The sequence below is a fragment of the Telopea speciosissima genome, chromosome 4 (genome assembly GCF_018873765.1).
Source record: "Telopea speciosissima isolate NSW1024214 ecotype Mountain lineage chromosome 4, Tspe_v1, whole genome shotgun sequence".
NCBI lineage: Eukaryota > Viridiplantae > Streptophyta > Magnoliopsida > Proteales > Proteaceae > Telopea > Telopea speciosissima.
The window spans coordinates 54159962-54232050 of record NC_057919.1 but is presented as its reverse complement, the minus strand read 5'-3'; the positions used below and the strand labels follow the sequence as shown (position 1 = coordinate 54232050).

Genomic DNA, 72089 nt, shown 5'->3' with positions numbered 1-72089 from the left:
TTAAATATATTAATATATCATGGTGATTCCTAAAATACCACTATTAATCATACTTGATACATAGTGGCAGTTCCATAAAACCGCCACTATATAAATGAATCAACAGGGGTAAAAATAAAACCGTTAGCAAATAATTCGTGGGACACCAATTATTTAGGCGGGATGAGCTGGGCGGGAAATATTGTCGCATTTAGTGACGGTTTATTTTTACCGCCTCTATATAAGCATGCCAAAGGTTCAATCCACAATAGTAATAAGATAATGGGTTCATGTTCTCTGTGCCGCAGCGCAGGCTGGGCTCAGACACATGGGTCTGCCACTCAGGGGGGCAGGATGGTCATTGTGCCCTCATGTGTTTGGGCACAGACCGCACAGAGAACATTCTCCCTAAGATAATATTGCCAATTGATGCAATTTAGTGGCAGTTTTAGAGAAACCACCACTAATTAAAAAGTCAAAGTGTCACAAAGGCAGTTTTGACACTGTTCTATGACTCTTACTTGAATTTTGGAACCCCCAATTTATGGTTTAATATGAATCCAATTTGGTTTTAATTGGTTCAAACATTTTCACCCTAAATATGACCACTGATCAAAACCTTTCTAATTCTCAATCAAAATCATAATTCTCACTCAAAATCGAGTAGAGGGTTCCCCTTTTGTATCCAAGGCACCAGAGAAGCCTTCCTAAAACTAGAAAAGACATAATCTCTAGAGTTCTTGGTGACCCTTGAGACAAGTTGAGAGTTCTGCAAGTGAGATTTCATATAACCTGCATAATTAAATTCTCCTAAATTATAATTGTATCTCACAGAAATTCACACTTGAAAAATCAAGATAGAAAACTGTGTTTTTGTCTAGGGTTGTGGTTCTATGATTTTAAAGGAAGTCATTATTAATGGAATTGGTGCCACAGTAGGTTCATAATACCATTTTCTGTTTCGTAAATGTTGGGGCATAATTTGGAGGGAAGTAACGGTGGTGATCAATGAATTCGATTCTAAGTATTATGATTTTTTTGATAGAACATAAATTTATTGATGGGAAATGCTTGATTCACCCGACGCTTCCCCTTTGCAAAGGAAAAGAAGCCAGGGAGTGGAAACAGGTCAAACTATCAAACAAGCAACTGACAGAGCCTTCCGTGTCAGGGTATCAGCAATAGCATTGCCACACCTTGGAATACAGGAGAAAGAGCATACATCAAAAGACTAACAAAGAGTCCTACTATCACATAGAATAGACACCACAAGTGTTGGTGGTAGGTGGCAAGTATCCTGTAGGCACCGTATGACCTCCTCATTATCTGATTCAACGAAAACTCTTCTGAATCCAGCAGTTGCTGCATGTTGAAGCCCCATGTGAATACTCATAGCCTCACCCATAAACGGTGTATTGAAGGAGCCCTTATCTGATACAGCTAATAGAGGTCGTCCCTGGTCATCACAAATTAGGAAACCAATATCACCATTCTCCAAGTCAGGATGAAGAAAAGCATCAGAGTTTAATTTCACATAATTTGGGGGCGGTGGTTTCCAAAAGTTTTTCGTTGAAGGAGTCTCCACCGGCTATTGATCAAGAGGGGAGGGCATCGATGGGAAGTTTGCATCTAGAAACTCCCTGCAATGAAGTCTTGCAGTCTCAATCACTTCCTCTGGCGTTCAGGTCTTCTGTTTAAACAACAAGTCATTTTGTGCCTTCCAAATGTTCCAACAGATAAGACACGCTAAAGAGAGAGATGCACGGCCCAAGTGTTTATCTGAGTGAAAGATAGGATCCCATCCTTGTAGCCAACGGTATAACAAAGGTTCCTGATTTGTAGGTGGTGTATAAGAAAGTGAGCTACCGAATCACACAGCTCATACAAAGGGGCAGCCAAGGAGCGTGTGGTCGATGGTTTCCTTCTCATAATCGCATCTCTGACAGGAAGGGTCGATAGGAATCTGTCGACAATGGAGTCCCTCTCCTGATGCAACTCCATTTGCGCAACACCTCCACAGGAAAACCTTAATTTTAGGAAGGGTTCTTATCGCCCATATGGGCTTCCAAACCGTATCAGGTACACCACGTGCCACAGTGGAATGATAGGTTAATGTTGATGCCAACTCTTCTTCCTGTTGCTGGTTCGCTAATACATCATAGGTTGACTTTACCGAGTAAAGCCCGTTTTTAGCACCTCCTCAAACCAGAACATCCTCCGATGGGAACAAACTCAATGGAATCTGAGTTATTGCATTCTTGTCTTGGAGGAGAAATTCATCAATCAACTCAGTCTGCCATCTTCTATTTTCTTCATCAATTAAATCTAAAACCAAAGATATTGGGCAATTAGGGGGTTTTCCCAGTCGAACCCGCCAATTCGGTGAAGATGGCAACCACTTGTCCTCCCAGATCTTGACCTGATCACCCTTCCCAATGCACCATAATAATCCAACCTTTAGTACCTGATGAGCACATTTATGTGTGAAATCTTAGGGCATAACGCATGCATTTTACCACATTGGACAGAGTTACTCGGTGCTTTCTTGTGCTTTTCAGGTTTTTGGGCTATTTATTGCTATTCTGGACTATTGGGAGCTGCATGTCCAAATTTACACGTAAAGTTGCATAATGTTTTTGTATGGTTGTGTTCAGAGCTAAATTTTGAGCAAGATGGACGTGACGGAACTCAGTTACACATCTGTTTAGGCCTCCATGCAATTGATTATTCTTTTCAGCCCAAGAAAGGATAATGGGTCAGAAATGAGCTGTAATGTAAGCCCGTAGCCATTCTGCCACTTCCCAAGGATATTTTTGGCATCAAAGAAGGTACTTCTAATTTTTTTTTTAACCCGAACATTCTTTGGGACCCAGGCCGGCCCCTAGAATTTTATTAAAATAAAAAAAAGAGCAGAATACAATGGGGGGGACATTCCCGCCTTACCCCAACCCTCATATTTAAATCTAGAAACAGTCCGTTCACAAACTCACCAGACTCCCCCATACTATTTCCTTATTACAGGGATTCCTAACATATCTTCTCAGACTATCCTCCGTAACTCACGTGAAAGCTCACTATCCCCTATAAACACTGTGTCCTCCCTCCTATTACAGGTGTGGTTCGCAACCCAGTCTGTAGCCCTATTACCTTCTCTGTACGTGAAGGTTACCACCGCATGTACTTCTTGGATCAGTAATAACATCTCCTGAAACCAGTCCCATGCCCTCCAAGAGCTGCATTGCTTGGTTAAACCACTTCGAACGATTGTTGTTGAGTCAGAATTGACAGCCACATTATGAAGTCCCTTCTCCCTACAAATTCTGAGCCCATCTACTAATGCTCTGATTTCAGCTAAATTGTTTGTGCACTCACCATAAAACTTAGCGCAGGTTGTAACCACCCCCCCTCTCTATCTCTGATAATAGCACCTCCTCCCCCCATTCCTGGGTTGCCCCTACACACCCCATCAACATTTAATTTGACTGCAGAAATAGGCGGGGTCCAATAAACCGTGGTTGGGGCCTTGACCATTAGAGGTTGTTGCTCCATTCCAAAGAATTGTAGCACCAGGGCTTCCTGGTGGTTTATATCTCTGGTCCAGTGGAATTTCATGGATCCATCCTCTAACCACTTCCATAATGGTTCTAGCAGACTTGGCCTTATCACTATTTCTCCTATTATTCCTTTCCCTCCATAGTTCCCAGATAATGAATATTGGAACTAAACCCGTAATTACACCACACAGGCTTCTATTACTCGCATTGCCCTGCCAAAATAGAATTCTACTCTTTACCTCTTGCAAAGCTATGTTTTCTACCTGCATTAAGCGTGAGAAAAACCCCCAGACTTTTGAAGCCGTCCCTCCCCACACTAAGCAATGGGAAGCGGATTCAATCCTTGGTGAACCACAGTATAGGCACTTCAACGCCAAAGGAACTCCCAGCCTCAAGATTGAGTCATCCGTTGGAACCCTTCCACATAAAACCTGCCAAGCAAAGAATCCAATTTTTGTTGGAACTGCCTAGTGCCATACCCACTTGGCAAAAGGCCTCTCCACATTAGCCTGCCTGATTGCTCTCCATGCTGATCTCGAGGAGAACACCCCAGACCTTTCCTACGCCCACACAAGCCTGTCAGCTTTGTCTAACAGAAAAACCCTCTTGGCCTGCAAGCCAACCTATATCTGTTGATTATCAATTTTTTGCAGCTCCCCTTGGTCCCAAGAACCTTCCCCAGTTCATACATCCCTTACCCTCAGTTCAAGATTGAGATTGTGAGCTCCATCCACCTGGCCCATCAAAGCACCAAACCTTGACCAATTATCCAACCAAAAGGAGACATCGCCCCTACCTACTAGCCATTATGAGTTGGAGAGGATAAAATTCTTCAAGTACACAGCCCGTCGCCAAGAAAGAGTACCTGTCACTCTGCCGGATGCTAGCGCTATATGATGATTTCTGAAGAATTTTGCTTTGAAATAGGATGACCATATGGAATCCGTTGAGATAATTCTCCATAACCCCTTCAACCGAAGAGCATGGCCCACATCCTCAAGCCTCTAACTTCCAGGCCCCCCTCAACCATAAGCCTACACACCTTATCCCAACTCACCCAGTGATGCCGATTTCCCCACTCTGATTCCCCCCATAAGAAATTGGCACAAATGCTGTCAAACTTGTGAATAACCGTCCTTGGGATGTCTAAAGAAGCGATGATGTGGATAGGCATTGACAAGAGCACATGCCTCAGTAGAATCATTCTCCCTCCTGAAGATAGCAATTTTCTTTTCCACCCTGCTATTTTCTTTCGCATTCTAGCCAAAAGATCTTCAAAGAAATTGACACGCAACCGTCCAGCATACAGAGGTGCTCCTAAATAAGTTAAAGGCAGCCTTTTCCTTTGGTACCCTGTAATCGCCTCAATCATGCGACATCTGTGCTCTGGCATTTTATCGCCCACAACAAAGCAACTCTTTGCTTTGTAAACAAGCTGTCCAGATGCTCCCTCATATCTTCCAATAAAGCCTATAATTTGCTTTAGCAATCTTTTACGGCCCTTTGCAAATATGATAGTGTCATCTGCAAACAAACTGTCTGAAGTGCCTAGGCACCCCCTGGGGACTTGAAAGTACTTGGCTCGCCCCTCACTAAACAACGATCTCAGTCCTCTACTCATCACCTCCTCAGCTATAATAAATAAGGCCGGTGATAAAGGGTCACCTTATCTCACCCCCCTTGACAACTTGAAGAAACCCGTAGGTCCTCCATTAATCACCACCGAGAACCAACAGTTCTCAACTGTCTTCCTAACAAGCTGCATCCATTCTATTGCAAAACCAAACCTGTCCAATACTGCAAAGAAGAAGCTCCATTCCAGCCTATCGTACTCCTTTGCCATGTCCAGTTTTAAAACCACATTGCCTCCCCTCGTGTTTCTATTGATGTCATAAACCACCTCTTGCACAAAAACAATATTATCATGAATACATCTACCCTGGACAAAAGCACCCTGCTCCTCGGAGATAATATTTGGAAGAATAGCAGCCAATCGAGTGGAGATAATTCTTGTTAGAATTTTATAAGCAAAATTACATAAACTAATAGGTCTAAAATCAGAAATTACCTCTGGGTTCTCCTTTTTTGGAATAAGCACCAGGTTCGCCGATGTGTAACCCCTTGGCAGCCCACCCCCAGAGAAGAAATCCTCTACTGCTCTCCAGACACCCTCTCCTATAGTCTCCCAACAAGAAGTGAAGAAATATCCAGAAAAACCGTCTGGTCCTGGTACACTACCCTTCGAGAGTGCGAAAACAACTTATTTACTTCCTCCCTAGAAGGTATGCGCAGCAAGGCTACATTGTCATCATCTGTTACCAATCTAGGAATAAACTCCAACAAATCCTCATCATTTCTAGCTCCTTGAGTCGAAAACAACTCAACAAAGAACCTTGCTGCCTCCATTGCAACTCCTTTTGTGCCATGTACCCACTCCCCATCTGCATCCCTCACCTTATCCACCCTTCCAAAACGTCTTGGAACATTGACTGCAGTATGAAAAAATCTGGTATTTCTCTCACCTTCCTTGAGCCATCGCACCCTAGATTTTTGTCTCCAAAAAATCTCCTCCTGTAGCAAAACATCGTGGAGATTCTTTCTGGCATCCATCAGCGCCCTTCTTGGCTCATCACTAGGTGACTGCTCCGCTTCAATCTTAGCCCTGGCCACCACGTCTCTTGCATTTCTTGCATTCTGGTGGATATTCCCAAACACAGTTTTATTCGAGCCCTTAAGCCTAGTGCCCAGAGCTTTTAGCTTAAGATATAAGATCTGCAGTGCGGACCCATACACATGATTTTCCCAATCGAGCCAGACACATTCCTTAAAATCAGGGTGAGAAATCCACATTTGTTGGAACTTAAAAGGAGTAGCTCGAAAAGTCATGTGAGCCGTAGAATGCTGCATAATTGGTGCATGATCCGAGCATTCTTGATTAAAGTGTTCCACCTTGTTGTGACCAAAAGCACCTAGCCATGCAGCATTAAACAAAACCCGATCCAGCCTCGCAAGAATCCTTTCACCGCCCTCCTGGTTGTTTGACCAAGTGTAGGCATTCCCTTGGTAACCACCATCCACCAGTCCTGCATTATTAACAAACGCCCCAAAATCTTCCAAAGAAATAGGGCACACCTGCCTTCCTCCCACCTTCTCCCTAGGGCTCAACACAACATTAAAATCACCACAAACAGCCCAAGGAATAGAAGGTACTTCTAATCAATGGTTGAGATCTACTACAAGTACAAGACCGTTTTGGCAATTTTTCATTCTTGAAGAGAGAGAAGAGCTGCTAGCCACATGGGGGACCCACACTGCCACAACTCCTCCACGATTTTTGAAGGCACCAAGCCCTCCACGTTTTTTTTAGGAAGCATCATTGCTCTACGATTTTGAAGGACATGATGGGTATTGTGTTGATTTGTGAGTAGAGTCCTAGTCATCATCATCACTCTCTCTCTCCTCCAATTTTCCAAGGACACTTTTGGAATTTTACTATGGATAGATTTCTTTTGAAAAAGATGCTCTTATCCTTGGAAGGTTAAAAAGTCAAAGATGCCTTGACCTCATTGCTTGGAGAAGACACCTACAAGGAAAAGGAAGCACAAGATTAGAATTAGAAGGCTACTTTTTAAAAAATAGAAGGTTTATGTAACTAGGATTCTTATCTCTCTTAGTTTTTATTTTTTTTATTTTTTCTTGGGGATCAAGTCTTATTGTAAAGGAAGGAGAAGGGAATCTCCTCCTATTTTTGGATTTCCTCTCCCTCTCTCTCTCCCCTCCAAGTTTTTTAGAAGGACAGAGGCCCCAAAACCATGGAGCCCCTCTCCCTCTTCCCTTTTCTCTCTTCTCCTCTCCCCTTCTCGCTATAAATACCCATAGCTTTGGGGCTTGTAAGTTGTTCAATTTTAGTTCAATTAATTAGTGAAAATTCTTCTTCTTTTCTTCTAGTTTTTGGCTTTCTAAGTTCTAGTTTGATTTTATGATTTCAATTCCATGGTTGTAATGCTTTTGATTTAAGCTTTAGTTTTATGTCTTCAATTTGGTTGTAATAATTTAATTTTAGTTTAGTTTTAAAGGTTTTTAGTCTAGGCTTCTAATTCTAGTGAGAAGATTTAGAAGACTTGGAAGAGGAAGTCACGCAAGGATTAATCAAGTGTTCAAGCTTCATCAAGTTACATTTATGCAAGGCCTAGTTAATTCATGCACTTTCAACTTTGGTAGAAGGGAGTATCAAGTTCTTATTTTTATTTTTGTGTTCTTCTTCTTCTTAACCTCTTAATTCTTCTAGTTTCTAATTTCTTCTTCTTATTCTCTATCTCTTTCTTCTTCTATTAGTTTTATTTTATTAGTATTATCATCTCCGTTAATCCCTCCATTCTATTAGGAATTCTCACTCTCCACTTTTTAATTTTATTTCTCATTCTCTACCTCCCTAGTTCAGTCATGCTTTTAGGGTTTTTTATTTTTTATTCACTATTATCATTATGCATTATGTTAGGATTTTAATCTAATTATTTTTGTTTTAATTTCAGATTTGGTAGCGCCATTTCAAGTGTGAGAAGCAAGCAAATTCAGTCCGGTTCAAGCACCTTCGGGTTTACATCTCTAATCTCTTAGTCTCAATCTCCCTCTCTAATCTCTTTCTTCTTTTGTTTTCTTTTATGTGGTTGTGGTGTGTGGCTGCAATTTATTTATTCCAATCCGCTTTAGTTTTGATAGGTTAGATGGATATGTGTTAGGACGTCCATTCAATTCATGCCAATTTAATTCGTTAGATGCTTGTGAGTTAGGACGCATTAGTTTAATTATCATTAGTTTAATCTACACTTTAATTTGGTTCACTTTGCATTATTTTAAGGTGAGTAAAATAGAGTGGCGTACATCTCCTTGAGTTTGACCCGTAGCTACGATTGATCCGTACGCTTGCGGTTATTATTTCTTGCAAACAAGTTTTTGGCTCCGTTGCCGGGGAGATTATTGTTCACTTTATTTTTCTGATTTTTAAGTTATTCGAAGTGCTTAGTTTCTTTTATTTTTTCCTTTTCTTCAAAAAAAAAAAAAAAAAAAATTTAAAAAAACTTCATCTTCTTTCTCTTCTGTTTCAAAGACTGTGCGCCCAATCTAAAGTCCTTCATATGCCCAAACCCAGCCTCTTTTGGTGTCCCTCATAGGATTTGGTTGCCTATGACGCTGCATCTTGACTTGGTTGGGTGGATTGGCATGTGACTTATCTTTGGAGCTGACCAACTTTGATAACAGGAAAGCGACATAGTGAGTGGTTTGGAAACAGAAACGTATAGTAATCCTCCATTCTACATCAGAATCCACTTGGATTCGCCCGTAGGTGGCTCTTGAAGACTATACGGGTTTCCTTGCTGTCAACCTATATGGCAACCTTATAGCTTTGAAACCATTGTTTCAATCCTTGAGGGTAATGTACAAACTGTCTATTTATTCCCTCTTGTTTTTAGTGAATTCTTTCTAGTCTTTTATTTGTCTTTAATTTTTCTAAAGGAGACCTCAATTTGGGATAGGTGGTTAGTTTATGCATGTCTGGAATAATGGGAGGTACACCTCCACCTATGACTTTAGGGGAAAGGTGGAACCAAGCTAAGACACCTATGACTTTGGTAGAAAGGTGGAACCATGCTAAGGTACATATGACTTTGGGGGAAAGGTTTAACCAGGCTAGGGCGGCTAAAAGTAGAGAGTGAGAGAACAACTTTGCACCACCCCAGTACAATTTTGTTCCCCAACCCAACTAAGGGCTTTCAGGAAATTTTGATTGGTCACATCCCCAGGCTATCCATGTTATGGAAGGATGCCCTAATCTTTATGGGGGTAGCTATGGTGATGAGAATGTGAGTTCTTTATTTCAGTACAATTCTTTTGGCACTTCCAATCAGGGGTGGAGTGATCATCCCAATTTCTCGTGGGATCAATGGAATAACCAAGCTGGACCACCCAATTTCCAATACCATGGTCAGTTTGGTCCTCCAATGCCCAACCCTCCATAGAATCTAAATGAGCCACCTCTCCTTGAACAATATCACCAACCCCCTGAGTTTCAGAAAATGGGTGAGGAGGCCAGACGGAGTGAACTTGAAAGGAACATTGCCCTTTTCGTAGAAAGTAGTAATAGAATGGAGAAGCAACTCTCTCAACTAATCACTATGATACAAGAGGAGGAAACGGGTATAAATTACCTAGTCAGCCTGAACCTAGTCCATGTTACCAGATTCTAGTTCAGAATGAACCGCCCCATCCCCAGTTCAATGATGTTAAAAGTCCACCACCCCAGTTTGAAGTTAATGACAGTCAACCCAAACAAAATGATTTCATGATGATTTATTTGTTGAGATTGAGTCTCCTGAAGATATTAGTGAAGCGAAGTTTGATGAGCTACCTGGGAAGTCCAACTTTTGCCTAGTGTTTCTACTGATTTAGAATCAGATTTTCATGATAACATAGAAACCCAGGAAATTCGATCTCCCCCTCTTTCTTTGGAAAACCCAGATATTTGTCATTTTGAGGATTCAATTGTCCCGTATGTTGATGATTTTATTGAGGAGGACAGTGTTAATCATGATGCTCTTCAAGTATATTATCGTGATCCTTATTTGGAAAACCAAGTTATGCACAGGGCGGTTAGTTTTATTGTTAGGATTGATTTGAGTAAACCTCCCAATTTTATGATTATCTTGATGAGGTTACTGATATTCATGATCCTTTTGATGCTTACTGCGATCCATTCTTGGTTGGTTTTTGCGATAATGACATGCATTCTGCATTGACCATGAGAGGGAATGAGAGGATTTATCTACATAGACTATTTTTCAATGCCTTCATTTTCCACTGTCCCATGAGGACAGATTCTCCTGTTGGGTATTTTTCATTTGTGCTTAACTTCCATATTATTTCTCGCTTTACTAAAATTCATAGTCGAGTGTTTTCTGGTTCTGAAGCTCTTTCTACATTTACCGGCCATGGATTGAGATTTCTGTTGCTGCCTCTAGTACTTTTTGTAGAGCTCATGACTCTTCATGATCCTCCTTGTTGATTATATCTGATAAGTCCCCTCATCTCCTCCCTTGTCCTTATTCTTTTATGCATGCATTGATGACACTGCATGAATTAAGTGTGGAGGAGCTTAATTGGTGAATTTTGATTGTGGCGGTAGTTTGGTGTTGTGCATACGTTTCTTTGATTGCAAAGCGAGAGAGGGAGGGAATTAGGTGCCCTAGCATGCGAAATAATAAAGAAATCCCTTTTCAAGGACGGTAATTGGTTTGTATCCGGTGAGAGGGATTGAGTTGGAAAATATGAGTACTATTTCATTTGATGGCTAGATTCCTCTATGTGTTTTATGGACCCTTTGATCTTTTGGCTAGTAGTTGAGACCAATTTGTTTGTGGCAAGGCAAGGCATGAAATTGTATGCTCCACCATGTCATTCAGGGAACAGTAGTGGAGTAGAAATAGAGTTTACTATTGTGAAAGAAAAATTTCTACCTTAATGCCTGAAAAGCCTGAAAAGAAAGTATGATAAAAAATATTCAAAGCCTAAGTCTTTGGTTCCATCGAAGCTGTGAGTAGTTTACCTGAAGATGAGTAGTATTTAGAAAATATGAGGAGATCCCTTAATCTTGATGCATGCTTGTTACTTGAATTGATGTGGGGTGATAAAATTCAAGTGTAGGGGAACCTTTGGCTCCTCGATCTTTAGTTGAGCACTTTTTGGGATTATGTGCACTGTCCTACTTATGCCATGATTATAATTTGCATCATTCTTTTTCTTATTGAATTTTGGGTGTATATTCACTGCAAACACCCACGAGATAAAACTCGTCCACTAGGGGTAACCTAGGGGTTTAAAGGTTTGTTGCATATGCTAAGTGCAACCGTGATTCCTAAAAAAACGAGTTAGGATTTTTGCATTCTAGGTTAGTTTTTCTTTTTCCTTTACTTGAGGACAAGTAACGTTCAAGTGTGGGCGAATCTGATGAGCACATTTATGTGCAAAATCTTAGGACATAACACATGCATTTTACCACATTGGACAGAGTTACTCGGTGCTTTCTTGTGCTTTTCAGGTTTTTGGGCTATTTATTGCTATTCTGGACTATCGGGAGCTGCATGTCCAAATTTACATGTAAAGCTGCCCAATATTTTTGCATGGCTGTGTTCAGAGCTAAATTTTGAGCAAGATGGATGTGACGGAACTCAGTTATGCATCCATTTAGGCCTCCATGCAGTTGATTATTCTTTTCAGCCCAAGAAAGGATAATGGGTCAGAAATGAGCTGTAATGCAAGCCCATAGCCATTCTGCCACTTCCCAAGGATATTTTTGGCATCAAAGAAAGTACTTCTAATCAATGGTTGAGATCTACTGCAAGTACAGGACCGTTTCGATAATTTTTCATTCTTGAAGAGAGAGAAGAGCTGCTAGCCACATGGGGGACCCACACTGCCACAACTCCTCCACGATTTTTGAAGGCACCAAGCCCTCCACGTTTTTTTTAGGAAGCATCATTGCTCTACGATTTTGAAGGACATTATGGGTATTGTGTTGATTTGTGAGTAGAGTCCTAGTCATCATCATCACTCTCTCTCTCCTCCAATTTTCCAAGGACACTTTTGGAATTTTACTATAGATAGATTTCTTTTGAAAAAGATGCTCTTATCCTTGGAAGGTTGAAAAGTCTAAGATGCCTTGACCTCATTGCTTGGAGAAGACACCTACAAGGAAAAGGAAGCACAAGATTAGAATTAAAAGGTTACTTTTTCAAAAATAGAAGGTTTATGTAACTAGGATTCTTATCTCTCTTAGTTTCTATTTTTTCTTGGGGATCAAGTCTTATTGTAAAGGAAGGAGAAGGGAATCTCCTCCTATTTTTGGATTGCCTCTCCCTCTCTCTCTCTCCCCTCCACGTTTTTTAGAAGGAGAGAGGCCCCAAAACCGGGGAGCCCCTCTCCCTCTTCCCTTTTCTCTCTTCTCCTCTCCCCTTCTCCCTATAAATACCCATAGCCTTGGGGCTTGTAAGTTGTTCAATTTTAGTTCAATTAATTAGTGAAATTTCTTCTTCTCTTCTAGTTTTTGGCTTTCTAAGCTCTGGTTTGATTTTATGATTTCAATTCCATGGTTGTAATGCTTTTGATTCATGCTTTAATTTTATGTCTTCAATTTGGTTGTAATAATTTAATTTTAATTTAGTTTTAAAGCTTTCTAGTCTAGACTTCTAATTCTAGTGAGAAGATTTAGAAGACTTGGAAGAGGAAACCATGCAGGGATTAATCAAGTGTTTAAGCTTCATCAAATTACATTCATGCAAGGCCTAGTTCATTCATGCACTTTCAACTTTGGTAGAAGGGAGTATCAAGTTCTTATTTTTATTTTTGTGTTCTTCTTCTTCTTAACCTCTTAATTCTTCTAGTTTCTAATTTCTTCTTGTTATTCTCTACCTCTTTCTTCTTCTATTAGTTTTATTTTATTAGTATTATCATCTCCGTTAATCCCTCCATTCTATTAGGAATTCGATCTCACTCTCTACTTTTTAATTTTATTTCCCATTCTCTACCTCCCTAGTTCAATCATGCTTTTAGGGTTTTTTATTTTTTATTCACTATTATCATTATGCATTATGTTAGGATTTTAATCTAATTATTTTTGTTTTAATTTCAGATTTGGTAGAGCCATTTCAAGTGTGAGAAGCAAGCAAATTCAGTCCGGTTCAAGCATCTTCGGGTTTACACCTCTAATCTCTTAGTCTCATTCTCCCTCTCTAATCTCTTTCTTCTTTTGTTTTCTTTTATGTGATTGTGGTGTGTGGTTGCAATTTATTTCTTCCAATCCGCATTAGTTTTGATAGGTTAGATGGATATGTGTTAAGACGCCAATTCAATTCATGCCAACTTAATTCGTTAGATGCTTATGAGTTAGGACGCGTTAGTTTAATTATCATTCTCTTAGTCTCATTCTCCCGCTCTAATCTCTTTCTTCTTTTGTTTTCTTTTATGTGGTTGTGGTGTGTGGTTGCAATTTATTTCTTCCAATCCGCTATAGTTTTGATAGGTTAGATGGATATGTGTTAAGACGCCAATTCAATTCATGCCAATTTAATTCGTTAGATGCTTATGAGTTAGGACGCGTTAGTTTAATTATCATTAGTTTAATCAACACTTTAATTTGGTTCACTTTGCATTATTTTAAAGTGAATAAAATAGAGTGGCATACATCTCCTTGAGTTCGACCCGTAGCTACAATTGATTCGTACGCTTGCTGTTATTATTTCTTGCAAACAGTACCTTCCATCCTTCAAGAACACTGCGCCACGCCCATGAGGGCTGATTTCCTAATTTTGCATTTAGGAAATCCGTATTTGGGTAGTCTATAGACTTTATAGTCTTTGCCCAGTATGAGTCAGGAGAAGACCATAGCCGCAATGCCAGTTTGGAGAGAAGAGCTTGGTTTTGGAGCCTTGGATCTTTAAAACCAAGTTCCCCTTTCTGTTTAGATATACACAGACGGGTCCATGACACCCAGTGCAACTTGTTCTTCTCTAACGAATCCCGCCAGTAAAAGTTTGTTGCAGCTGTTCTGACTTCTGAGTGGAAAGCGACAAGTAGTTTTAAATGTGAGCCTGCAAAGGTAGACATGGAAAAAGCAATGGACTTCAATAGTACCTCCTTGTCAGCATGCGAGAGAAGATTCTGCTTCCAACCCTGAAGGCGTTTCAGAGTTTTGTCTTTCACCTCATTGAATAAGATAGATTTTGCTGCTCCAAATTCTCTAGGGAGACCCAAATACTTGGAGGGTCCCTTCCGATATCGAACTTTGAGCACCCGTGAAAACCACCTTTTGAATTTGCTATGGGTATTTCGGCTGAAAGTCAATGATGACTTCTGTAGATTGATCTCCTGGCTAGAAGCTTTATAGTACAGGTCAAGGCAGTCCTTAATTGAGGTGATCCCTTGCAGATTTGCTTGACCAAACAGCAAACAGTCATCAGCAAAGAGTAAGTGAGTAGTTTTTGGTCCTCTGTTTCTTACCCTAATGCCTTGAATTTGGCCATTTTGTTCTGATGCAGTGATGACTGATGACAAAGCTTGGGAGCAGAGAATGAACAAAGATGGTGAGAGGGGATCCCCCTGTCTGATGCCACGTGTGGGTGTAATGGCTCCTTTCTCCGCGCCATTGATTAGCAAGCCGTAGGAGACTGATTTGACACACACTAGTACAAGCTATACCCATTGATGATCAAAACCAAGTTTTGATAGTACTGCTTCAACGAACCTCCACTCCAGACGATCATATGCTTTGTGCATGTCCAACTTGAGAGCAAGAAGCTTTGACCGGCCTTTCTTCTTCTTCTTCTTGATGTAAAGAAACACCTCATGTGCAATGAGGATATTGTCAATTATTAACCGAGTTGGCATGAACACTGATTGGGAAGGAGATATGATATTATCAAGTATTATGTGAACAAAGGAAAGAATGCAACTTTCATTACTTTGAGCCCATCAATTACACATATATCGCATTTGTATGTTAGATTCAAATTTTGTATACAAATAAACACCGATGTCCTTTGCTTACATATCCAGTTGGGACAAGCTATGTGATTTAAAAAAGCTTTGAATATCTAAGGCTAGAGAGTGCACAGTCAAAACCTAAATCAAATCGTTTAAACCAGCCTGACCCAACCCGATCGAGCCTGATTCAAACCGAACCGAGACCTTATCTGTTCGGCTTCATTTTACGAGTTAGAACACCATTCGTTTCAGCTCGGTTTGGGCTAAACCGACAGGCCACCGATAGGACCGAACCCGAACCAAACACTAAAACCGATCCCCGAACCCTAAAAACCCTACCTAATCCCTACCCAAAACCAGTCAATAACCGATTTTCAAACCAAACCGAACAAAATTGAAACCGATATCACAAATCGAACCTAGCCCGAGTCCAACCTGAACTGAAACCAAGACGAAACTGAAAAGTCCTTGTTGGTTTAGTTTTGGTTTTCCTAAAACTCACATCGAAACCAAAAAAACTGAACCGAACTATCCGATTGACACCCCTAGTGCACACCATGACATAAACTATGAAGAGTGGTGTTTGCCAATACAAGGATGCAGACAAATATATTGGGAGATTTTAATTAAGGGGAAGAGTTCTTTGTGGGGGAGTGTGACTCTTGTGCACACCGAGGCCAATGGGACTGTGCAAAAGCACTTGTTGGCAGGCATTCTCCTTAGTTATAAGACCTGAGTGGTCATTTTACTATCCTTTGTGTATCGGCGCAGGAGCCATGCTCCTCCACAGAAACAATTTCCCCTTTTTAACACTGAAATTTGACACAGGTCAAATTAAATTATAAATCATAGATAGCCGAAAGTTATTTTTAACTTTGTTTTTTAAATCTTTGCTCTTGGAGCAATGACGCAGCTAGTGACGTACAAACCAAGGCACCTCAATTGCTGGTATGAAAACAGTGGCTTTTTAAGTCCACTCTCTAACTTGGGACTTGTATCATAGCCAATTTCAAAGTGTTTTTTTTATCCTTTTTAATCTCTGCGCTTGGGGCAATGTCGCTGTTAGTGTAAGGATGTCAAATTCAAACTGAAACTGTACCAAATCGTTTAAACTGAAATTGTAAAATCGTTTAATAAATGGTTCGGTTATGATTTTAAAATTTTAAATTAAACTGAATCGTTTAATTAAATAAATCGTTTGATACTTTGAAATATACATAAATGTGTCAAAAACAAATAGAAATCATTTACCGAATTGAACCGTTTAAAATTGAAATCGTGAAACCGTTTAATAAATGGTTTGATTATAATTTTAAAGTTGAGACTGATTAGTTAAATAATTTGAACCAAACCGATTACATCGAAACCAAACCAAATAACAACTAGTGTGAAATAAGCCAATTGGTCTAACCGTGATAGCCGTGAAGAGATTCCATGTGCATGTGAGAGAGACGGTTGACCAAACATAATTAGAGTTCAATTAATTTTTATTTTATTTTATTTTATGGGAGATCATTCTCTGTGTGGAGTGCAACCGTACAGGGCCACTTACGTGTGAAAATCAATGAGAATACTTCAATCTTTCATTAGGGTGGGGTCTTTCATTTCGCTCCCACTGTGTTTGAACATGACTGGCACCGCCTCAGAGAATACTTTCCCATAATAAACTTTTCAAACTTGGTTAACAAGATAATTATTTTATCAAATTCTTTGACCAAAACATAACTTGTCCAAGAAGTTTATCGTGCACGCCAATTCATTTGTTTTGGTTTTTCATTTTCGTTTTTGTTGTAAGAATCATCCGGTGGAGGACGTACACCGCATGAACTAAAAGTTCACCAATTGAATATAGAACCTTCCGCTGGATTGCAACCATCGGAACGTTCGAAGAAAGCAACAAGCAGCACTGATATTTGTTTTCTATACTTTAAAAGTGTATAAATAAGAAGACTGCAAACTCATCCACCTATAAGTTTTAAGCGTTTGAGAACTCTAAGCGAGAGAGAGAGAGAGAGAGAGAGAGAGAGAGAGAGGTGATCATCAATGTCAATGTCAGAAGAGGAAAAGCCGATCGTAATTGTCGGGGGAGGAATCTGCGGTCTCGCCACTGCCCTTGCTCTTCACAGGTACATACCATTTTGTGTTTGTGTGTGTGCCCGTGCATTAGAGTTCAGAATTCAAAGTAAGTAATCCTGGATCGTGATCCTCTACTGCGGTACTGCGGCTCTCACACAGGCAGGTGTGAAATGATCGCCTTATCCAACCCGATCAGGGTGTTTGGGCAGTGGATAGGATGGTCATTTCGTTGAGGCTGCATGCCAGCCGTATGGGTAGGAGAGGATCCAAATTGGAGTGATCCTTGGTTGTAGTAAGGGAGTATTGGACTTTGATTTTCTTAGTATTAACTTTATGAGAGAATAAAGAATGCCACTCGATTGTGTTAGACACGCCGCCCTGTACCCCTGGTCATTTCTGGGATTTTAGAGGGGTGTGGTAGTTATTAGGCGATGCGTGTTGTGTAACTGGGTGACATTCTCTTTCCCTAACCCTAACTTTATATATTGGATTTGACTTGATGTTATGAATGAATAGATGAAATAGGGGATATTGATTATTTATTACTAATGATGTATGATTAGGAAGGGGATTAGGAGTAAAGTGTTAGAAAAGGCGGAGACTCTGAGGACAGAAGGAGGAGGAATTGGCATCCAGCCAAATGCATGGCGTGCCTTGGATCAGCTTGGAGTTGGCCATCACCTCAGGCTCAAAGCTATCCCCCTACTTATGTAAGTCCTTTTACCATCTCTCTCTCTCTCTCTCTCTCTCTTCCACATTTTCAACTTTTCATTCCAATTCAGTCCATCTATGCTTCATTTGGCACAGTGAAGTTACACTTCCTGACCCCTTATGTGCTCTTTCATTGGCCCTCATGCTGGTGTAGGTTTATACGATCAAACAACGGTTTCTTGCTTTTTTTTTTTTTTATATTTTATTATGAATTTATAAATTGCAACCCCAACCTTTTTCAATTCTACATAAAATTCACTAAAATATTAGATTAAAATTACTCAACCCGACAATCATGTTTTTATCCTTCCCCTCGGGATAGTAAGTGCTTGTGTGGGGCATAGGGGTCCACATTGACACACTCTCTCCTATATTGACCATGTGAGATCCTTGTGAATCCCATATGGATGATACAATTTTTTAGGCCCTCAGTAATGTAGTCTACAGATTCCTTTTTACATTGGTATCGTGAGAAACCCTATCCCATTAATTATATAATCCATTTGTAGGGCTCGAGAGATTATCCTCTCCAACGGTACACAGCGAGAGGAATCATTCATGTAAGTTCCTTAAATTTCCTACTTATGTTGATTCAGTGATATCGACTTCAGATTTTGTTCTTGACAAACACAGACTAAATTTTTTTTTTCTTCTTCTTTTAAAGGAATACAGAATTTCGATGCCTCAAAAGGAGTGATCTTATTGAAACCATGGCTGAAAATTTACCATCTGGAACGATACGTTTCGGATGCCAAATAGTTAAAATGGAATCTGATCCTATTAATTCTTCCCATACCATTCTTCATCTGCAAGATGGGACTGTCATCAAGGCTAAGGTAAAATTCCATCAATCTCATTTCTTTGGTTGCTTGTATGTATGTATGTATGTATGTATGTATGTATGTATGCATGTATAGATACTAATGATGGACGATGATGATTAACATTTATTATTTACACAGGTTGTAATAGGTTGTGATGGTGTAAATTCAGTGGTGGGAGCTTGGTTAGAGTTGAAACCTACGAAGCGGTTTAATCTATGTGGGGTGGTAGGTTTCACAAATTACCCAAATGGGCATGGCTTCGGCAATGAATTCCTTCGAATAAGGGGAGACCATATGCTGTTGGGAAGATTACCAATCGATGACAAGTTGATTTATTGGTTTGTGGCTCGACCACGGACTCCTCAAGGTAACACAAACTATTATTAGCATGTCGCAACCAATAACTATGCCTAGTAAAATATAACATTTCACTATTTGTCATATGACAGTACATGAGTTAGATCATGTGATGGATTATTGGTTCTGGTCGCCGGCAGAGGGACCACATGACCAAGTAGCGTTTTCTTGCCCTATTTTTTTTTTAATTTCAACCCCGTTCCAACCCCCTGCCCCACCCCCACCCATTGCCCATGTTCTAACCCTCTGGCCCTTCATCTCCCTCCCTCCTGCCCCACTACACCAACCCCACCTCCGCAGTCCCTACTCTCGCCCCCAACCTCCTATGCCTGCCCGGCCCTAGCCCTCACCCCAACCCCAAAGCCCAATATACACAGAACATAGAGGGACACCTTTATTTTGTCTTTAGAGCATGGAAACTTTTGTCTTACATATTTGATACGATTATGAATTTTTAAACAGATTCAAAGATTTCGAAGGAACCGAAGCTCTTCAGAGATTCAACTATGGAATTAATCAAGGATTATCCAGAAGGATTCCCAGAATTAATAAAGAAGTGTGACCTTGACTCACTAACACTTTTTAGCTTGAGGCACCGGGCACCATGGGACATACTACTAGAGAACTTTAGGAAAGGAACCGTCACAGTGGCCGGAGATGCAATGCATGTGATGGGTCCATTCATCGGACAAGGTGGTGCTGCAGCACTAGAGGATGCAATTGTGCTTGGGAGATGCTTTGAACAAGAGATGGCCGTGAAACCAATGGCAGCTGCCGGCTTGGATTATTCGGAGAGTTGTAGTAAGAACAACTGGGATAGGAAGAAACAAGAAGAAGAAGAAAAGGTAATGTCGAAGAAGTTTGAGAAAGCAATTGATCGATACGTTAAAGAGCGAAAGATGAGGATTTTGAGGTTGGCTACACAGACTTATCTCATTGGTACACTATTGCAAGCCACATCACCAGTTACTAAGTTCTTAAGTTCCATTCTTCTTTTCATCTTCTTCGTCACTGTTGCAAATCACACCCTTTATGATTGTGGTCGGCTTTAAGATCATCAATAGCTAACTTAGAAGCTTCTGGTCTTTCTTTTTTTATATTTTTTTGTACTAGTTCCTTTTTTGTTGTTGGTAATAATTTTGTACTAGTTCCAATAATGAATAATATGGTATCTTCTTATTTTAAAAATATAGTCATTTTTGTTATTCTTAGGCAAAATTGTAGCACGACTAGCTCGTTGGATTATGATTGAGCCACTAAGATTTTTTTTTTTTGGGGGGGGGGGGGGGTTTGGAGTGCGGTTTTTGTGCTAATGAGAAGACCAATGGAAGTACACATGGAAGCATCAACAAGGGTGAAGTTTCTGTTTTTCATGGTGGTAGGAGACTGAGTCTAGGTGAGGAGCTACAATCCCGGACAAAGTCCTTTTTCCCTATATGTTTGAAATGTGAAATGAAAACTTTGAAAGAAAATTAAACTCCGGTCTATAGACTCTAACTCTGACATGCATGGATTCTGAAGATGACTTTCGACTATGACGAGGAGACGTTGCGCAACTGTGCGCGATGCTAGCAACGAGGGGGGTGAATGTTCACGTACGTGAGCGTATGTGAACGACTCACAGCCGTTCAAATGGAACATTCCCACAGAAAGATTCCATCTGAACGGCTGTGAGTTGTTCACGTATGCTCATGTACGTGAACATTCCCCGCACACGCTAGCAACAACCATTTTCACGTCGATGAATGCCATTTCAGCATCGATTTATGGGTTTCCTACAACAAGGACTCCTTGTTTTTTAGATTTTTTTCACCCATAGGAGTTCTAGATGGCATTCAAGCTTTCCAAAGCCGACATTGACATTCTTCTATGATTCCTACTTGAATTTTGGAACCCCCAATTTATGGTTTAACATGAATTAATCCAATTTGGTTTTAATTGTTCAAACGTTTTTTACCCTAAATCTGATCACTGATCAAAACCTTCCTAATTCTCACTCAAAATCCACTGATTTTGAATGAGAGGAGGGTTCCTTTGTGTATCCAAGGCATCAAAGAAGCCTTCCTAAAACTAGAAAAGACCTCTACCCATGCCCAAAGACAATCTCTAGAGTTCTTAGTGACCCTTAAGATAGATTGAGAGTTCTGCAAATTGATTTGAGTTTTAGAGTGAGATTTCATACTCCATACGTGAGTTGTACATGCTCAAGTATATTGTTTATAACCTACATAATTAAATTCTCCTAAACTATAATTATTTGTCACAGAAATTCACACTTGAAAAATCAAGATAAAAAAGTATGTTTTTGTCTCGGGCTATGGTTCTATGATTTTAAAGGGAGTCATTATTAATGGAATTGGTGCCATCGTGGGTTCATAATATCAATTTCCATTCGAAAATGTTGGGGCGTGTTGCAACAGGATCTGGTTTGAGCTGCGGTCCACCTGGTCAGGCCGTCCTGCACAGGTAGACAATAATAGACAAGAAAGTGCCGGCCTGAGCCGGTTAGTACACTCCAATGGCTAAGTCAGACCTCTGCAACAGATAACATTCCCAAGTTAAGAACTTAAGGAAAATTCAGTTCAAAGAGAGTCGCCTTTACCTGGGTTAGTCGTGTCTATTTATAGTTTTGATTTACTAGATCGATGTGTGTACTTATCTGATCATAGACGGTATTATCGGCTTCCTGTAGTCCTAGGTGGAACGATCTATGCTCGATATGTGTCAGGCTAGCAGTCACGCCGGAGGTGTGACTTTTACCTAATCGGGGTCTGTGGTTAGGTTAGTTAACCTTACCAAGTTCTCGGAACGCGAAGCCGACTTGAGTTAGTTATCCCGACCCGAGGTCTGGTGATGTTTGGTTCACGCCCTTCTACACCGGGTTTATCCCAATCGGTTCGGTAATTGTCTAGTTCTCTTCGTATTGCCTTTGTGACTTGGAAGGGTCGAACTATGACTCATTAGGGCGTAATTTGGAGGGAAGTAAGGGTAGTGATCTGATAAACCAAGAATACACAGGCCAATCCCAATTTGCCACGTGGCCTGGCATAAAGAGAAGGATGACCCAGGCCCGGCTATGTCAAGACTCATCCAATTAATCCCGAAGGAAGAGACCTAGCAAGTCACTCAAGGACCAAGACCCCCGCACGGGCCAATAATAACGTTACCACCGGGGTTTACGTCATCTTATCACTAGAGGGATCTTATCCCAAAGAGATGTGACGTTATCCGTACTCAACCCTCAAGGATCTTATCCAACACGTAAGGAACACGCATATCTACCTAGTAGAGAACCTCTTCCCTACCAAGACTCTACATACGTCTCATAAAGAGACACCCTACTATGTGATAGACTCTTCCACGAAGAATACTTATCACCAACAGGGACTCCCCACACCGCCATACTCAACTATAAATACTCAAGTATTCTAACCCATTATTCATCTTGAATTTCGGTAATTAATCTGCTGCTAAGAGAGATCTAACTTAGGCATCAGAGAGTCCTAGGCTGGAACCACACCGGTTCTCCCTTGTCCCTGACGTCCTTTTGCAGGTTACTCCACCCGAAGGACCTATCGGAAATTTCTTGACGCAACATGATCTATGAATTTGATTCAAGTATTATGTGACCAAAGGGAACAATGGGACTTTCATTTTTTTGAGCCCTTAAGATGAAAAAAAAATTTAATTTGAAACAATAAAGGCCCATCAATTACACATATATTGCATTTGTATGTCAGATTCAAAGTTTGTACACAAATAAACACCGATGTCCTTTGCTCATATATCCAATTGGGATGAGCTGTGTGATAGAAAAAGGCTTTGAATGTCTAAGACTACTAAGATAGTGCACACTAAGGGTGTAAAAACCTAAACTGAACCGGTCGAACTGGGCTGACCCGATTGAGCATGATCCAAACTAAATCGAGGCCTTATTGATTCGCCTTCGGTTTATGAGTTAGAACACCATTTGTTTCGGTTCGGTTCGGGTTAAACCAATGGGTCTCTAATAGGATCGAACTGAACACTGAAACCAATCCTCGAACCATAAAAACCCTACCCAATCCCTACGCAAAACAGTCTATACCCGATTTTAAATCGAACCAAACCGAACTGAACTCGAGTCCAACCCGAATTGAAACCGACAAGCCCCTATTGGTTCGGTTTCAATTTCCCTGAAACTCACACCGAGACCAAAAGAACCGAACCGAACCCAAACTGAACTGCCCGATTGACACCCTTAGTGCACACCATGACATAGAGTACGAATAGGTGCCTGCCAATACAAGGATGCTGACAAGTATACTGGGAGATTTTGATTAAGGGGAAGAGTTCTTTGTGGGGGAGTGTGGCCCTTGTAAATGCGGGGACCAATGGGAGCACGTGGAAGCACCTGTTGGCAGGCATTCTCGCCTTTCATGGGGGCAGAGCAGTCATTTTACTACCCTCTGTGTATGGGCACAAGAGCCATGCTCCCCTATAGAAACAATTTCCCCATTTTAACTCTAAAATTTGACACAGGTCAAATATAAATCATAGATAGCCAAATGGTTATTATTATCATTATTATTTTGGGCAAATTATGCGTACACCCCTATACTTTGCCTAGTACCAATCAACCCAAAGTTTTCAAAATCGCACTTGTACACCCCCTTGTACGTACAATGGACTAAGATCAATCCGCGACCTCTTTCTGGCATCGTGCACCCGAGTGTGGAAGCGGCGCGGGGATTGTAGTTGAGAGTGTAGAAAATCGCCACCTAGATCAAGGTCTAGGATCCACAAATGGTGCCCGTCCTTCAGAGAAGGGCGCTAAATTAACTCCAATGGCTCAATAGATGGTCTGCTCCAGATCGCTGGGTAAGTGTCAAGTTACGGGCTGGGAAGGTGTTAGGCACCCAACAACCGCCCGGCCGACGGCCGATCTTCCTAGACCAAACTCTATTGTATACTGTTGTGTTATACGTATTATGCACCTAATTAAACTATTTTTTTTTTGTGTTTTGATTATCTTTATTGAAATTTATAGACCTAATTAGGCTAATTAAAATTAATGTTTTAATCCTAATTACTACCCCTAAGTTAGGTGATTATGTACATTATGCGCCCTAATTAATCTAGTTGATTTATTTTACTTAAGTTAGAAAACCTAACTGTATGGTCAAAAACATGGTCAATTGTGCAAAATTATTAAGATCCTAGGGCAATGGTAATATCATGGATAAGTTTGATAAACAAAATGACTTAAGGATCAAAATGACTAAAATTATGAAAATGCCCCTAGAAGGCAAAATGCATGAAAGACTCATTAAAAAGAAAAATTATGCTCAAAGCATGCTTATAAAAGTTAAAAAATGCAAAGGAAATGATAGCAACCTTTTTGGGGCCTTAATCACAATTTGGTCACAAAACGACCAAAATACCCCTAAAGGGCAAAATGGTAAAAATGCTAGAACAAGAACTTTTAAGTCATTTCAGGCATTTGATATGTCATTAAACATCCTGAAATTACTACACATGTCGAGTAAGACTACCGGATGGCATAATGGGCTTGCATTTGGTAAATTACCAAAATGCCCCCGAGGGCAAGAATGACTTTTTGTACATGGTTATGATTCATGGTGGGCATGTATGCATATGAAAATATTCTAAAACAACTTAAAATAGAATTTAATGCTTAGAAATGTATTTTTTCTGATTTTCTTGGATTTTCACAATAAATAGAAAAATGATATCTACATCCCTAACATGGTGGGGAACACCTATGAAAATGATCAAGCATTCATGTCAGTGATCCCATAAAATCAATCCTGATGAAATATGTATCCCATTAATTTTTTGTGAATTTTTATGCATTTATACTATTTTAAATATTTTCTGAAATGTAAAAAGAAGGGAAAACAAAGAAAAATACAAAACCCCCATCACAGATCCGAATTGGATCAAACCAGAGCTCACACCCACTAAACAAAACATGATATTTAACATGGTCAGAATGATTTTATCCAAATCCCCACCCACAGGTTCAGATTTCATAAAATTCTAAAATACTCACAGGGGCAAAACTATCACATAAGACATGATTTAGAGCTCGGGAAACTTAATGGACATCAAGCACAGTGGGGAACATCTTACCTAGAAGTTTCAGAAATTTACCACTCTTGTGTTATTTTTGAAGATTTTTTAACTGAAAACAGCCACTTTTAAATAAAGAAAATCAAAAGAAATACATAAAAAATAAATAAAAATATATAAAAACTACCCTTGAAGCGTGGAAGTGTCTGGGCTCAGTTTACATATCCTTGGATGGCCGGAATTATCGACGGAAAGCACCGAAAGCCACTCTAAGTGTCGTTGCCCCGAATGACAAGAGTGGTGAACAAGGGGTATTTGAGGAATTTTATATGTCTATAGGAGCATGATCTGGGGATGTCTCTGACATAGATGGACAGAAGGGATCTTGAAATCCATGAAGGTATTTTTTCCTGAATTTTTCTGGGTCACTAAACCCTCCAAATGGCCTCCTATTTATAGGAGAAAAACTGTTTGAGAAAATGACTAAATGAGCCCTCGGCATTGAATGCTGATTGACAAGAAAGGGGGTTGGGGTTGGCAGGCTGTGGCATATGCGCTGGCAGACTGCGGCCAGGTGCATGGCCATGGCCTGTGCACATGGGCCTTAGGCCTTGTAGCCTCTGCCGACAACCTATGCTGCCGACATGGCTAGGCTGCCGACAGGCCCAAGCAGGCTGGGTCAGGCTGGGTTGGTCCGGGTTGGGTTAACCTGGTCTGACTCGGTTCAATCAACTTTTTTTTATTTTTATATTCCATTTTAAGGGTCCACATTCAAATGCTAATATCTCCCAAACCAGATGGCTGATTTTGACGTGCCACACATCGTTACAAAGGTCTCAATACGTACTTTCCATCCGTGTGGCCGATATGATCGTATTTTGTCTAAAAGTGGCACGGATATCAAGGAAAACACATAAATGGTGTTTCGCACCAATCAAGGTCCAAAAGATACCGGAATTACATGAAATTTTACGTGTAAGCACAATATGACCGAATAAAGTTATCCAAATGGTTTTAGGTCACATCGGGTGGCTCGGGTACCAAGAACCAGGCCAAGGGTAAAACAATCATTTTGACAAAAGGTGTCAGATTGGAGTGAAATTTCACATGTGGGCTTAAAATGGTTAAATAAGGCTATCCTATGGATTTGGGCTCTACTTGGGACAGTCTGGTTACAAAAAGTGGGGTAAGGGTAAATTGGTAATTTTTTACCATTTGGTCACCACGCAAGCCAGTCGAGCTTTGATCATCATCGCCGAGTCACACTTCCAAGGTGTCAAAATTCAACGTCTACAGAATGCCCCCCTTTGATTGAAGGCACACAGTGTACGAAAGTATAAGTAATGACTCAAATTTTGGCACAAGGGGAGCAAAAATGAAAACTTCCCACATCTTGCTCATGAATGTGGGGATTTGAAACCATCGGTGAAGTACAGTGTACGATGAAATGCGGTAAAATCACGGCGGTATACAATGAAATTCGATGAAATCAAGGTAATTTATCATACGATTAGCTACAACAGAAACAGGTAAAGCTTATAGTGGATTGGGACTGATATAGTCTGAAGGGGCTCTCCATCAGCTGACAGATGACATAAATAAGATGGTACACCTGCAAGAGATACATGGATGCAATAGACTAAAAACACTATGACAAACAACAATGACAGTGGATGTTGGGTTGATGGTTTAAAATAGTAATACAAAACAGTGACTCACTAGGGGGAGAAATACACTTATTTGGGGGAAAAATGTGTGCAGCTAGTATCAGCACTCCTTGGCAGATTAGACTAGAAGTCAACATGAATGTTGAAAATGCACTTAATTGGAAAATTCGATGTCGGATGAAAATGTACTCAATCGGCAAATTCGATGTTGGGTGAAAAGGCACTCTATCGACAAATTCGATGTTGGGTGAAAATGCACTCTATCGGCAAATTCAATGTTGGGTGAAAATGCACTCTATCGGCAAATTCGATGTTGGGTGAAAATGCACTCAATCGGCAAATTCAATGTTGGGTGAAAATGCACTCAATCGGAAAATTCGAATGTTGGGTGAAAATGCACTCTATCGACAAATTCGATGTTGGGTAAAAATGCACTCAGTCGGCAAATTTGATGTTGGATGAAAATGTACTCTATCGGCAAATACGATGTTGGATGAAAATACACTCTATCGGCAAATTCGATGTTGGATGAAAATGTACTCTATCGGCAAATTCGATGTTGGATGAAAATGCACTCTATCGACAAATTCGATGTTGGGTGAAAATGCACTCTATCGATAAATTCGATGTTGAATGAAAATGCACTCTATCGGCAAATTCGATGTTGGTTGAAAATGCACTCAATCGGCAAATTCGATGTTGGGTGAAAATGCACTCAGTCGGCAAATTCGATGTGGGATGAAAATGCACTTAGTCAAAAAATTCGATGTTGGATGAAAATGCACTCTATCGACAAATTCAAATTTATGAGTCTGACTTGTATGGTCTCAAAAGCATGCAATTCGCAACATATATTCATGCGCACAATTCTAACACTATGTTCATGCAAAGTAGAGAGCCCGAAGTTCAGATGAAGATGTGATGGTGGATTCTAGGAATGGTTTTTGGATGGCTGGATTGTATGGTGAGTGGGTAGTGATTTTTGGATGGATATGATTGATTTTTGATGGGTTGGATAGGTAGGTGAATGTGTTTCATCATCTGTATGAACACCTCCCCAAATCATAGAACACCCCTTTCTTAATGCCCCCTGGTCTTCTGTGTTGACATGACATATTCATTGATGCATGTTACTTTGTACCTGTGCTTGTGACTCTTGAAGTCAAATCTTCTCTTGTCCCTAGACTTGGCTTGACCTCTGACTTAACTATTATAGAATCATCCAATGATAACTTGTCGGTTGAATTTGTATCAGTGGACTACCTTTTTCCTTTTTTTTTTCTCTTCTCTTGTTTTACTTGGACTCTGTAGTGTATCATGCTGGACTAACGGAGTCTTCCATAGTGTAATCATGCCACTGGATCCGGATAACAATAGAAGATTACAAGGTGGGGATGTTCCGGTTGAGATAAAAGACTTATCTTAGCCAGAGGTGATGATGAAGTTGATGGCCAGGTTGATAGATTTCATGGAGAATGATTGGGGAATGATGAGTTTATTATTGAGATTAGGAAGTGCACAGTGGATGAGAAAAAGGTTAGGCAATCCGACAAATCAAGATCGAAAGAGATTTGAACTTTGGGAATGGAAGAAAGTAGAATGATAGAGATGATATGGGTGGTGAATCTTTTTTTTGTGATTTTTTTCTTATTTTGACCGAGCTTGTTGTATTATTTTTTTTCAAGCCGCCTACGTATCCTCCCTTTGAGGAATCAGGTCAAACCGTAGTTCCATCCTGATGATGGTGAAAAACTGAGATTTGATGGAAAGATGTGATGGGTGGTGTGACCGAACTGGAAAGCTGCCTACGTATCCCAAGTCGGGAATCAGGTCAAACGTAGTTCGTGCTAATGATGGTGTCAAATCCTTGATAATTAAGTTCCATCGTAGCCGAGTGAGCTCAGAGCCATCGACAAAGATCTCACCATGTTTAACCTAGGAGGACTTGTTAGGTTGTAATGGGGTTTAGGACATGGGTTCCAAGAGATGGTAAAGGCTCAAATATGCCCCCAGGGTCCAACCAGAATTCAGTAATTTTCACCTCAAAAGGTTAATTGAAAGCTTGGCAGTTCCACCCTCAAGGGTTTGGCAATTTTTTCCCTCAAAGGTTTGACTAAGAGGTTTACAATTTTGTTCCCCAAAAGTTAGACCGAGAAACTTGGCAATTTTGCCCCCGGTTATTTGTTAGATTTTTCTCAACCTTGCTCAGACTAATGCATTCCTTTGACTTTTTGATTTTTTTTTTGAATTTTTTTTTTTGGATTGTCATCACTTTTTTTTTAACTCATTTTTTTCCTAGCTTGGGTTCTTAAATCTTCTCTGGAACAAGATTTTTTTTTTCACAATCTAAATCTTGGGGATTCTCCTTTTCCTTTGTTGATCCTGCCAACATCAAACTTTGATATGAAAATGCTTCCAATTAGACCCTGGGAGCGATTAGGACTAAGTATATCAATGGTACTTTGGTGATGGGTTAGAAGGTAAGCTAAAATAGGTTTTCCAAATGAGTAGGCTGAGGCCCAAAGTGGTAACTAGTGGATTCCAATGTTTCAGGATTTATTTGGGATAACTAGCGGTCAAGGATGGTCTCCCTTAACAGGTTCAATAAAGTGAAATGTCCTTCTAAGCTCCATGCTCATGTGAAGGGGATTAGATATTTGGAAAGCTCAAGAACTTTTATTGTCAAGACTTCGACACCATTTTTTTCTTTTCATTTTTAGCATCACGAAGATCATCTTCCACATTGAGTGAGAGCAAAGAGTAAAGAAGAATGTTTATGTAGAAAAGAGATAATTTATTGATAACTGATGGAATAAGCACATCGAGAGGCATTTACAGAAGGAGACTCGACAAAAGGAGAATCTAAAGACCTAAGGGACTCATATCCGGACCCGGTAACGTCTTCAGTGTGCATTCTCCATCTCCGTGCAGTAGTGTCATAGTGCCATTTGTCATCTCGAAATGTGCAGCAACCAAAAGGTGTCCTTCTAGTCGGAGCTGGGAGCCTGGAATCATTTTAAGTTAGCCAGCAAGACTATTCTCATCAATTTAATGACCGTAGTTTAATGCCTTCGGGCGATTATGCTTCCCTCACTTTGGATGTGTTGGGAGGGGATTGATCATCACATTAGGCTACTGCTGTTTGGGATGCAATTCAAATGTTTCAGCCTCCAAAAGCTCTTGTATCGTGTGCCAAAGGATCAGACAGTCATCAATAGAGTACCCATGTTGTGTGTGGTACACATAATACTTTTCAGGTTTATACTAGCGTGGTGGAGGCTGAGGGACAAACCGAGGCTCTACTGCTGCAATCAAACCTGCATTGAGTAGCTTGGTGAAGACGTGACTTAATGGCATTCCAAGATCTGTGAATTCTCTTGGTGGCTTCTATGGTGGAGCCACCCTCTGTGCATAAGTGGTGGGAGGTGCAGCTGATGACAGAGACATGACTGGAGTAGGAAGCACAAGGTTCACCTCAGGGGCCTTCTTTGGGAAGTTCTTCTTGCCCCCACTTGAACTAGGGGCATAACGATCCACCTCTGGAAGCGACCCATGGGATAATTCATCCTCAATTTGTTGCCCATCTATTATCAACGAGTTGAATGAAGTCAACGGCTGTGGAAACAGATACTTCTTGAGGTGGGGTTGCGATCCTCTGACGACCATTGCCACTTGTTCTCACTTAGCGGGGCAATTTGCTATTGGTGATGCTTTATCGCGGAACCTTATCAAGTAAGCTGTGAAGGTCTCATTAGGCTCTTGCTTTGTTGTCTCGAGATCCCGACGAGCCAGCTCAACATCAGTGTTATAAGAGTACTGGTGGTTGAACGCTTTAATCATATCATTCCAAGTACGAGTCTGAGATGGGTCAAGGTTCATGAGCCATTGGAGAGCTGCATCTTTGAGACTCAGCTGGAAGGCCTGTCCCATTTGCTCAGGGGTAAGGTTATCTATCCTCATCTGCCCAATATATGCTCTGAGATGGGCTCTAGGATCTCCTTTTCCTACGAATTTCTCGCCCTTGTATTTGAAATTCAAAGGAAGCCTCGCTTCAGGAAAGAAACATATTCCTTCTGCATCAATAATTTGATCCTTGATGCCCTTTACATTCTTGAAAGCTAACTCGAGCTTCTCCAACTTCTCATGCATAAGCTTCTCCCTCTCTGTCTTAGGGGGTTCTTCAGGATTTTGGTGTTGCTTGAACACCACATCTTCCTCCTCATCCAACATCATGTGTCGGATGCTCCGTGGGGTACGAGAAACACTCTGCTCATACTCTGGTTTTCTACTAGCTTGAAATTGTGATTGAAACATTGCTAACAAATTGGTCACTGCCTCTTGCAATTTGTTCATCTGCTCTTGCGAAGACTTTTCTCCGACAGGGGGATTTTCGATTGAGCTCATGGTGAACGAAATACCTTGACTAACTGGTGGTGATGATATTCTAACAAAACTGTCGTCCCTCCGGGCCCACAGAGGTTGATTCTGCTATCGGGAAATGGTGCCTTACAACTAAGAAACACACCTTGATCGAGTTCGACTTGAGGTGAGATGACTTAATGACACAAAAGAAGGGATGTCAAGGGATGGACTCACTCCTTTGATAGAACACAAGGCAAGAATCATGCGCAAAACAAAATGACCGAACCATACAAGGGTGGCTTAGGTAAGAACAAACCCTATTTCCAATTCTACATTGAAACAGTGATCGAGAACCATGTAATGGATGAACTTGGTCAGTCCCTAACATTGAGATTGAGACGTGGTACCTTTACTAGGTTGAAATGTACGCCACACTAGATCGATTGTGTAGGCATCACCCTACGGTACTGACCATGCGGTGTGGATTCATAAGTCAACGCTGATGTAGTTGCCAACACTCAAATCTTAACGTTAAAGATGGATCATGTTTGTCCATTGGTGGGCAAAAATTGAAACGGGTAGAACTGGTTAATGGGGAGTTCTAACCCAAGTCTCAAACAATTTTACATTTGTGGCATTCCTAATGATTCAGATCTATATCCACTACATGATGCATGCAAAGGGTAGGCTGATAGGACAGAACAGGCCACCCGTGACAGAACCGATATACCTATCGCTCGTATAAGTGAGTCATGGGTACGTGGTTCCTTTGATATACCAGGGGAGTAGATCAGTCGATCTCAGAATGGTCAAACTAGTGCCATTTTTGAGTACCGAATGTACCCTACAGCACACTAGTGACCACCCTCGTCGGTGATTCTAAACCCGTAAAGTACAGTATCAAAGGGTGTGACTTAGCCACGGATTACTCATGACTACACATGGGTTCCAATGACTAAACCACGTGGTTAAAGTGATTCCATGCTGTGAGTGTGAGCATGAGTATAGTGCAGAAAGTGGCCATCAGTTGAACTCAGAATATCCGTAAGGAACATCGTAGTTGCCTAATTTCACTTCAAACACTCTTATGTAGGAAGCGGGTATCATCCGATCTCAGAGTACTTAGTATGATGTGTCTCACCTCCTTGGGGGTAGAGACACAACAGGGAGTACCCTCGTCGTTTGATTTCACTCCGAACATGATGCATGATGTAATCAGTACAATTATGATATATACTGTCACACCCCTATCCCGACAAGGGATAGAATACAATATCGGTATGATTGGGGTGACACGCGTCATCCCACCTCACCGTCGGGATCTCGATGCAAGTGGCCAACTCACAGTCATAAACCAATATTAAAATACAATAATATCGAGTACGAAAGACAAAGGAATATTACATTCCAAGACAGTCGAGTTTGCAAAGCGTAAATGAAATGATTATAAGATGTTCATTGGCTAATGATAATAAGTAACATAGTTATAAAATTCTTATGACCATCAAGTAGCTACCAAAAAGGTAAAACATAAAAGTTTATACAAAGCACAATGCTCTAAAATAATAATAAAGCGGAACGATCCCAAGTAACGACAACCCGTAGGCACAATCATCATGGGCAACCATCGCCATGATCCTCGCACGGTCTCCGGCTCCACAAAATCATCGCATCCAAATCTAAAAAGAATGTGTACACGGGGTTAGCTCCACCGAGCTAGTGAGAGAGAAAAAGGGGATGCACAATCACACAATCACAAATAGTCCATGGTGCATGCTATTATTAATTCATTTACCACCTAACACACAATGCTAAGTCAATGGGTATATGCTACGCAATAACTCGGGAAGACATTGTGGATCCTTCCATTCTCACCACAATGCAACCTCAATTATTACTATGGAGCCCGCGCCGGTCGTAGTCATCACCACCCGAGGCAGACCCGATAACCATTACTACCCCTGGCCTGGCCTCTCTAACTCTCCACAGCAGCGCAGTGCTCGCTACCCAACACCTAAACCCCGTTGGTAAGGGTCGTAGCATAGGGAACTGAGCCTAACCACGGATATACTACATGAATCCTATCGTGTTGAGAGGTACATCCGGGTGTGTCAACGTCCCATTCCATCTAACACCGGTACCAAGACAACACGGCGCATCTGAAAGAATGAGATGCAATATACAATTCCACGTAATTCGGGGTTCGGTGCCGATGCTTTCCCGACCGTAACCCAACACAAATCCATATCATCCAAATCATCATCATCGAATAAGAATAAATGCAAATATGCAATCATGCTTGAATGATAATGTCACAATATAATTCATAAATGCATGAATAAGCAATAGTAAACAAGCTCAAACAGTCACCCAAACCCACTCACCAATTACTTCAAATGGAGTTTGTATAAGCGCAACGATTCCCGCTCAAAATCACCCCATTGCACATATGTTGGCGCCTATGGAGCGAATAAGAGTGTGAGAGAGTGTAGGGGAGGCCTCATAGAAAACCCCACCGTTTACATAAGTTATAAGCTTTAAAAACGCATCGGAGGCAACGTCGGACTCAGCGAGCCTGCCTCCGACCTTGCCTCCGACCTTCCTGCGCAGCTCGAGACACATCGGAGGCAACATCGGAGGCACACGGACTTGCCTCCGATGCAACCAAGTGCGATTTCAAGGTCTTAAAAGCCCGGGTTGTCCCATTTGGTTCTCTAAGCCTCAAGGGACTAGGGAGGGGGTGTCTTGGAGTCTATTTGGGTCTTAGAAACACCCAACATTCAAAGATTTAAGGGGTTTAAAGGATCAAAAGCTCAAAAATCCAGATTTGGGGTTTTCTTTGGTGGTTGAAGCTTTAGAATCAAATAGATTCAGCAAGAGGTCAAAATAGAGGTCTTTATAGGATTGTAATGAAAATGGGATAGCATCCTACAAGGGGAAACTACACATGGCTCGAGCTAACCCTTTGGGTTTCCAAAAAGAAATCCCCATCTTGGGGCTGCAACCAACGAACCACCCAAGCTCAAACGAGGGGGAAGAGAGAAAAATGGGGGAAAAGGGCACTTGGCTTACCTGGTTTGAGGTACACACGAGGTGCCCTCTTTAAAGCTCCAAACCCGACTGCTTCCTTCTTCTTCTTCCCTTCCTTCTCCTCCCTTCAAAGCTCTCCTCTCCTTTCACGATTAGGTTAGGAAAGAGAAAGAAAAAAGAAAGACTAAGGAATAGTCTTACCCCTCTCTCTCATATAGACTTCACATTTATTGGCCTATTTGGATAAGGCCTCATAAGTGTAACCTAGGGTCTATTTGGGTAGGGTCAAACATGGCGGGGCACCAATAGCACCTTAGCCACGGGTCTCACCCACAAGGGTCCTTGTTAGCATTGGATGCGGGGTCGGAGGCAGCCAGTAACCTTGCCTCCGATGCGAGTAGGAAGGTGGTTCCCACCATAAGAGGTCGGGCCTTTGGACCATACTTGAGGGCTTTGAGAGGGCGTAAGCACACAACAAAATTTGGTCAACTACTTACCCCGACACGTCAAGGTGCAACCTCCGTGGTCCCGACTAGTTTCCACAGGCAACCTCGTACTATGGTCAATATAGCTGGGTTTGACCACCGTGAGAACAACTCACCAGCACACGTGGCAGTGATAACTACACGTCACGGGGAAGAATTAATAATTAATTATACTCCCGGGGTGCGGGTATAACATATACAGACAAATATGTATAACACAACAAGTATACAACAAAGAGTATGGTCAATTAGAAGTTTGACGATCCCCAGCGGAGTCGCCACTGTAGGTACAACGGACTAAGATCGATCCACGACCTCTTTCTGGCATCGTGCACCCGAGTGTGGGAGCGACGCGGGGATTGTAGTTGATGGTGTAGGAAATTGCCACCTAGATCAGGGTCTAGGACCCACAAATGGTGCCCGTCCTTCAGAGAAGGGAGCTAAATTAACTCCAATGAATCAATGGATGGTCTGCTCTAGATCTCTGGGTAAGTGTCAAGTTACAGGCTAGGAAGGTGTTAGGCATCCAGCAACCGCCCGGTCGACGGCCGATCTTCCTAGACCAAACTCTAATGTATACTGTTGTGTTATACGTATTATGCACCTAATTGAACTATTTTTTTTTTGTGTTTTGATTATCTTTGTTGAAATTTATGGACCTAATTAGGCTAATTAAAATTAATGTTTTAATCCTAATTACTACCCCTAAGTTAGGTGATTATGTACATTATGCGCCCTAATTAATCTAGTTGATTTATTTTACCTAAGTTAGAAAATCTAACTGTATAGTCAAAAACATGGTCAATTGAGAAAAATTATTAAGCTCCTAGGGCAATGGTAATATCATGGACAAGTTTGATAAACAAAATGGCTTAAGGATCAAAATGACTAAAATTATGAAAATGCCCCAGAAGGCAAAATGCATGAAAGACTCATTAAAAAGAAAAATTATTCTTAAAGCATGCTTATGAAAGTTAAAAAGTGCAAAGGAAATGACAGCAACCTTTTTGGGGCCCTAATCACAATTCGGTCACAAAATGACCAAAATACCCCTAAAGGGCAAAATGGTAAAAATGCTAGAACAAGAACTTTTAAGTCATTTCAGGCATTTGATATGTCATTAAACATTCTGAAATTACTACACATGTCGAGTAAGACTACCGGATGGCATAATGGGCTTGCATTTGGTAAATTACCAAAATGCTCCCGAGGGCAAGAATGACTTTTTGTACATGGTTATAATTCATGGTGGGCATGTATGCATATGAAAATATTCTAAAACAACTTAAAACAGAATTTAATGCTTAGAAATGTATTTTTTCTGATTTTCTTGGATTTTCACAACAAATAGAAAAATGACATCTATATCTCTAACATGGTGGGGAACACCTATGAAAATGATCAAGCATTCATGTCAGTGATTAATGATCCTATAAAATCAATCCTGATGAAATATGTATCCCATTATTTTTTTGTGAATTTTTATGCATTTATACTATTTTTAATATTTTCTTAATAAACAAAGAAAAATACAAAACCCCCATCACAGATCCGAATTGGATCAAACCAGTGCTCACACCCACTAATCAAAACATGATCTTTAACATGATCAGAATGATTTTGTCCAAATCCCCACCCACAGGTTCAGATTTCATAAAATTCTAAAATACTCACAGGGGCAAAATTGTCACATAAAACATGATTTAGAGCTCGGGAAACTTAATGGACATCAAGCACAGTGGGGAACATCTTCCCTAAAAGTTTCAGAAATTACCACTCTCATGTTATTTTTGAAGATTTTTTAACTAAAAACAGCCTCTTTTAACTAAAGAAAATCAAAAGAAATACATAAAAAATAAATAAAAATATATAAAAACTACCCTTGAAGCGTGGAAGTGTCTGGGCTCAGTTTTCATATCCTTGGCTGGCCGGAATTATCCTTGGAAAGCACCGAAAGCTACTCCAAGTGTGGTTGCCCTGAATGGCAAGAGTGGTGAACAAGGGGTATTTGAGGAATTTAAAAAAAATCTATAGGAGCATGATCTGGGATGTCTCTGGAATATATGGACAGAGGGGATTGGGAAATTCATGAAGGTATTTTTTTCTGAATTTTGCTGGGTCACTAAACTTTCCAAATGGCCTCCTATTTTTAGGAAAAAAACAGTTCGAGGAAATAACTGAATGAGCCCTGGGCATTCAATGCTGATTGACAAGAAAGGGGGTTGGGGCTGGCAGGCTGTGGCCTGTGTGTTGGCAGGCTGCGGCCAGGTGCATGGCCATGGCCTGTGCACATGGGCCTTAGGCCCTGTAGCCTCTGCCGACAACCTATGTTGCAGACATGGCTAGGCTGCCGATAGGCCCAAGCAGGCTGGGTCAGGCTGGGTTGGTCCGGGTCGGGTTAACCCGGTCTGACTCGGTTCAATCAACTTTTTTTTATTTTTATATTCCATTTTAAGGGTCCACATTCAAATGCTAATATCTCCCAAACCAGATGGCCGATTTTGACATGCCACACATCGTTGCGAAGGTCTCAACATGTACTTTCCATCCGTGTGGCCAATATGACTGTATTTTGCCTAAAAGTGGCACGGATATCGAGAAAAACACATAAATGGTTTTTCACACCGATCAAGGTCCAAAAGATACCGGAATTACATGAAATTTTACGTGTAAGCACAATATGATCGAATAAAGTTATCCAAATGATTTCAGGTCACATCGGGTGGCTCGGGTACCAAGAACCAGGCCAGGGGTAAAATAGTCATTTTGACAAAAGGTGTCAGATTGGAGTGAAATTTCACATGTGGGTTTAAAATGGTTAAATAAGGCTATCCTATGGATTTGGGCTCTAGTTGGGACAGTCTGGTTACAAAAAGTGGGGTAAGGGTAAATTGATAATTTTTTACCATTTGGTCACCATGCAAGCTAGTCGAGCTTTGATCATCATCGCCGAGTCACACTTCCAAGGTGCCAAAATTCAGCGTCTACACCCCTGTATTTTTTTAAAAATACAAAAGGCCAAATGTTCTCGAGTTAAAATGATAAATGTTTCATTGTCGGAAGACAACTGGTAGTGCACTAGGGCCAAAAATGGAATCTTGAGTACTAAATTAGCAGCTAGAGAGCTTAATACTAATTCTGTTGATAGCAATTTCTTTATCAAATCTTGATGGAAATTCTTTTGGAAACTCACAATTCACCCAAAATTTAAATTATTCTTCTAGCATTTGCTAAATGCAGGACTCCCAATCAAGGCTACTCTCTCAAAATGGCTTCAGATCCACCCTTCATGTGGAAATTGTGTCAAATCCTCCTGGCATTTATTGTTATCTTGCGATTGGGTTAAACACATATGGGTGGCTGGACAGCCTGGACTTCTGGGGCTGAGGGCTAAATACTTGGCCTATGCAAGTTTGAAAGATCTATGCTTGGCATTTTATTTTAATCATAAATTAGATAAACAATCTTTAGTATGGTTTTTTAATGTATTTATTATCACGTGCTAATATATTTGGGCAATAAGAAACAAAGTTGTCATTGGGTTAGAGAAACCTAATCCAATTTGGATAATGAATAATATCACCAAATGGCTGGTAGACTTAAAATTATCCCCCCCCCCTCAATTTCATCCATGATGTAAGCTATAGTAATGAGGAGGTTTTATTAGCTCCTTCTTCCTTTGTCTGACCTGTACTCAATATTCCTCTTTTAATCTGTGCAGGACACCATATACCTGGACTAAATATGGCAGGATGGTCCTATATCTTTTTGCTAGATGGCAGATTTACCTTTTTTGCTGTAGGTTATATATACTCTACTAAGTGTAAGGAATTAGAACTATTTAGTATTCAGACAGACCTCAACCATGCTGCTAGTATGGGGTTAAAGATAAAAGAAGTATGGTGTTCAAATCAATAGATCACTGATGTTCTTCCATCTCCAACTAAATTCCCTTGGCCTTGGCATCTTGTAAAAGATTTAGTCTATATTTCTGATAAAGCCCAAGATATATGTTTTGATACTCAAGAAGACACCTTTTGTATAGCTTTAGCTATGAACCTTGCTAGATATGCCCAAACTAAGAATATTGTATATTTCTCTAATTTCTAGTTATATATTTCGTTTTCTACCATAAAAAAAAAAAAAAAGGCCAAATGCTCTCGTGCCGGGGGCGCAGGCTGCACCCAGACACATGGGGGTGGGTGAAATGACCACCATACCCCCTAAATGGCAAGAACATGTGTCTGGGCGCAGGCTGCGATGTAGCACAGAGAACATCAGCCCAATACAAAATTTACAGTTCGTTAACCAAAGAACGTTAAGTGATGATGTAAGTTTTAAAGTGCGACTTTTGAAACTTTGGGTTGATTAGTACTTTAGACAAAGTACAGGGGTTTATGCATGATTTTTTCTATTATTTTTAACTATTTTTTTAAATCTTTGCTTTTGGGGCAATGATGCAGCTAATGATGTGGCCATGTACGCACGACTTACCAAAAAAATAAATGTAGGCACGTCAATTTTCTATTTTTTTTGAGGGTAGAAGTAGGCACTGTCAATTACTAGTCTAAAAATACCATAAAAAAAATTTACTGGTCCGAAGACGATGACTTTTTTAAGTCCACTCTCTAAGTTAGGATATTTTTTTTATAAGAAATTTAGCACTTGTGTCATAGGATTTATACCCCAATGTAGTGGTTTGTTTTTTTAAAGGGGAATTGATGTTTACCACCGTTGTTGTTTTAAACTATTACATCTACCACCCTTGAAAATTTTCAAATTACATCTATATCCCTTAGTGCTAAGTCTGTCAGTTTTAATTTGCAAAGATAATTTTACCCTTTTTCTTCTTCTTCTTCGTCTTCTCTATTGCTTCTTCTACTTCTTCTCTGCTTCTTCTTCCCAAGTTACCAAACATAGAAATTAACTGCAAACAGTAAAATTACCAACAAATTCGAAGAAGAAATGAAGAATTCTGTGACAAACAGAAAGAGGGATTAGAGGGAGTGAAAACTGTTGGGTTATTGGGCTTTATTAATATATGTTATCTTCATTGGCCCCATATGGTAAATAACAATAATTCACTCCAGGTTAAGTAAGGGTATAACTGACCTTACACATTGTGGGAGTGTGATTAGGGTCAGGGAGAATATTATATATTCAACCCTAAGGTCTCCACAGCCGTCACTTGCTAATTTGAATTCCAACTCACGGGAGAGCAAAAGTGAAAGGCTGTGGAAGGCTAAGGGGAAGGAAAAGCTTGGGGATCGACTTCAGTTATCAACCAAAAGGGTATGTCTTGTTCTCCCTTAATTATTGATGCATTCCAAATCTATATGGGCATGTGATTGATTGATTGGGGTTATTAAATCCCTACAAGTGGCATCAGAGCCAACCCATATGGATCTGGAATCCATGTTCTTGCTTGAAACGGATCTTTTTAAGTTTTTGGGTTTTGGATCGACCTTGTACGGTCACTGCCGGTGGTGTACGACCACCGAAATTTTAAAATTTTTATATGGAATGGAAGAGGAGGTCGAGGCGATCATGGCCATGTAAGCCGTTTCATCGGAATCGTCTCCACGCGCCGTTGGAAAAAGCGCGTGGATCTCACGCGCCTAATTTCTCGTTTGAAAAAAAAAAATGGTTTGGTGAGATGGCGGCGGACGATTCATCTCCGGGTCGACTAGGTAGGGTTTCTGAGTCAACCCAGTGAGCTGGCGGGTTTGACTCAGTCAGACCCAGATGGGCCAGACCAAGCCTGACCCAGATGAGCCAGATCGAACCCGACCCAGATGGGTCAGTTCAGACCCGAGCCAAGTGGGCCAACCCAGACCCGATTCAATTGAGCCAACCCGGAACCGATCCAAGTGGGTCAACCCGGATCCGATCCAGGTGGACAATCCGACCCGAGGAATACGGGTTGACCTGGATCCGAGACCCAAACCCGATTGGGCGGGTCACCCGACCCGGATGTTTTACCCAAAATAGCCGTCTTGGTCGGACCAATCTGGTTTGAACCGGGTCAGACCGGTCCGATCCAACCTGGTTCAGACCGGTTGGTTTGACCGGCCGCGTGTGATATCACGCATCGGATTCAAACGGCGCGTGAGGGCGTGTGGGAGGGAGTTTGAGGTCATCGTTTTCTCTGCTGCATCTGTTTTTTCGAGGGCTACGCACTGGTATGCCCCACTTGCCTCAAATGTGACCTTTGAGACCCACAGTGAGCATTTTCTGTGTTTTTACAATTCTTGAAACATGTGTTCCTGCATTTCTTATTTCTTGTTGATCATAAACATACATATGCAACACTGTAATATGATGCAATGCAGAACAACAGTAGTTTTTCTTTTATAGAATTGTCGTGTGTGATAAGATTCATATATTGTTTGAATTTATAGACAAACATCCCATGGTTGCATCATGAGTAATTGGGTACTCTAATAAGGTCAGATAGAATCCACTAAAGTGGTAAAGTTTGATTTTGTCATAATACCCAATAACTTAAGGTTCCTATTATAGCAGCAAAGAATGGTGATGCTCACCCAAAGGTAGCATCATCCAAGACCAAAATAATAGACACACACATATAGGGAGAAACTGACCTAGGAATAATTGTTTACCCAAAGGTGACAATTCTGTCGAAGGTTAGTGTTGTCCTACAGTAACTGCAAAGTATTGAGTGGACCAGTGCATTTTAAAAACCCAAAAGTTAGGGATGTAGATTCGGGTGACACTCTAGGTTATGTGCTGGTATATTAGTTTTATACAACCAGCACAAGTTAGTGTTATTGAAATACCCGGTATTTTATATTATACTTTCTTTTGATAGATGTGTGATTCTTTGATATCCCTATGGCAAATGTCTCTAGGTCATGGTTTATTGGACATTCCCAAGCTTTCTGGTGAAAATTATAGGAGTTGGAATGAGGATTTGGAGGTCTATCTTTGCCTTAGGGATCTAGATTTTTGTTTGAGAGAGCCCAAGCATGTAGATCTCACTCCAGCCAGTACTCAGGCTAAGAAGACTGAACTTGAGAAGTGGAAACTGCAAATAGGAAATGCCTAAAGGTTATAAAGCATGCTATCCCTGAGACAATGAAAGATAGCATCACCATGAAGGCAACTACAACTGAATACTTGGAGGCTATTAGAGTAAAATTTGAATCTTCCAAGAAAGCTCAATCAAGTGACTTGATGAGCAAGCTGACCATTGCCAAATTTGAGGAAAATGGAAGTACCAGGGAACATCTTTTGGGAGTTGTTGCCTTAGGAAACAAGATTAGGGAGCTGAAAATTAACTTTGACGACAACTTCCTAGTGACTATAGCACTCAACTCACTCCCAGGGCATTATAAGCACCTTCATGGCACCTACAATGCCTTGAAGGATAAATGGAGCATGGATGAGTTGATCACCATAGTTGGGCCGGAAGAGGCAAGAATGAATAGGGACAGGATTGAGAGTGCTAATCTCACACAGGGCAAGGGGTCCTCATCTAGAGGACCTCACAGAAATCACAGAAGGTTTTCCAAGAGAGGCAGATTTGCACCCTGTTGGACTGGGAGGAATCACAATGAGCAGGGTAACAGAGGGCAGTAGGGCAACAGAGACAACACAGGGCAGAAAGATTCAAACAGTGTTGAGTGTTTCTGGTGCAAAAAGAAGGGGCACATGAAGAAGAACTGCTTCAATAGGAAGGCCTATTTTGAAAGGAAAAAGAACACTGATAAGGATACATCCTCGGTCTGTTATGAATCTTCTCTTATAGAAGCACCGGTAGATTCTTGGTGGTTAGATTTTGGATCCTCCATTCATGTCACTCATTCCTTGTAGAGGTTCACAAGTAGGAGGGTACCAAGCAAGAGTGAGGTGACCGTGTTCATCGGGAATGGAGCGGAAGTGGAAGTAAAAGCCATAGGAACTGTTAGATTACGTTTAAAATCAGACAGTACAGACAATTTTATTGATTTGAAGGATGTAGTTTTTATTTCCCCTATGAGGAAGAATTTGATTTCAGTTTTCAGACTAGTTTCAGATGGATATTCTATTGCTTTTAATAAAGTTGGCTTCACTCTACTTTTGAATTCTGTGATTGTTGGTTCTGGCTATAGTTCTGATGGTTTGTATAGACTGAACTGTGTTTTCTCTTGGGTTTTGAATGTTGGCACCAAACGCCAACTAGTGGATGAGAAGTCTCCTATACTCTGGCACAGAAGGTTGGGCCATATCTCTAGAAAGAGAATAGATAGGTTGGTCAAGGAGAAGGTACTAGATGAGATGGATTTCCAAGACATGGAAATATGTGTTGACTGTATAAAGGGGAAGATGACTTCTTCTACCAAGAAGGATGCATTTCGTCACAGTGAGGCCCTAGATCTCATCCACACAGGCATATGCGGACCTTTCCCAACTCCAGCACTTGGAGGCCAGCGTTACTTTATTACTTTCATAGATGACTGGTCCTGATACGATTATATTTTCTTGCTTGCTGAGAAAGCAAATGCGTTGAACACTTTTATGATCTTCAAGGCTGAAGTGGAAATCTTCCATAGTAGAAAGATAAAATCTGTCAGGTCTGATAGGGGTGGTGAATATTATGGAAGAGCCAGTGATACAGGATAACTACTTGGACCCTTTGCCAAGTATCTACAGGAGCAGGGGATAGCTCCACAGTACTCCATGCCAGGCACACCACAACAAAATGGTGTAGTAGAGAGGAGGAATCGTACTCTGAAAGACATGGTGTGAACCATGGTCAGTAACACCAGTCTTCCAGAGTCTTTATGGGGAGAAGCATTCAAAACTGTGGCCTACATTCTCAACAGAGTGCCAAGTAAGTCAGTAAGCAAGACTCCCTATGAACTCTGGATAGGTAAGAAGCCTAGCCTTAGGCATCTTCGAGTCTAGGGTTGCCTTGCTGAGGCCAGAATCTTCAATCCACAGCAGAAAGTCTGGGACTCAAAAACTGTGAGCTGTTATTTTGTTGGGTACCCAGAAAGATTTAAGGGCTACAGATTCTATTGCCCAGGTGCAGCTGAATAGAATAGTGGAGATCACCCATGCCAAGTTTCTTGAGTCAGAAGGAGGTCTCTCTGTACCCCAAATCTTAAGGTTTGATGAAGGACAGATTAGAACATCCAGTGTGGCACCGGAGTCGAGCAGGCCCTTATTGATTGAAGACGGTGATTCTCACATGGATGTTGATGTGGATGTGCTAACAGATCTTGTTGTCCCTACCACTACAGTTGTGGATGTGCCACTCCCTGAGTGTGATGATTTGATACCAGCCAACACGGTTACTGCTACGGACCCTGAGCCTTTGAGGAGATCTACCAGGACTCGCAAGTCTACCATTCACTCAGATTATGTCACATATCTGAATGAGTGTGAGTTCGATATCAGTAAGGAGGAGGATCTTACTACTTTTCTGCAGGCAATTAATAGCAGGGAGTCTGATAAATGGGTGAAAGCTATGAAGGAAGACTTACAATCCATGCACAACAATGGTGTTTGGGAGTTGGTGGAGATTCCACAGGACTACAAAGCCATTGCATCAAAATGGGTCTTCAAGACCAAGACTGATTCTCAGGGAAACATAGAACGCTACAAGGCCAGACTTGTGGCAAAGGGCTTCACCCATAGAGAGGGGATTGACTTCAAGGAGACCTTCTCCCCTGTATCTTCAAAAGACTCATTCAGAATCATCATGGCTATAGTAGCACACTTTGACCTTGAGCTACATCAGATGGATGTGAAGACGACTTTTCTAAATGGGGATTTGGCTGAGCAGGTTTATATGCGTCAGTCCGAGGGTTTCGAAGAGAAAGGGAAGGAGCATCAAGTTTGCAAACTGAAAAAATCACTGTATGGATTGAAACAGGCTTTGAGACAGTGGTACTTGAAGTTCGATCAGATAGTGACCTCTTTCGGTTTTGTTGAGAATGCAATTGACAATTGCATTTACATGAAGGCTACCAGGGGCAAGTTCATTTTCTTGGTACTTTATGTTGATGGTATTCTACTTGCTAGCAGTGATCTTGGTTTACTTCGGGAAACCAAGTTGTTTCTGTCCAGTAACTTTGAGATGAAGGACATGGGTGAGAGCACCTATGTACTTGGCATCAAGATAAGTCGAGATAGAAAGAGAGGTCTTCTTAATTGGTTTGTCACAAAGGGCTTACATTGATAGAATTTTGAAGAGATTCAACATGTCCCAATGTTCAGGGAATGATACACCTATCAGCAAAGGGGATAAGTTGAACAAGCAGCAGTGCCTGAAGAATAACCTTGAGAGAGATTCTATGAAGGACAAGTCTTATGCTTTAGTCGTTGGAAGCTTGATGTATGCACAGGTGTGTACTCGACCTGACATCGCCTTTGTAGTTAGCGTACTTGGTAAGTTCCAATCTGATGCTGGTTTGGCTCATTGGACTGCTGCTAAGAAGGTAATGCGGTACTTATTGAGGACCAGGGATTTCAAGCTCGTCTATAGAAGAGATGAGAGACTTGAGGTGGTCGGGTACTCAGATTCAGATTTCATTGGTTGTACTGATAACATGAAGTCAACCTCTGGATATGTCTTCTTGATGGGTGGAGGTGCAGTTTCATGGAAAAGGGTCAAGCAGACTATTATTGCTTCATCCACCATCCAGGCGGAGTTTGTGGCATTGTTAGAGGCGATTAAGCAGGCTGTATGGCTGAGAAATTTCATTACAGAACTGAGGGTTGTTGACTCCATCTCCAAACCTTTGCAGCTCTGGTGTGACAACAACTCTGCAGCCATTTTCTCAAAGAACAACAAGAAGTCCAACAGCTCAAAGCACATTGAAATAAAACATCTTCTGGTCGGGGAGAAAGTGACTGAGGGAGAAGTTGATGTTGCACACATTCCTACTGAGAAGATGGTGGTTGATCCTCTCACCAAGGCTCTTTCAGTGGGAGTTTTCAGGGGTCATGTTACTTGTATGAGACTAGCAGAGTCTTTTGATATGCTTATTTAGTGGGAGTCTGTTTTCCCTTGGCTATTATTTGAGCTCTTTTATTTAACTAATGGTTTTGTATTCTTTTGCCATCTTAATACATTTACTGGTTATGGTTCATTACTTATTCTTGTATGACATGTCTTACAAAATGACGGTTAGCCATAGGCGGTATTTAGCCAAGGATTTCAAAAATGGCAATTAGCCATAGGCAGTATTTAGCCCAAGTTTTAAAATTGGCGGATAAGCCTTGGGCGGTAAGCCAAAGTATGGTGTTGACTCGAAGTTTGTGGCGGTTTAGCCCAAGTATGAGTCAATATCAAAGTGTACTACTTGTGAAGATGTTCAAGGTAGAGGACCTACAAGGAAATGAGCACTTACTTGCTGATCACTTGTTATGCTCTTGATTTCCTTGTTACATATACCCAAAGCGGTTCGAGTTAATAGATCTTTTGTGGCCTTGATGACAGAAAGTTGTATACCGTATGTTGAGGCATATCTTCTATTGTCGTTCGACACAAGTGGATATTAATAGAACCAAAGTAATTTTGAATGAAATTGGGACTCTGGCCAATTCCAATAAAGATACGTGTATTAATTTTGCCCAAGTGAGAGATTGTTGGGTTATTGGGCTTTATTAATATATGTTATCTTCATTGAGCCCATATGGTAAATAAAAATAATTCACTCCAGGTTAAGTAAGGGTATAACTGATCTTACACATTGTGGGAGTGTGATTAGGGTTAGGGAGAATATTATATATTCAACCCTAAGGTCCCCACAGCCGTCACTTGCTAATTTGAATTCCAACTCACGGGAGAGCAAAAGTGAAAGGCTGTGGAAGGCTAAGCGGAGGAAAAGCTTGGGGATCGATTTCAGTTATCAATCAAAAGGGTTTGTCTTGTTCTCCCTTAATTATTGATGCATTCCAAATTTATATGGGCATGTGATTGATTGATTGGGGTTATTAAATCCCTACAAAAACCTGAACTCCGCCATCGCTGAGATTAAAGGGGGTAAGAACGGGACCCAAGTAAGCTCTATCGACGGCAAGTAAAGCCTGAACACTAAACGTCTAAACCCTTTGGTGGGTCGACGGGTTTTAACGATTATGATGCTTATCTGAATCTTCTTCTTCATCGTGAGCATCGTGAGCATCGTCTTTCAGAGACCCAAGTATTCCAGCTATCATTCTTAAAAATCGCATTTCAAATGCAATTGAAAACACACAGAGAGAGTTGAGGAGTTGTGGCTGTGTGAGAGCTTTATTAATGGGTCAGACCTGAGGAGGGGTTCCTTCGTGGCTGATTTCGAGGAGAGCAAAAAAAAAAAAAGAGAGAGGAAGGGATCGGAGGGCCGGGAGAGTAGTTGTTCAAGTGGGGAAACGTTTGTGATTGTGCTTGTGTTGTTGCTTCTGACTTGTGAGTTCCAAAACGAAAACTTCCTTAATGTGAGAAAATTTTTGACTGCTTTTGGCGTATAAGAAAATGGAAAAGGTTGAAAATTGGAGAAAAGATAAATTGATTAAGAGGGATCTCCTCACGAGGTAAGTGGCCACTCTTCCTCAGCGGGTTTGAACTGCTCATCTACCTGAATCGACATAGTTACTCGGAGTGTGAGGGGAATAATGATGGCGGTCGGTGATTGTGATGGCGAGGTCGGCGATGGAGGTTTGTGTTTTCTTCAGTTTTGAAAAGATGAAGTTTAATCTCTAGTGGAGGTAAAAATGTAATAACACTTCATCCCAAATGGGATAAATATGGAATGAAGTGCTATTAAGGGTATTATGGATATTTATGTTAAACTTAGGCGATGACATCATCACTTAACTGTTCTAATTTAATGATTGAGGTACGATTATAAGAATGTTTCAAAATACAAGGGAGATTTTTGAAACTGATCAAATTTTAGGGATGGTAGACGTAATAGTTTGAAACCACAAGGGTGGTAAACATAAATTTCCCTTTTTTATTATTATTATTATTATTTTAATCTTCGCACTTGAGACAATGATGCAACTAGTGCGGTATACACCGAATCGCGTCAATTGTTGGGTTTTTTTTTTTTTTCTTCTTAGGTAAACTTGTTGGTTGAAGAAGGCCATTTTCTAACCTAGAGAAAGGGAGGAAAGTTGCTTAACCAAACATAGTCGGAGTCCAATTTATTTTTGTTTGTTATTTTAGGGTTTTTTTATAATTATCACCCCAAAATCTTTCATATTTACTAATACCCCCCTACAAACTTTGAAACAATTGTTACCCTCCCCTGTTGCATACTAATAACTAACTGGCCCCCACCATTACAGACCCGTAACGGAGGGGATTAGTCGTGAGAGTGTGCCATTGTCATGGGTTTTTTAAGACCAAAATGCCCTTTTGGGGTGGTAATTGTAAAAAACTCCCACCCCATCACCTTCCCTTCTCCTCCTCCTCCTCCTTCTTCTCCTTCTTCTTCTTCCATCCTATCACCGTCCCTTCTCCATCGTGGTTCTGTTGCTTTTTTTTTTTTTTTGGATAAATAATTGTTGCTGGTATTTGCTGAAGGCTGAAGCTTTAAATCTGATTCACAGATGCGACCACCTTCACTCCACAGTGGTTTCTTCTCCTCTCTTAAACAGGTAGCTGACCACAAAACCTCTAACCACCTACCGTTCTATCTATTTTTGTTATATTCTAATCAAATTTCTTAATCTGCTAACTCTATGATATATCTGAACAGGTTGAGAAGAGATTGAAATCAGAAGATTCATCGCACTTAATCAATCACTGTTCTTCATCATCAACAGATCATCTGGGTTCCCCCATTTTTCTCAACTGTGATCATACCAACAACAGCTCGAATCTCCAAGACAGCGATCCTCCTCAAGATTTCCTCTCGCAGTCCCTTGATTTCCCTCCGACCCAGAAGGAGCCATCACAACTGGACATTAAACAACAAAATCAGACTGTCGATGAGGCCGAAGACAACAATATTGAGCAGTTAATCGAATTTCTGGGTTTGTCGGAGTTAAGATTGGAAGAAGACGATGGAAAAGAAGGAGAGAAGAGATTTGTTACTGGAACTTCTGGGTCATGCTTTTGTCATGGTGGGTTTTATTCAAAGATTGCTGGGGTGAAGGGACCCAAATGTGAGAAAGAAATGGAGAGATTGGATGGATGGATTAAGTACTTGTTAAATGATGGTGGGGACGACATGAGCGAACCATTGAGTTTAGTTTACTTGCTTCTGGGCAAAGCTGCTTGTGCCTCACAAGATGCTGATGGTCTTAAAGGGCTTGAATTTCCTTCGACTATAGAAGAGTTTCTGTAGAATGATCCCCCCAAGTAGAGCGAGAGAGAGAGAGAGAGATTCTCCAGAGTAATATGTAATTTTTATGACAATCTTTGACTCTCAGCAATTCTTCAGAGTGCATTATCACTGTCAAAATATTTGTTTGCTTGGAAGCGAATGTAGATTAGGAATAAAAGGGTGAGTGAGTTGAATATTTGAGATGATTTTGGTATCCTATATATGTTAAGCTTCCACTGCCTGAGAAACTGAGGAGACAGGAGCATTGGGGACAATCAGTTTCGACTATGGACTCCAATTCAACAATCAGTTTTAGTAGTCCTTCAATCTCACCTTTAGTGGGGAGACCCCTCTACAATCTCAACTATGGACTTCTCCCAGAGTTTTATCAGGTCAAGAGTTTATGTATTCTCTCAATTGGATAAAGTAGTTGTGTTTGAACGAGTTCCTACAATTTGAATCAAATGATAATTTTGAGTTACAGAGTACTTCTATCAATTTAACAGAAGAATCAATTATATTACAGCAAGGTTACAACAATGGCTCTCACCCCCTGAAAGTAGTTGACTGCTGGCGGGAGGTTTGTGCTGATTGGCTATTACAGAAGAAGAAGAAGGAAAAGAAGAAGGAGAAGGAGGAGGAGGAGGAGGAGAAGGGACGGTGATGGGATGGAAGAAGAAGAAGGAGAAGAAGGCCACCCTTGGAGGTTCGTACAGTTAATGTGAGCAGGAAGAAGAAGAAGGAGACGAAGAAGGAGAAGGAGGAGGAGGAGAAGGGATGGTGATGGGGTGGGAGTTTTTTACAATCACCACCCCAAAAGGGCATTTTGGTCTTAAAAAATCCGTGACAATGGTACACTCGCACGACTAACCCCCTCCGTTACGGGTCTATAACGGTGGGGGCCAGTTAGTTATTAGTATGCAACAGTGGAGGGTAACAGTTGTTTCAAAGTTTTTGGGGGGATAATAGTAAATATGAAAGATTTTGGGGTGGTAATTATAAAAAAACCCTTTATTTTAATGGGAGAGCATATTTTGTGGAGAGCGCAAGGGCAGGCCATGTCGATGTTGCAACAAATGAGAATGCGTGCTGACATCTCGGAGGCGGAATTTCCACTTTTCGGAGTTTCTGGGCCCTAGTGAGCCTCAGGCGGGTGGCCCCAAGAAATTATGCAGCGGTGAAGGTTTGATCACGAGACCTCGCTTCCTGAGGCGGAGTCTCATGTCCCCTCCAAGCCAGCTGCGCTAACCCCTTGAGGTTTAAATCATTGTTTTTGTTGTAAGAGTCAACCGTTGGAGGAATGTACACCAAATGAGATTTGACCCGCCACTTGATTGCAACCATCCAACGTTCTAATAAAGCAACAAGCAGCACTAATATATCAGAAAAGAAATTCTCAATAGAAAACTTTTGAGTAAATATAGGTTTAGTACAGGGGTGTGACAGTAATTACCCCATATCTGTTTTCCGTAATGGATCACCACTATATATCAATGCTTTCTATACTTAAAAGTGTATAAATAAGAAGACTGCACACTCATCCACCTATAAGTTTTAAGCGTTTGAGAACTCTGAGAAAAAGAGAGAGAGAGAGAGATACGAGGAGTGATCATCAATGTCAGAGGAGGAAAAGCCGATCGTAATTGTCGGAGGAGGAATCTGCGGCCTCACCACTGCCCATGCTCTTCACAGGTACATACCCTTTTGTGTGTGTGTGCGTGTGCGTGTGCGCTTGCTTTTGCGCTTGCACTTGCACTCGCGTGTGTATGTGTGTGCCGATGCAATAGAGTTCAGAATTAGAAGTAATCCTGGACTTTGGTCTGCTTAATATTAACTCTAGGAAGAAAAAAAGAACTTTGCCCCTACACCCTGAGACAGGGGCGTGTGAAATGATCTTCGCACCCCTAGAACCGGGTGTGGCTGTCATTTCGCACGCCCCTGTGTCAAGGCACTAGGAAAGTGTGTGTTACGCAACCGAGTGATATTCTCTTTCCCTAACTTTATATATTGGATTTAACTTAATTGTATGAATGAAATAAATGAATATATGAAGTATGGGATATTGATTATTGATTACTAATGATGTATGATTAGGAAGGGGATTAGGACCACAGTGATAGAGAAGGCGGAATCTCTGAGGACAGAAGGAGGAGGAATCGCAATCCAACCAAATGGATGGCGTGCCCTGGATCAGCTTGGAGTTGGCCATCACCTCAGGCTCAAATCTATTCCCCTAATTATGTAAGTCCTTTTACCATATATGATATATCTCTCTTCACATTTTCATCTATTAATTTCAATTGAGTCCATCTATGCTTCAACCGGTCGCATGGTTCCTATGCCTAGATACAAGACTGCCTGAAATTACCTTCAGCCCCCTAATGAAATAAAAAAAAATATATTCACGCTGATCCCTCTAAGTGGGCTCTCATTGGTCCTCCTACTGGTTCAGACGCTAGCTATACAACCAGAAAGTGATCTCTTGCCCTTTGTTTTATTATGAATTTATAAATTGCAACCATTTTCAATTTTTAGAGGAAAATTACTGAACCCAACAATCATGTTTTCATCCATCTCCTTGTAGGTCTATGAGAACATGTGTGGGGCATCCAATAATAGGGGTAGAAATTTTCATTTCATGGGGTCGAGACGAACATTTCACCTTTCCTGTGTTTAGGTATAGGTGCCACGCAACTTGGCAATCTTTTTTTTCCCTAATATAATCATGGATGTGCAAATTTCAATACATACTTCTCACATAATAATAAACAATATAGTTCATATTGACACTCTCTCTCCTATTCCGACCATGTGAATCCTAATGATACCATTCTCCAAGCCCTCATTGGTGTAGTGTGCAGCTTCCTTCTTATACTGGCGAGAAACCCTCCCCCATTAATTATATACATACTTTTGCAGGAGTCGAGATATTAGCCTCTCCAATGGTACACAACAAGAGATATCATTCAGGTAAGTTCCTTAAATTTCCAATTTATGTTGATTCAGTAAATATGGACTTCAGATTTGGTACTTGACAAACATATACTATTTTTTTTTTTTTTTTTTCTCTTTTAAAGGAATGTAGAAATCCGATGCCTCAAAAGGAATGATCTCATCGAAATCATGGCTGAGAATTTGCCTTTCGGAACGATACGCTTCGGATGCCAAATAGTTAAAATGGAATTTGATCCTATTAATTCTTCTCATACCAGTCTTTATCTGCAGGATGGAACTACCATCAAGGCCAAGGTAAAACTCCATATCATTTCTTTGGTTGTATGTATGTATGTATGTATGTATACTAATGATGGACGATGATGATTCACATTTATTATTTACACAGGTTGTAATAGGTTGTGATGGAGTAAATTCAGCGGTGGAAGATTGGTTAAAGTTGAAACCAACGAAGCGTTTTAATCTGTCTGGAGTGGTAGGTTTCACAAATTACCCAAACGGGCATGGCTTCGGCAATGAGTTCGTTCGAATAAGGGGAGACCATATACTGGTGGGAAGAATACCAATCGATGATAAGCTGATTTATTGGTTTGTGACTCGATCACGGACTCCTCAAGGTAACACAAACTATTATTAGTATATTTGCCTACAAATAATTATCCCTAGTGACGCATAACGCTTCACTATTTGCCATGTGGCAGTAAATGAGTTAGTCCATATGATAGATATAATGATGAATTTTCTACACAGATACAATGGTTTCGAAAGAACCGAAGCTCCTTAGAGATTCAACTATGGAATTAATCAAGGATTATCCAGCAGAAATTCCAGAAGTAATAAAGAATTGTGACCTTGACTCACTATTACTGGTTAGCTTGAGGTATCGAGCACCATGGGACATACTACTAGAGAGCTTTAGGAAAGGAACCGTCACAGTGGCTGGAGATGCAATGCATGTCATGGGACCATTCGTCGGACAAGGTGGTGCTGCAGCACTAGAGGATGCAGTTGTGCTTGGGAGATGCTTTGCACAAGAGATGGTCGTGAACCCAATGGAAAGTAACAAGAGCAGTTGGGATTGGAAGAAACAAGAAGAAGAAGAAAAGGCAATGTTGAAGAGAATTGAGAAAGCAATTGATCGATACGTTAAAGAGCGAAAGATGAGGATTCTGAGGTTGGCTCCACAGACCTATCTCATTGGTACACTATTGCAAACCACATCACCGGTCACTAAATTTTTTAGTTTCATTCTTGTTTTAATCTTCTTCGCCATTTTTCCAAACCACTCCCTTTATGATTGTGGCCAGCTTTAAGATCATCAATAGCTAACTTAGAAGCTTCTGGCCTTTTTTGTATTAGTTTTGAAATTCCCAGGTTGACACTGAGAGGGAGGTGAATCAAGGTCAAAAGTTTTCTCCAAAAATATTCCCAACACACGTTATAACTCACCCTTGGTATTCTCAACAATGATGGCATGGTATCAATCAACACAAACCCAAACACACTGTTGTATGCACTTCCACCTCGTCACCACAAAGTGGTCAGTTCTACAATTAGTGCACACTCATCCTGTCATCACCATAGCACTCCAATATCCTAACAATAATAATACAACCACAATAACACATGATATAACGTGTTCGGCGATGTGCCTACATCCATAGAGTAATGGCCAAGCTGACCTCAACATTTACTCTCACTAGTGATTTTAACTGCAAGTTACAGCTCAGGAACATCCTATCCTACTTTGACACTTGTATACACAAGTGCAAGGACAACAATCCCAAGTGGTGTATTTCAGCAGCAACAACGACACAGGGAGACCATTCTGCTTCAACCCTTGACACAACAAAGGCAAGGACTACAATCCCAAACCCTAGACAAGCCCTAACTTGCTGAGTTTACAATGAAAGACCAATAGTAATCAAATCCCCCCAATTACATCATAGTCTAGGCTTATCTACACTAACCAAACACTAGAACAATATAAATAGGGACTTGCGAATGCAGATTACCTAACTTGTGTATTCCCGCTGACAACTGTCACCTCCAATGTGTTGAAAACTAGGAATCAAACTGTATGCGCAACGATCATCAAAACTTAGGGTGTCAAACCGAAACCGAAACCGACTGTTTACAATCGAACCGAATCGGACCGCAGAAAATGGTGCAATTCTGATTTCACATGTTCTACATCCGGTTCGGTTCGGTTCAAAACCGGGTAATCATTTGGTTAACCGCATTTTGAACCGAATTGGAACCGGATAGAATCCAAGAGTCCAGAAGTGTCTAATCCTTTTTCCTTTTACGTTTTACCCTAATCGTTGGCTAATCCCTTTCCCTTTTACCCTTGAGGCTTTAGTAGTTTAGTTACATACTTACCAGTTAACACGACTACAAAGTTTCTACCTTGTCTTTACGCCACCGGCTGCCTCCCCTTAACATTCAATCGCTCACTTCACTTTGTCTTCTTCACGGTCTCATCTCTCAGGGTGGTTTCAAAGTTGCAGTGGAGTTCCATAACAATTATTTATTCTTAACTGCAAGAGGTAAAATCAATATTCTATTATTATCAATCATTTTTTCAGAAGTTTATTGGTATTGAGTATTCTATTTTTTTTGCTATCAATCATGTTTTCGGTAATGCGCTTGGTTGCTGTCTTGGTTCTCGAGTTTCTCTCGACCATGGGCTGTGTCTTTTACTGTCTCTCTTGCATGGGGACCATATCGAAAATACTTTTTCTGATCTTCCCATACCCATCTAAGGCATGACGAGGCATTTGGGATGTCTCCTCAGAATCTCAGATTCATGTTGGCCCCTGTGAAAGTGCAAAATTTAAAGGATTTTTTGTCAGCTTTACCAAAAAAATAAAGTATTCTTTGTCAGTTGGTGTCTTTGTATTATTGGTGTTGACATAAGGGCCTTGTATTATAGAATACTTATATTGAAAATCCACTAAGTTAGATTCTGTAATCTTTTGTCAGTTTCTGTTTTGCTAATTTTTTATCATTATCTATTTATAATAAATTAAACTATAATTGTAAGCTCTTATAATCTTATTACATACAAAATTATACAGTTTAAGAAATGATAAAATGCTTCACTATATTTGTGTTTCTAATACGTGCATGCTAATATGGATTGAAATATGAGTTTGTTTTAATATGTTTACTATTTTTTTGTATTTGTAGGTGCTTTAGATATTGTATTTTCTCTTCATTGGTAAAATGGAAAGATCTGAAATTGAGATGAAAGAGTCAAATGATGGTAGTCTAGTACCACATCCCCCTATGGCTGGGTCTGTGCCTGGGATAACAATAGAGGTTAAAAAGGAAACTACTTCCCTTCCTAAGAGAAAACCCAAGGCTAGGACAACATTTTGTTGGACCAGCAATTTGTTCACATAAGTAGATCCAAAAGACTATCCTAATGGAAAGTCTAGGGCTCAATGCACTAAATGTGATTATTCTTGGCTGACCCTAACAAAAATGGAATTTTTAGCTTGAATAATCACATGAAAAGGTGTCTGAAACGTGAGAACTTGGACATAAAGCAAATGTTTCTGCAATCATCTAGTGAGAAGTTAAATGTGAGTGATTTAAAATTGACCCCGAAGTTGTTCGTGAGATGATTTTGACTCTAATTGTCAAAAATGAACTCCCTTTAAGATTTGTAGAGTATGAAGAATTTAGGAAATTGATGTTATATATATACCCTGAGCACCACCCCATTAGTAGATATACACTTTTGCGGTATATAAGAAGGAGAAGAACAACATCAGAGAGGTAGTCAAAAGTTTTGCTGGGAGGGTTTCAGTGACCACTGATTTGTGGACCTCCATCTCCAATGATGGTTATATGACTCTTACAGCCCACTATATTGATAAGTCATGGGTTTTACATAAGAGATTGATCAAATTTATAGTCTTGACTCCTCCACACATGGGTGCACCTATTTGTGAGGTAGTTGACAAGATTTTGACTGAGTGGGGGGATTGAAGGGAGATTGTTTTATTGTAAAGTATATAATGCAAGTGCAACTGATGTATTTGTTTCTCATTTGAGAACAAATTTGAATGCAAAGGATGCATTAGTGTGTAAGGGGGAATTTTTTTACATCCGTTGTTGTGCACTTATCTTGAACCTCATTGTGTAAGATGGTATCAAACTGATTGATAAAGCAGTTCAAAAGGTACGGGATAGTGTAAAATTTGTAAAGAGTTCTCAAGCAAGGAAGGTGAGGTTTGCAGAAAGTTGTGGGCAAATAGGTTTGAACACCAAGAGGGGCTTACATGGAGATGTTAGTACAAGATGGAATTCAACATTCCAGATGCTTGATGATGTTTTGTTCTGTCGTCAAGCTTTTGACAACTTTGAGAACTTAGAGTCAAACTATAGAGATCTCCCTACTGAGGAGGAGTGGGCAAAGATTCAAAAAATTACAAACTTTTTGAAACCTTTTGAGGAAATCACGAAGCAGTTACCTGGTTCAAAAAATCCAACCTCCAATTTATATTTTGTAAATGTGGTTCATATTTATATGCGTTTAAATGATGGGTCTTTGTTTGAGAGAGATTTTATGTTGGAGATGGTATCTTCCATGAGAGAGAAATTCAATAAATATTGGGTGAAATATTCATTGATTTTATCCGTTGGTGTTGTTTTTGATCCCTGCTATAAGTTGGGAGTTATTGAGTGGGCATATGAGGAGATCCATGGTGATGATAAATTACTCATTGATGAGTCTGTTGACCGTGTGAGATCAGCTGTGCACCGACTTTATAGCGAATACAAGAGCATGACGAAAGAGCAGTGGTAGTCTTTGACTTCTGGTTATGAGGAGGTTGAGGATCCGTTCACTAAGTGGTCAAACAGGAAGAAGCCTATAGCTGATGAGAAGTCTGAATTGGACCAATACCTTGCAGAAGATAGAAAACCATCAACCGAGGAATATGATGTTTTAATATATTGGAAGGGATGTGAGGGCCAATACCCTGATTTGTCTTGGCTAGCCCGTGGTATTTTGGCAATTCTTGTGTCCACGGTTGCGTCTGAGTCTACATTCAGTGCTGGGTTAGAGTGATTGATAAATACCGAAGTAAATTGCTCCCAAAGAATGTTGAGGCTTTCGTATGCCTACGTGATTAGATCTATGATGTGAACTATGGAGGTAATATTTTATTTTCTAATCTTAAATTAAATTACTTGGACATTGATAGTTTTAGAGTGTTAAGTAATTTTTACTTTTTTATGAAGATGAAATGGATGCAGATATAGATATTGAAGAGTTATCAAAAGCCTTGGGAGATGTGTTTGCAGCATCCCCTACACCTTGTGACACTCCTGGCATCATCACCACCATTATTGAATGATTAGGTATATTATGAACTACTTGTCTTACATTTATTTTCTATTTCTGTAATTCCATATATATTTTCTGAAGGCAATGTTTCCCTTTTGCAGGGCATGAAGCAATGATTGCATGAAGAGAAGGGGGAGGGAGTGGAGAACTTTTGATTTCTGGTAGATTCCTGGTCAAGCTTTCCTTCTTATAATTTCATTTTACAAACCCATTTGATCCTTCTATAATATCATTGAACTTGCCAACATGATTTTCTCTTGCTTTTACCTTAATTGGATTGACTAACTAATTTATAATACCTGTGGAGGGTTAGCTTGTTCAGTATAGGTACCAACTTACAATTTCTTTATTTATCTTTTATTGCAGTTAAGAAATTAACAAGAAAATTTACATTCACTTTGCATAACAGGGAAGTGTTGAAATCTTTGGAGCAGAACATTCTAAAGGGTGGAGACAGGAACATCTAAGCTCATCTTTGTTGAGTTGAAACTCTTAGAAGAAGATAAAGTGTAATATCCTGGAATAATAAGGGAATTAATTTAAAGTTTTATCTATTATGTATATCCTATAGAAGTGACAGAAGGATGATTGGAATTTTGAGAAAGCCCTGAGAGCACTTTGGCCTTGAGACAACCAATCAGAGGTTAGAACTTTTACCTAAAATAATATTTTACTGGTTTTTAGGCCGAAATAAGTCCGTACATAGTCAAGGTTAGCTCCCAGGAGTTATTTTGGAAGTTTTACCAAAAAGGGTAAAAAAGTCATTTTCAGGGTTTTTGGAGAGAGAAACTAAAAAGGGTATTTTTGAAAATTTTCATAATAAATAATTTAATAAGTAAATCAATAAATAATTTAATAAATGCTCACTATTTGAATAATACATTAATTTCTAATTAGTACAACCAAACAAACCTTAACCTTATTTGGGCTAAACCTAAACTGGTCTAGTTCTAATGTGAATGGGCCTAACATTTGTGGACTTAATAAATTATAATTTGATTAATATAACTTAATAAAATAGCATTATTTTAAAAGATTTATTCTTAAACGATTTATGTAGACTATATAGATTTTATTTGATTTTTTTTTAATAAGAGGATTGAAGTGATGTGGCAATCTCCCATTGATTGGAGACTTAGCACTAGGAGAATCTTTTCTCTAAGGATAGAGAAAATCTCCATGGAATAGAATCCTACAAAAATAAGGAAGTTAAGTTAGATTAAAACTACCAAATCTGATTTTAAATTAAAAACCCCAAGCCAAAGATTCCTTTTGAAATAATTCTATTGGAGGAAAATAAATCAAAATTTGAATAGGATTTTAAGAAGAATCATAAAAGGATTTGATCTAATATTCAAAAGAGTTTTAAATCTGGAAAAATAGGAGTGGAAGCTCCTATATTCCCTAGCAAAAAACGTGAGAGAGTGAGAGAAATCGTGGAAGAGAAAGAAAGGAGAAAGGAAGGAAAAGAAAAAGGAAGAAGGAAAAGAGTAGAAGAAAAGAAGAAAGGAAGAAAAAGAGAAGAGGAAGAGAAAAGGATCATAATTATTACCTCGCCTCCTTTAATAAACCTGTAGATGCATTGTTCTCATCATCTTCCATTAGAGCACTTTCAAAGCTTTGTTAGGAAATGTGATTTTTCAAGCAAATGGTGAGTTGATTCTATCCCGTACAGATTTGACCTTTTCTTGTTGCGAAGACCATAACTCAGTCAATACAGATCAAAATCGATTGATTCTAACTTTGTTAGTCAATAGACACTGAAATATACAAATTTTGCAAAAATAGACATCTTCCAATTTCGCCTCTAAGTGGACCAAAAGTTGAGTTGAAGTTGAGTAAGGAATTCTGGAAATTTCAAATTTCAGGAGAAGTACACATTGATTATTTCGACAAATCTGTCAGTGCACTTTATGATTCCATACTTGTAATCTTCATTCCTTTGATCCTCTATTTGATTTATTCTCCAATGATCTATGCTCTATTTGATTTGACCTCCAATGAAACTATGTCTATTTGATTTGGTTTATGAGGATCTATTCCTATCAAAATACTGATCTTATGATTTTAAGTGGATACATCTTAAGCCAACCTATGATCTATTCTAATCGCAATTCAATTGATTTGGTGAACCTATCTTTTGGTTATTTACCATAGTAATTTTATATAGTGAATATCATATGTCATGATTTAAATTCCTATAGCAATATTAATGTTGTGATTCATTTTCATGTATGTGTTTAAAGGGAGAATTTTTATGAAATTACACTGCATGTTATTTTGTGAGTTGGGGATTATGTTCTCCTACATTTGGATTAAAAAAAAAATTATTGATTTACACCTAATCGTAAAGACATATTGTTTAAGGCTGTATTACATTACAGGCCGTACCACGTTGCAGGGCACTATGTCATAATCCTGAAGGATATATATTAGTAGCCATAAGAGTTGGTATTGGTGAAACTTGGAAATAGTTAAAGGTTGTATCACGTTACAGGCCGTATTACGTTATGGGGTCATATTTCATGTTCACCAAAAATTTATTTGAAAATGTTCGAGAGAAAATTATTTTAAAGCATGAGCATAGCATTACCTCATTTGTTTATGATCTTCTATTGACTGTTGTTATTCCTTAATTTGTGTCTCTAATTTTGAAATACTCGAATGGTTATTAAATTGTGTACTTGCTAAGCTTTTTCCCGAAAGCTCACCCCTTACAAATTTCATATAATGAGCCCTTAAAACCTGAAACCGTAGGTGGACGAGCGATTGAAGAGGAAGAGCCATGTGATGATAATGATGGACCTTACCACTACAAGAAAACTCATTTTTGGCGACGGTTTTTTCCCGTTGCTAAAAAACAAAATCCGTTGCTAAAAATCTGTGTGACGATTTTCTAACCCATTGCCATAACCATTGCCATAAATGGTGCAGCTAACAATAGGCGACAGTAAAAGGTGTGACGTTGGGAAAAAATATATTATGCAACGGTAAAAATAATATAGTTACCTAAAAATGTATTTTTGGCAACACTGTATAACTTACCATTGCTAAAAATAATATTATAGCAACGGAAAAAAATAAACCGTTGCCATAAATAGTATTTTAGCAACGCAATGAACCGTCATAACAATAAAAATATACCGTAGGCCGTACTTATAGCTAGCATTTTGGGCGACGGTATTAAAAAAACCGTTGTCATATATGTAATAACAAAAATAAATAAATTACTTTTGCACAATTATATATTACCTGTAATTACATCAGTATACATTGTCATTTAAAAAAAATAAAATTAACCACACATCCAAATAAGAATGGATTGCTGTCAATTCACTTCTAAAAAAGGACTACAATCATAATTAAGAACTCATTGCTCTAATTACGCTGTTATATATTAATTAAGCTTCATAGACTTTGCACTCCTCATCAGCTGGGCGGGTTTGTCTTGCAAAACTCTTCCAATGGATCTCCATTCTCTTTCACAGGGAATAGACCCTATAGATTTTACACATGCATTTATCAAATTAAGAAAAAGGAGAGATGAGGAAAAATGGAGAAGAAAAAGTTCAAAAACTAGCATTCAAGTTATTTAAAGGTACTAGACCAGAAATGTGGAATCATCTGTGGATACCATTCAAAAATTTCAAGTTTAGAAAGGCTAAATAATGGAAAGTAAACCAGTATGACCACTGGAGGGGATGAAGGTCGATCATTCCGACTCCAACTTACTACTTAAAGCCCAAGAAACAATTTGGTTACACATGTCCTGAGCAAAAGATCAAGTTATTTAAAGGTAGCACACAATTAAACTGACATTCTACATTGAAATTAATCAGAATTCTAAAGTATGGTAGCTCGATCCTCCCTTATCCACATCAATAGGAAAAATATCTAAGACCCATCCACTATAAAGTAATCACAAAATAAGCTATTTCCCAACCTAGGAAGATAGGACACGTCAAGTGCAATATTGAATGGTATAAATTATTTAAATAATTCAGAGCTATAAGAAAGAAATAACGAGGAAACTTTCAAACAACACAGTTAGAAGCACCAAATCAGTTTGATGAGCCAAAGACTTCTTAACACTTCTAAAAAAACTTCCTCATGAATGTATAAATACAGAAAATTAAGGAAAATACCAGTAGCTAATGCATAATTAAGACCAAGTTTTACGAATAAGGTAATGGCACTGCCACAAACAACCTTAGACAACTACTAATCATCAATCCCAAACAACGGTACACATAATCAAAGCCAACATGAAAAGAAACATCTCACAGTGGTACACTATTGACCAAATATTGGATTCCCTCCTAAACTTGGGAACCCAATATTTGGTTTTATCCTTCCACTTCAACTCTAGACAAGAATCTACAAAATCATTCAATCAAGGATGTACCAATTGTACATACCAAACATAGGATGTGTTATACTTGTAAACTCTCTTCTATATATACTTTGTAATATTCTGTTCTTTCAATCAAGGAAAATTCATTCAATCAAATTATGGTTTAGTATGGTATCATGAGCCACATTTAGGCAAGGCCTAAATCTGATCCTTCCTCCCACCCACTTTCTTCTCTTTTTCCCTATAAATCAGATTCTCTTACACCCCCTTCTCTTGTCATTTCTCCTAAATCCGATCCTCCCACCCACTTTCTTTTCTACTTCCCTCAAAATCAGATTCTCTTTCTCCTTGTCATTTCTCAACCTCCCCTCCCACGTTCTCCACTTCCCTTTCATTCCCCTCTCTTACCTTCATTCTTTCTCCATCCTTCACAATGGGAGATCAATCTCCAACCAATGGCTCCCTCAATGCCCTCACTCCCACCACCATTCTCTCCACCCCTTCATCCACTTCAACTCATCATCTCCTCTCTCTCAAACTCACACCCACAAACTTTCTCCTTTGGAAGACTCAACTGGAGCCCTTTCTTTAAGGGCAAAACTTATATGGCTATGTTGATGGATCTCTTCCATGCCCTTCGGATGCTACTGCTGCCTCTCTTTGGCGTCAACAGGACGTCTTGCTTCGTTCTCTCCTCATTGCTTCCCTCTCCAAGGAGGTTGTTCCACTAGTCCTTGGTAAACTCACAAGCCATGAAATCTGGAAGGCTCTCACAACAGCCTTTGGCTCAACTTCTCAAACTCTGCTCGTGGCCCTTCGTATCAATCTCAAAGATGCTATGCAAAACCCTGATGGAAGTGACTCTATCTTTCTTCGCTGCCTCAAGGCTTTGGCAGATGAACTTGTTGCCGCCGGACAACCCATCTCTTCTATTGATTTCAATCTTCATGCCTATGGGGCATTGAAGATGGACCTCAAAGACATTGTTCCTTCTTTGCTAACAAGGACAGAACCACTGCCATTCATTGAGCTTCATTCAATGCTCCTCAGTCATGAGTTCTTGAAGAACTCCTCCCTTCATTAGACTTCCATCATGACAACCAATGCCACTAATCCTAGTGCCCATCTGACATCGAAGGATAACCCAGATACCCAACACCCTTCTTATGGCCGTGGGGGTTCACGTGGTCAATGGGGGAGTGGTTCTGGCCATTTTCCAAGAGGGCGTGAACAAGGCCGCCAATGATGCTCTCACTATCGCCGGAACAATCATTCTGACGCCACTTGTTACTACCGTCCAAGGGGACCCCCTACTGCCCATTACACCTCCCCCAACCCCTTCCTCCACCACCCGTCCCCACTCCCCACCCCTCCCTACCATGGCACCACGACCCTCTCCTCCCCACCCCCTCTTACCCTCTATCTGTAGCCTTAACCTGGTACCATGATATGGGGCAACCCACCATGTTATGCCAGATCTTCAGTCCCTCGTAACCTATGACTCCTATGGTGGTAATGAGCAACTTTTTGTAGGTAATGGAAGGGGCTGCCGATCTCTAATATCGGTTCTGCCACAATCAATTCTCCCTCATCTTTTATTTTCTTTTATTTAAATGATGTCTTGCATGTTCCCTGTATTTCAAACCCCTCCTTTCCGTTCAAAAGTTTGCCAAGGATAACAATGCATATTTTGAGTTTTACCGCTCTCTCTTTCCTGTGAAGGATTAGACAACTAAGGAGGTTCTACTATCCGACCTGAGTAAGGATGGGTTGTATGTCTTCTCCCCGCCATCTTTTCAAATGAGTGCCAATATTGTTGCGGGAACAACATTGGATGGGTGGCATAGCCGACTGGGTCATCCCTATAAAGACTTACTTCATCCCATGATTTGCATAAGTAAATTGCCTTGTAATAATAAATCCCTATCCCCCCTTTGCAAGGCATGTCAATTAGGAAAATCTTGTCATTGACATTTACCCCTTTCCCCCTCTCATAGTTTATTTTCGCTTGAACTATTTTTTATCGATGTTTGGGGCCCCAGCCAGGTCTCTTCGGTTTCTAGCCATCGGTATTTTGTCATCTTTGTTGATGACTTTTTGAAGTACATATGGTTTTACCCAATGACCCATAAATCCAAAGTTTTTCAAAATTTTTGTCATTTCCAAACCTTAGTTGAGCATCAATTTTCCCGTAAAATTATCTCTATCCAAACCGATTGGGGAGGTGAGTATCGCACTCTCCCCTCCTTTTTTGACTAAATGGGTATTCGCCATAGAGTTTTGGCCCCCCCCCATACACATGAGCAACAAGGCTCTATTGAGAGGCGACATCGCCACATTGTTGAGACCGGCCTCTATCTCCTTGGCCATAGCTCGGTTCCCCAGTACTATTGGCACAATGCATTTGACATGGCAGTCTATCTAATCAACCGAATGCCATCCAAGGCTTCAATGGACCTTTCCCCATTTCAACTATTATTTCACAAAGCACCCGATTATTCTTTTCTTCGGGTATCCGGGTGCTTATGATTTTCATTTTTAAGGCCATATAATAATCACAAAATGGACTACTGGTCTACCCCATGTGTGTTCCTTAGTTACAGTACCTCGCATACCGGCTATATCTATCTTGACCACTCTACACATAAAATTTATATAGCCCGGCATGTCAGGTTTCATGAATCTGAGTTTCCCTTCGCTTCACAAACCACCTCCTCCTCAACCTCATCATTGGCACCTCTACCAACATCTCCATGGGCAATTTCTCCCAATAGGCTACCACCACCACCCAATCGACCATCACCCAACCCACCCTTACACTCTCCCATTGCCACTACTCCATCCACCCCACCCTCTCCTCAACAAATCAGTCCTAACCTTCCCTCCCCACCCCAGCCGAACGCTACACCATCCCCAATGTGGCGTACCCACTCTATCCACGACCTATACCTTCACACCACTCCCATCCCCACCGCTCAATCTACCACTACAAACCCCTCCCTTGAACCCACCTGTTACACTCAAGCCAACAAAGTTTCGGAGTGGCGTACGACGATGATGGAAGAATTCAATGCTCTCTTAAAAAATGGCATTGGGATCTCGTACCACCCCCTGGCCCATCTAAAAATATTGTGGGTTGTAAATGGGTGTATCGAGTCAAAAGGAAAGCAGATGGCTCTCTTAAGCGGTATAAGGCTCGCCTTGTGGCAAAGGGCTACCAACAACAATCCGGCATTGATTACACTAAAACTTTCAGTCCGGTTGTTAAGCCCACCACCACACTTGCAGTTTCAAATGGTTGGGTCATGCGCCAACTAGATGTCCATAATGCCTTCTTGCATCGCATACTTCAAGAAGAGGTTTACGTGTCCCAGCCTCCCGGATTTGTTGACCCGATCAAACCCAACCATGTCCGCAAATTATTGAAGTCTCTCTATGGGCTTAAGCAAGCTCCACAGGCTTGGTTCACATGCCTCTCCCAGTTCTTGCTTAAAATTGGATTCAAGGCATCACAGACAGATCCCTCTTTATTCATATATCGAGAGGCTGCCAACACTATTTTGTTTCTTATATATGTTGATGACATCGTTGTCACTGGGAATTCCAAGGACCAAATATCAACTCTTCTCCAGCAACTAGTGTAGGAATTTGCTATCAAGGACTCAGGCCCATTGCATTTCTTTCTAGGGGTTGAGGCTCTCCCCCATGGTCAAGGCCTACTTCTTTGTCAGTCTCAATTTATTGGTGATTTTTTGACAAGGGCCGGCATGACTAATTGTAAGCCCCTACAAACTCCAATGTCAACCACTATGGCCCTTACCGCCACCTCTGGTACTCCTATGGCCGATCCGACATTGTATCGATCCATTGTCGGGGCACTTCAATATGTGACCTTGACTCGCCCAGATGCATCCTTTGCGGTTAATAAAGCCTACCAATACATGCATGTCCCAACTGAAACTCATTGGGGGTTATAGTCAAGCGGATTCTCCGTTATCTCAAAGGCACCCAATCACATGGCTTGTTGATTAACCGCCATTCTGATGTCCGGTTACAAGCCTTTAGTGATGCTGATTAGGCTGGTTACGACGATGATAGAAAGTCCACAGGCAGATTCGCCATCTTTCTCGGGACTAACCTTATCTCATGGATATCAAGAAAATAGCGTACTATTGCACGCTTTCTACAGAAGCAGAATACAAGGCCCTGGCAGATGCGGCTGCTGAATTAATCTGGCTCCAATCGTTATTCACCGAACTTGGCATCACTCTATCTGGCCCGCCGATACTTTGGTGTGACAACATGGGTGCCACCTATCTCTCGGCCAACCCAGTCTTTCATGCCTGGACCAAACATGTGGAAATTGACTTTCATTTCGTCAGGGATCGTGTCATCAGTCGTGAATTTCTCGTCCAGTTCATCTCCACAAAGGACCAACTAGCAGACATCCTCACAAAGGCCTTAGCAATGGCCCGGTTCCAATTCTTACGTGACAAGTTAAAGCTTCGATGCTCGAAACCTTCCACTTGAGGGGGCGTATTTACCAAATATTGGATTCCCTCCTAAACTTGGGAACCCAATATTTGGTTCTATCCTTCCACTCAACTCTAGACAAGAATTTCACAAAATCATTCAATCAAGGATGTACCAATTGTACATACCAAACATAGGATGTGTTATACTTGTAAATTCTATTCTATATATATTTTGTAATAGTCCATTCTTTTAATCAAGGAAAATTCATTCAATTAAATTATGGTTTAGTATACACCATTCCCAAAACAAATCCAATTCCAGATCACTCCTTTGGTAGTCTTCAGCCACCAGATTAGCACATCTCAGCTTCCAAAAGAACAAGCAATACATCTGAGAGGAAAAAAAAATAATAGGCCTTGAGCTACATCTGCTTATCTATGGACTTGGCATCAATAAAATTTATCATTTTAGAATTCAGAAACCACTCAAGAAAATAAAGAAAAAACAGTTTAAATGACTACGAGAAAATATAAACCTCATCCAATCCCCTCCTGTAAACAAACAGCAAGGAAAAAAACTGAGATGGACTCCATGTATATATGTCTTATGACTAAGAGAAAATACAAACCATGTATATATGCCTTATTGCATTGATTGTGAGTAAAAGGAGTTGCATCGTGATGGATTCCAATTCTATTGCTCCAAACTTAAACTACTACACGAAGCTTAAACAGCAATGGAAATAAAACAACCATGATCGAGTATCTGTTGATCCTATATTTGGAACTTCCACTTAATTATCACTTAGTCTAGCTAGGAAGGTTCCCATTGGTTCCACCCAATACCAGACTGGTCCCCTTGAAGCACATTACTCTCATTGGGTTTTTGTAGGTGAAGTTTCCATGCTTGAGAAAATGACCCAGTCAAATACTGGTGTCATTGGGTGGTGTTGCCTAATTAGGATTTTAAACATGATAGTTTTGTACTAGAGGAGTTCACCAAGAGTCATAAAGAGTTAAGATATAGTTATGGGACCATTGAACAGCAAAGTGGCGACTACTGAAACTAATAGAAGCTCCATTAAATAGAGCACCCACCATTCAGTAGGACCACTGAACACTAAAAAGTGAATGCCTAACTTCATAGGACAGTTTGGAAGAAATGTAACATGTTCACATTATAACCACTACCAAAAAAGAGTGAAGTGGATAGCTTACTTTTGTATGCCATTCACTCAAAGACTATAGATTTCTGATGAATAGCATCAACAAGGAAGTTTAGAAAGATCAAGTTCCACACACCATAAGAGGGGAATCAAGCATTACATATGGCTCATATCTGAAGTAGGCCCAAGATATAGAGGATTTTTCTGGAATCAACTTTTAAGGATTTTCCTCAGAGCAACTTCTATTGTATTGTTTTAAATGATAATGGGGGTTTTTAGTTTCCACCCCTAGTCTATGTTGCCGACTTGCATGGTTCTTTCTTGTCTTCCCTATCAATAGAAAAAGGTAGTAAAGGTAAGGGAGAGGGTTGGGCACACCTCTGGCTTTCCTAGAGCTACCGTCTGTGCCCAATGGAAAGGGTAGGAACGGGAGGGCAGGAAGCGTATCAAATTGTATCAATTCGTATCTATCGATACATTTATTTGAAAAATAAGTATCTTATCGGCCAATATATAAATACTTAATTCTAAAACCATACTTCACTAATGCCCTAGTATAAATAAAGACTTTACATAATAGAGGGTTTTTTCGTTTTAGGGGTGGGGGTGTGTGGCAAATATTCATTCCAAGGACCAACCATGCTTGCACAACAATTGTATGGTCTTAAATTGATGCAACAATCTCCAACCTGAGAGGACAGAGGATTTAAGCCAAAGGCGAAGCCCGACATGAATAAAGATGTACACCTTGGAGAAATGGAACTCTTGGTGACAATGGACTCGGGCAACAAGATACCTTGACAATAAGCTGAAATAGCACAGCTGCAACGAAAAACAGTCAAGCACAATTAGAAATGTTCTTTAAAAGTGAATTTCTCTCTACCTAAAAACTCTCAATTGTATACAAAAGCAAAAGGTTCACACAGGGAAGACTCTCCCAAGCCAATATCCTCTTTAACCATTTCCAAGGAGAATGAAAATTAAGATGAACCAACAAACACTACACAAGTATATCAACTTAGAAGTACATGGCATTAACATTGCATTCTTACATTGACCAAGTTGCTTGACTCATCCTCAATCTAACCGTTCCATCTGCAACATAAGAAAAAATGCAATACTTAGGGTCAATTTGGTTAGAACTAAAGTAAGTGAAAATAACCAGTGAAGATCAACATATTTTTCACTCATACTTCCAGCCAAATGCCATTAAAGTTGCTACAAAAAGTACAAGGAATGGGAGCATTGAACCATCAGTTACCAACAACGTACAACACAAAAATGTATTCAATACACACACCTGGCAGAGATGATGGAATACCAATATTTGAAGTAGCATTCCAGAAAATTCCCAAAACAAAGAACCTCTAGCCCTCTATTAATCAACAGGAATATTAAGATGCAATAATTCTTAGACTAATCCAATCCCTTTGGGTTTAACAAGGATAAACCCTAGAACAATCATACCCATATGAACCCTAGAACACAACAGTAATGGAAATACAAGGGGACTGATTGTACCTTTCACCTTCGTATATTGATGAGGAATAATAATAGAATATCCAATTTGATCTCCTCCTTCGCAACCTTAGACCAATAAACCTTGAAGGGATCTTCTACAATCTCCCGTTTTCATAGTGAGCACCCTTTTCTTGTGGGAGAAATAGGGAAGTAAATGACGTGAGTACAGGGACCCTCCTTATTAGTAATTATAAAAATACTGTCCCAGGTCCCTAACCCACTTCCACAATGGGCTAGAGCTGGCCCATCCCAAATAGAACTGGGTGACATGGTTGAACCAGCTCCAGTATTAGGATCCCCACCAATTAACCAGTCCAAGTAATTAATTAAGCCCATAACTTTGGAAATTACTTACAATCTTCCACTTGAGCTAGATTAATTACTGAGTCCATCTCAATTGATGTGGCCATGGAATCCCTCTACCTTTATATGTCACAACTTTGATTTACTCAACAACATACCATATTGAATAACAGCAGAAGATATACCTCAATATACGGTATACAACTTTCTGTTATCACGAACAGGGCACACTTGTCAAATAAACCGCTTTGAGATGTGTAACCATGAAACTGAAAATTCATTTAGGTCCTATATCTGATTATAAAATCAGAGTGCCTTAAACAACCTTATAGGAACACTCTTTGATATTAACCAATACTTGGGCAAACCGCCATAACCTTGGGTTAATGTAAAACTTTGGCAAACCATATATAACTTTGGCGAACCGCCCATAACTTTGGCAAGCTGTCAATAACTGATATATCAGATGAATGAATCAAAATAAGTCACACATGTGCAAAACAATGAGCAATACAACACATATATAAATAAATAACTATGTTCATATAGATGTCTGAAAGATAAAAGTAAAGGCAAACCAATACAGAACTCCCACTAGACAAACATGTCAAAAGCCTCAACAACACCCATACAAGAAATATGTTCCCTGAACTCTCCCACTGGCAATGCCTTTGTCAAAGGATCTACCAACATGTTGTCAGTCATAATGTGCTCCACAATAATCTGCCTCTCATTGACCTTTTCTCTCACCATGAGATACTTTATCTCAATGTACTTGGAACCTACAGACTTCTTGTTGTAGTATTCATATCTTCCACATTATCATTCATGTTCTCAAGGATAGATCTTTTCATCAAGGTGACACACTTTCTATTAGCAGTTTTTCATATTTCTAATTTCTATTTCTCCTCAGTGGTGCTAGTGGTTGTAACTATGGGCTTAGGCTCTCTAAAAGGTAAGTCCAACTCCATCAGACATAGTATTACATCCAGGTCCTCTTTCTATTTTTTTATAGTTATCACTAGATAGGACAGGGACAGTGGAAAATAGACTATTCTGAATAGACATCCTAGAGACAGTACAACTTAGATAAGTATACACACTAAATCAATGGATGCATAACTTAGGTATGCTATAAACACACCAAAATAATCAAATCAACTAGTATGAGAGACTATAAAATACTAGCAATATCATCCAAATGAGAGTCTCAACCGCACTACATCTTCACCCTTTGGGGCATAAGATGTACTGGTCCTCTCATAATACCACATTTACCGTGAAAAAAATGTTAACTCAAGAATTCTATCACATTTGGGCATATAGAACCCCTAAATTATCATTCCTTCCCAAAAGTGTATGTGCATATATATATTTTCTTTAAACTTGAGAAGCAACACCTTTGGGTAAATACTACCAACTTTGCTGCCCTGACAAACTATAGAGAAACTTGAAGTGCCACTTTGGTGGTCAACATCTCATTCCCCTACGGCTCCCATAAATAATATTTTGTAGCCAAAAGGTGGAATAATATGAATTACATAAATTAAAACAAATTTATCAATGCTCTAGTATAATGATGTCATGCACAAATAGAAGTTTTGGCAAGTTTAAGTTCCCATAAATAATCAACATAATGCCAAAATTCAAATTTGTAATTCAAAAATGTAACCCCACAAAGGGAGGGACACAAACCTCAAAAAGTGTGCTCTTAAAGTTACTATTTTGACCAACAGAAGACACCACGACGTAGGCCTCAAAAAAACAAAACCATAGAGTTTGGAAATAGCCAAAACGGACCTAGAATGCGCTCCCATGAGCCAGTCAAAGTTGAAGAGTGATTGCACTCTCCATGGTCAAACCTTTTTGTTCAATTCTGGTGTGATTTGGTTCAAAGGCGACTTAACTGAACCGAACTGGTTCAAATCGAGTCAGATCGGGTTAACCAAACCAACCCGGTCCAAAAAAAAGTGAACTGGCCCGAGTTGACCCATCGGATCGAACATCGGGTTGGCGGGTCGGAAAATCTGGTCACTTTTCGGGTACTGGGTCGGGTCATCTAACCAGTTCGGGTCGAGTTGACTGTGTCTTTGGCCAGGTTGATGCTAGGTTGGACACACGGGTCGGGTCAGATTTAATTGGGTTGATCTTGACCCACAAGGTAAATCCAAGAATATTCCATTGGAATATTCAAAACAAATAACGTTTTTCAAAATGTTACGTTTTTGTTTAACTTTTTACTTTTTTACTTTACCTTTTTAACTTTTAACTTCTACCTTTTTCAAACTTTGAAATCCGTTTTCAAACTTTTGAACCTTTATTTTTTTTAAACTTTCAAACTTTGGATTCTGAAATATTGCTTAGGAATATTTCATTATCCTCAACAATCTCCTCTTCTTTAACTTATCTCTTTTTTCTTCATGTTTCTTTACCTCACGTTTTGCAGGTTTTTTAGGAGAATGAACCGTAACCAGCGGAGGAATGATGATGTGCACTAGGCCACTGCCAGCCATGCAACCTCCCGGGGAAGGAACGTCGAACACCGACCACCTTTGCTGGTCATCCAATGACGGAAAATACCTCTTCGGCCGGCTGAAAAACCCAAAAAAAAAGAAAAGGAACAATGTTGTTTTTTCTTTTTTTTTTTTTAAAAAAAAACTACGGCAGTATCCGACTAATCACCCCACCGTAGGCCATTCCGTCACTAGGTACGATTTCGCCAACCATCGATGATGGTCAGTAGCCATCCCATGGTCAGAAACCCTTGTACTGCAAGCCAAAAAACCAACAAAACGACCCCTTTTAAAAATAAAAAAAAAAACTGTCAAACTAGTTTTCACAAAACACAACAGTAGTGTTCCAATAGTGATTTTCCAAATCAAAACGTTTTTGTCATCTCTAATCCCTTACTGAGCATACAAATTGGAAGCTATTAAATAAATAAACCCCAATTTGGGCAGCGGAAACACCTTAAATTTTTTTTATGCAAAACATTCATGGTTGATTCTAAGTCATATTGGATGGCTCTGAT

At 40.1% G+C, this 72089-nt stretch overlaps 2 protein-coding genes and 2 long non-coding RNA genes across 4 annotated transcripts; 3 read left to right on the top strand and 1 right to left on the bottom strand.

The window, feature by feature from the left end:
- Positions 1-17055: 17055 nt before the first annotated feature.
- LOC122660119 (monooxygenase 1-like) lies at positions 17056-53211 on the top strand. Its single transcript, XM_043855302.1, has 6 exons — positions 17056-17191; positions 17705-17851; positions 18362-18412; positions 18517-18688; positions 18815-19043; positions 52628-53211. The coding sequence occupies exons 1-6, from the start codon at positions 17109-17111 to the stop codon at positions 53188-53190; spliced, it is 1245 nt and encodes a 414-aa protein (XP_043711237.1). The 5' UTR covers positions 17056-17108; the 3' UTR covers positions 53191-53211.
- Positions 48157-48662, top strand: LOC122660122. Its single transcript, XR_006332626.1, has 2 exons — positions 48157-48251; positions 48353-48662. It is a non-coding gene; the product is annotated as an uncharacterized LOC122660122 (long non-coding RNA).
- A 1894-nt stretch (positions 53212-55105) lies between the features above and the next one.
- LOC122659418 (zinc finger BED domain-containing protein RICESLEEPER 2-like) lies at positions 55106-56960 on the top strand. Its single transcript, XM_043854531.1, has 3 exons — positions 55106-55145; positions 56035-56633; positions 56721-56960. Exons 1-3 carry the CDS (start codon positions 55106-55108, stop codon positions 56958-56960), a joined length of 879 nt encoding a protein of 292 aa, XP_043710466.1.
- A 6695-nt stretch (positions 56961-63655) lies between these two features.
- LOC122660123 lies at positions 63656-69464 on the bottom strand. The gene is made up of 3 exons (XR_006332627.1): positions 69329-69464; positions 66791-66794; positions 63656-63674 (listed from the first exon to the last, which is right to left on the bottom strand). It is a non-coding gene; the product is annotated as an uncharacterized LOC122660123 (long non-coding RNA).
- Between the last annotated feature and the right edge of the window lie 2625 nt (positions 69465-72089).

Coding starts and splice junctions, on each gene's coding strand:
- LOC122659418 (XM_043854531.1), top strand. CDS start 55,106: ATGGAAAGATCTGAAATTGAGATGAAAGAGTCAAATGATG. Junction 55,146..56,034: donor GATGAAAGAGTCAAATGATG/GTAGTCTAGTAC, acceptor TCATTGTGTAAG/ATGGTATCAAACTGATTGAT. Junction 56,634..56,720: donor TTGATGAGTCTGTTGACCGT/GTGAGATCAGCT, acceptor GGTTATGAGGAG/GTTGAGGATCCGTTCACTAA.
- LOC122660119 (XM_043855302.1), top strand. CDS start 17,109: ATGTCAATGTCAGAAGAGGAAAAGCCGATCGTAATTGTCGGGGGAGGA. Junction 17,852..18,361: donor AAAGCTATCCCCCTACTTAT/GTAAGTCCTTTT, acceptor ATCCATTTGTAG/GGCTCGAGAGATTATCCTCT. Junction 18,689..18,814: donor GGACTGTCATCAAGGCTAAG/GTAAAATTCCAT, acceptor TTATTTACACAG/GTTGTAATAGGTTGTGATGG.